Source organism: Chenopodium album, chromosome 15 (assembly GCF_948465745.1).
Source record: "Chenopodium album chromosome 15, dcCheAlbu1.1, whole genome shotgun sequence".
NCBI lineage: Eukaryota > Viridiplantae > Streptophyta > Magnoliopsida > Caryophyllales > Amaranthaceae > Chenopodium > Chenopodium album.
The window spans coordinates 38,647,075-38,719,163 of NC_137848.1; the positions used below are offsets into that span (position 1 = coordinate 38,647,075).

A 72,089-nucleotide genomic window follows, 5' to 3' on the forward strand; every position below is an offset into this window, starting at 1 on the left:
GGTGATTTTGGATTAGCTCTTGGGATTTCGGGTTGTTTTACTCTCTTTCAAGCAGTAGACTTTTCTACCATTTTTGCTTGTGCTAGTGCCCCTAGAAATTCTTGGATTTTTTGCAATATGAGATTGAATGCCATAACTCTTATTTATATTTTACTTTTTATCGGTGCTGTTGGAAAATCTGCACCGATAGGATCGCATACTTGGTCACCCGATGCTATGGAGGGTCTTTAATTATAAAAATATTTATTTTTAATTGCAAAATAAGATGAAATTATATAATTACAAAATTTTAAAAAAAAATTATGTCGTACTAAAGAAAACCGAGGGAGTGGGTTACATGCACGATTAATAAAAATATCCTGGATTACATCAAAGTTAAAGATAGGAAAATACTATTGCATAGTATTTAAATATAAGAATAATATTTTTTCTTAATGTATATAAATGGAATATAATTACCAAGAAGGAAAATATTATTGCATAGTTATAAATATTCTCTAAGAAGCTTTGGGGAAAAAATAAAAATCTTTTCGCGGATATTTTTTTAACTAAGAAATGACATGTATCATTCCTAGGTTCGCCTTTGATATGTAGTTATATAAATGGATGGATAGATTATCATTAATCGTTCACTACTCCATTGTTTTAAATTATCACAGTTACCGTTATAAGAGCATTTGTAATTTTTACATTAAAATTATTGAACACACATATTGTTTTGTTTATATTAAAAAAAAATAGAGTAGATTAAACACTTTTTTTTAGTACATATTTTTCATTTACTTCATGTTAATTAGAATTATTTAATTTAAGAAATATATTATTTGAAATATGATGATAAATATTTTAGGCTAAATCTAGTATTAAGAAGTAGAGAAGATTGTTGAAAATGACTTAACATACTCTTGCTATAATTGATTTGCTACATAAATTATTGCTATAATTGTTTTGCTACCATCAAGGTTATTTACATTTTAATTAATTCTTTTTTAACCTAATTAGAAATTTACTCTTAATAGGTTTTCAAATAAAAAAAAAAGGTGACACGTGTTATTAATGGTGTGTCTTTTAGTATATAGTTATTAATATAACCTTATTTTATCCATAATAGTAACCAGCAACCACAATATATGAATGTATGAGATGACGAGTAGCATCAATTAATTAAAAGAAAAGTATCTTACTTGTTTATTATAGCTAGCAACCCCATTTCCATTGCAACATCACCTTATCTTTCAAAGTAATCCTTTAGGATCATAATCATAACCCTCATTTTTCCATAAAGTGCTTATATGTAAAGTTTTTATACTATTAACAAATACTGTGGATAACCATATAAAAAAATTTGTGTTTGATTAGTAAAACGTTCTCCTCTCAATCTAATATCAAGAGAATTAATGTAATCTTTGATTAAACTGAAATCATTTAAATTTAACTTAGTTGACTAATGACAATAGAAAGTTATTTAATCTTCTCATGATGAGAACAACATAGAGGTGATAAAAAAAAATAAATAAAAAATCGGACTGAATCGGGCCTTAACATCATATCTCATGCCCAAACCCATAAAGTAGCGGGCTTGTCGCCGGGTTCAAGTTTTTAACTAAAAATGCACTTTTAGGCTTGCTCAAATCCACCCTAATTTTAGGCCGGATCGGGCCAGGTTAGTGGGTCGGGCTATTCAACAAAAATAGAGATAAAAGTTATTTTCACTATTCTTTATTTAACTTTAATTAATAAGAGAAGGTATTGGGTGCGGCTTGCCGTACCTAATATTTCGCGCGGCAACAAACATCCCAGCAACAACAAACTCAACAATCATCCCAACAACAACAATCACAAGCTATGCGAGATACAATTGAGCGGTGAGAAACTCGTCGGGATCAAATACGTCATCCATGGTGGAAGAGAAAGAAAGTTTAAGAGAATTGAAGAGGATGGAGAGGAGAGAGAAAATAAGGATTGTTGATTATATTTGTCCATATTTTACGCTTGATATTTGCTTGAGCTTCTTGAATTTTTCAAAAATACCCAAAAAAATCGAATTGGGGCTTGTTTGTATGATTTATAATTGTTGATATTGATTGTCCCATGAGATTGTATGATGAATTGTGAGTGTTTTGATAACAAATGCATGTATTTGGGTTGAAAAATGAACAAGTTATGTTATACCCATGAGTTTAGTACGGGTCCTTCAATGGAGGTTCCTCCATTGTTTACCTATTAATTTTTATTTTTTAAAAAAAATAATTCTTTTTAAAAAATAATTTTTTTTTTTTGATTTTTTATCTTTAGAGGATACATACAATTTGATTGAGGACATGTACTATGTTACAAAACCTGTGTAATTCATTAGAGGATATGTACAGTTTGGTAGAGGATACGTACAATTTGTACGTTGGAAGATATATACTATTCGATTGAGGATATGTAATATGTTAGAAAATATGTACATTTAATTAGAGGATATATAGTTTTTGATATAGGATATGCAAAGTTTACTGGAGGAATATAAATTATTTAATGGAGGATATGTACAGTTTGTTAGAGGATATGAATTATTTGATGTAGGATATATACAATTTTTTAGAGTATATTTTTTTCTAATAGAGGATTGGATATGTATAATTTATTAGATGATATAAATTATTTAATGGATGATATATATTATTTGATAGAGGATATGTATTGTGTTAGAAAATATGTATAGTTCATTAGAGGATATATATAATTTGATATAAGATATGTAAAGTTTATTGGAGGATATGAATTATTTGATGGAGGATATGTACAGTTTGTTAGAGGATATGAATTATTGATAAAGGATACATACAATTTGTTAGAGGATATGTTTTATTTAATAGAGGATAAGTATAATTTATTGGAGAATATAAATTATTTGATGGAGGATATGTATAATTTGTTGGAGGATATGTATCATTTGTTGGATGATATATATTATTTTATAGAGGATATGTATAGTTTGTTAGATGATATGTATGTAGTATTTGATGGAGGATATGTACAGTCTATTAGATGATATGTATTACTTGATATGACAATTTATTGATGATATGTGGTATTTGATAGAGAATATGTATAACTTGTTGGAGGATATGTGTTATTTGTTAGAGGATACATACAATTTGTTGAAGGTTATATATTATTTGAGGGAGGATATGCTCAATTTATATATGATATGTATTGTTTAATAGAGGGTATGTACAGTTTGTTGAATGATATGTATTATTTGATAGAGGATATGAACACTGTTTGTTACAAAATATGTAGTATCTGATAGAGGATATGTACAATTTATTAAAGGATACAAGTATATTTTATTTGACAGAGGACATGTACAACTTGTTAGGGGATATGTATAATTGGAGGATATGCATTATTTAATGGATGATATGTACAATTTATTAGAGGGTATATATTATTTGATGGGAGGATATGTATGTACAATTTGTTAGATGATATATATTATTTGATAGAGGATATGTAAATTTTGTTGGATGATATGTATTATTTGATGCAAACCAAAAATACAAAGTTAATTAATTAAAAAAAATATTGAAAAAAAAAAGAGGATTTTATTTTGATTGAGAATTGATATAGTATTTTTTTTAATTAATAAAAATAAAAAAGGTTACTTGATCCCTTGATAGGGACATGTTGTTGGTCACATACACTATTCACCTTGATGAAGGTACGTATGTGTGGCATAGCTTGTTGGGTTCCTCCCCTTACCTCTCCCATGCAATTCACCTGGTGAAGTTGCAACATTTCCCTTTAATTTATCGCGCTGAGGTAATAGAAGAAATATCATCCATCGTATAGATAATATTATAGACACAATACATGATATCATTTAACTTATGGAGGATATCATCCAACTTATAGATGATATCATCCAACTTATAAATGATATAATCTACATAATAGAATTTATTTTATAAAAAATAATAAAAAGGTCAACAATGGCCGAACCACCATTGAAAATCCCGTACTAAGCTTATGGGTATAACATAACATGCTCATTTTTCAACCAAAATACATGCATTTGTTATCAAAACACTCACAATTTAACATACAATCACATAGGACAATCAATTTCACAATTATACATCACACATGAAAGGCCCAAATCGAATTTTTTGGGCATTTTTCGAAAAATCCGAGAATCTCGATCAATTATCAAACCAATTCAAGCATAAATCATGGACAAATAAAATAGAGGAATTTAGCAGAAAGTTGAGGAGAGAGAAAATAGGGGTGGGTTAAAGGTGAAGAAAAGAGAAAGTAAAGTATGATTGAGTGGGAGTATTGTTGGTGATGGTGAGTGGAAATGAGGGTGTGAGAAGTTTGTATTGTTGTACAAATAATAGTAGGACTGACAAAATATTTAGTCAGATTTGACTGATCCAATAGTTTGTGAATTAATAATATCCCAATACCATTCCTTTGTTAAAACCGTGTGCTCTATTAGAGTAAACTTTTGTTGCCAATAATTGTTATCATCAAAGTTCTAGAATCCAACTTGCACTTTGAAAGAATCTTATTTTTTTTGTTTGGGTCTAATTAGAAGAATTAATAATAAATTCTCGTTTTGCATCTCCTTATCTCTTATCCTAATCAAAATTGAAAACAACATCCCTTGAAAAAAAGCAAAGTATTAATGAATACAAATACAAGTGCGTAAGGTCTTTTGGCATTTTATTACATGGTTACATTTATCATTAAATCCCCCGACCAAAAGATAACAACTCATGAACTTTGTCTTAAAAAAAATATAATCTCGTTATAATACATCCTACTAAGCCTCCACCTTTATTATTCTGTACACGCATGTTTAAGGAATCCGTACTTAACAAAGATTGCACTCTACAACCATCTTGCCTTTTAGAACTTTTTATATGGAAAAGCTAATGACCTTATTAATGTATTGAAACTTAGAGTACATAGTACTTCTAATTGATCGAAGGTGTTCATATACAAATCTATTACATACAAGTAAAGGTATATCATGTGATATTTTGATAATTTCGCTAAATATTATTTAAGAAATGTTGATAAATATATGTTGACGGTAATTTTCGGTAAAGGCATATATATATTGAACATTTAAGGGTAAATCTTATACTTTAAAATCAAATATTCCCTTCATTTCTTAAAGCTTTTCTCATTTTGACTGTGTACGTCGACCAACACTACAAGAAAACATCATTTTTGCAACAGTCACATTTCGTCGCAAAAAATACCATTAACTGTCGTAATAAATAGTTACATCAATCAACCATTGTTAACTGTTTGTTGCAATTAGGCCTGGCGTAAAATATTTTAAATATGACGGTTTGACCATCGTAACTCTTTATTATGACGGTTTATTGAATATCAACGACAACTATTTTTTGTCGTTGAAAATATAAGTGTTCGGTTTTGCGGTGTCCGACACAATGCGGAAACAAAACCCGCAAAATGATCGCATGCATAATTATTACAACATAATAACATAGCATGCAATTAATGAAAGCATAAACTCATAAAGGGAAGAGAGAGAAAGTAAGGATAAGACTAGCTAACCCTTGACGCGTGCTTCACTCGATCCACGAGCATGAACCCCGAAAGCCTTATGACTCGCAATTGCCAAACTTTCCTCTTACAGAGTTCGATCCGCCTAATACCCTGGTATCCCCTTTTAGCTCTTTCAATTTTACAGAATTATTTAACTATGATGATAGTGCAAATTGTAAGGAGAGGATAAGGGAGGCAATCGGCCACTTACCTCAATCTTGTGATGGAGATTCTGTGAAATACAGTGAGTCGAACTACACTTGGGTGGAGCGTAAAAGGCATAAAAGGCTTCACAGGTGGCCTGATAAAGGCGGGTTTAGCATTTGGATTAAAGACCAAAAAGGGGCTAGCAGATTTGCGTTTAAGGCAATATCGGACCCAGACATGGCAAGAGAATTTGGGGTTGATATTGACGAGAATATTGAGAAAAGGGTTTCAACAAAGAGGCGCCAAGATGACTCTTCTTTTTCGTCGGGGTCGTACAAAAGGCAGAAAAATGAAGAGGTGACTTCGGCTCTAAGGGAAATCAGGGATGACATGGATATCGATTAGCAAATGACTATTGTGGACTCGTGAAAATTTCTTCAAGGGGTGAGGTGGCTGAACCAGATCAGCCTCCAAAATTGATATTAATATTGTGGCTTGGAATGGCAGGGGCTTAAATGACCCACATTCCCTTGCAATTCCCTATTTAGTGTGGCTCTATTGTTTGAAGCTACCTATGTTTATGTTCATCTCGAAAACTAAGATGGACTTTGTTTTTGCGGCTAGTAAGTTAGATCTTTTGCACCCTACTACGATTTTCGGTTGGAACTCGGAGGGAAGTAGTGGGGGACTTTTAGTTTTAAGTTGGTCTAATGATGTAGTGGAATGCTTGTACTCTTCATAAAACTTTATCTTTTGTAAAATCAATGAATCTAATGGAAGTTCTAAGCATGTGCCTTTTCTTTACGGCGAACCTCAAGTAGAGAATAGGAAAATTGTTACGGAGCAACTCCAATGGCTCTTAGACGAATACAAAAATGTGCTAGTTATAGGTGATTTCAATCAAGTTGAAAGTGGGAGTGACAAGTTAGGGGGCTCAGTTATAATTAGAGGTATCGATGCCTTCCTTGATTGGAGATTTAGTAGCAATGCAACAGAAGTCCCCTTCTCGGGACCAAGGTTTACTTGGAGCAATAAAAGAGAGGGTAATGGCCTCATTCTTGAGAGGCTTGATCGTGCCTACATCACGGAAGAATGGTTTCATCATTCACCAGATGGAAAGGTAATACATGAACCAATTACTTCTCCAACCATGCGGCAATTACCTATTATTCCCAACCTTCTTCTACGGGGTCTAACAAGCCATACCAAATTGAAAATTGGTGTCTTAACTTTCCAGAAATTAAGACAATCGTGGAGAATTCATGGAATGTTGAGGTTAATGGGGCGTATATATATGTTCCAACTGTCAAGGAAGCTCAACATGGTAAGAACAAAGCTTCAATACTGGTGTTTGGAGAATAAGAAAAGTTGGGTATAAATTGGAAGAAACTTACCAGAGACCTTCAAAGCACGGGTTTGAATGTCAACACGGTTCAGGAAGGGGAAGGCTACATTCAACATATAAATCGGCCCATCCTAGAAAGCCAACTTTGTTTTGATTTCTGGAAACAAAGGATGAAATCTAATTGGGTAAGGTTTGGTGACCGCCCTACTCCTTTGATGTATAGGAGAGTGAAACAAAGGCAGTTAAACAATGAGATATTGACTCTGAGGAATGACAATAATACCTGGGTGGAAGGACAAAGGGAGGTGGAAGATGTAATCCTAACATCAATTAAAGAAATCTATAACCCAGTTATTCTTGACAGGCATGGGGAAGAGTTGGATCTCTTACTAAGGCAATTGGATATCCTAGGCCTTTCTGCTAAGGAAAGGAACTGGCTTGACAAACCCTTCACATATCAAGAAATAAGAAAGGCAATGTTTAACATTCACAAGTCAAAATCCCCGGGTCCAGATGGGTTCACGGCTGATTTCTTCTAGGTCTATTGGAAGGAGGTAGGGCAACTAGTAATGAACAATGTTCACCATTTCTTGGAATTAGGGAACATGCTAAAGGAGTGGAATCATCACTGTTGGTGTTAATCCCAAAAGTTAAGTTTCTAGAACTTGCTAACCAATTTAAATCGATTAGTTTGTGCAACACGGTCTACAAATGCATTTCTAAGTGCCTTGTCAACTGGTTACAGAAAATTCTTCCACGTCTCATTTCGGAAAATCAACATGCTTTTATTCTAGGGAGATATATGGAAGACAACATTTTCTTGAGTCACGAACTAATGAATCTTATAAATTTAAGGAAAGGTTCAAATCTCACTGCAGTAAAAATAGACATGTCAAAAGCTTATGATAGGGTGGATTAGCTCTTCCTCCTTAAAGTTTAGCAGGCCTACGGATTTTCGAGTCACTAGATCAGGATGATATCTCAATGCATCTCGACTGTGATTTACAAGACAGTCATTAATAGGAAGACCACTGAAAATTTCACACCAAACTATGGTCTAAGGCAAGGGGACCCTCTGTCCCCATATTTGTTCATCTTCTTTATGGATATTCTGTCTAGAATACTGACTCTAGCAAAAAATATTAAGTAATTCAAAGGTTTAAAGTATCACGGAGGGCCCCATCTATCTCCAATCTCTTTTTTGCGGATGATGCCATGCTTTTTCTTCAAAGAAACAGAGGAGTCCTGCTTATGTATTAGGGACATCCTTCATAGATTTGGGAAGGCTTCTGAGCAACAGCTAAACCTCCAGAAGTCATTTGTAAAATTATTGTAACACCCCCAAATCTCCCTCTACGGAGATACCAGTATAATACGTATAATTATACCGTAGAGATAGAATTGGGCGTATTACTGCCGCGTGATTACGCAAGGCTACTCAAAATACTTAACTCAATAACAAAACTTGCAGTGGAAACTCAACTTTCTTTTATTATTACTTATAAAAATAGTAACATTGTTATGAGTACTCAAAATAAATAACAAGACCAACATTCCTAAACTAGGTAAAGCAAATCCCGGGACTCCCATATGCTCATTCATGACTCCACCTGAAAATAGTCAATACTGCTTACCATTATGGTGAACAGGGCGAACTAAAACAAATAAGAAATACGGATTAGCAAATTCTGCTGAGTACGATAAGTGCAAGATAATGTAAACTCAATTTATTTGCAAACATGCTTTTAAAATCAATTCCAATAATTAATCCAATAATTTCAAACTCATTATTCCAAAACCGATTCCAATGATTCAATATTCAAAATAATAGTTAATAAAACCAATTTCTTTATTAAGAACCAATTCCTTTTAATCCAATTCCTCACCCAAGTATGCACACCCCCAAGCTATTCTCCTTATATTACAAGGTTATTTTTGAGGAAAGACCCAGTTATACAAAGTCCAAGGCCTTATCAATAAACCAAATCCGCATAGTGGGATTACCAACATGCTTATAAAGCATTAATAATAATAATTCAATGGTTCAATAAATCCTTTTAATATCCAATAAATTCCAATATAATTCAAACTCCTTTTTAATAATTCCACATACTTTCAAAATCAAAACCTTTTAAATAGATACTTGAGAATAAAATCTCATATTAATAACTTTTCAAAATCAATAACTCTTCCTTGAAAAACCTTTTATTTAATTCAACAAACCTTTTAAAATCAATTTCTTTATTTAAACACGATAAGTAATTCAAACCATTCAAAACATGATTTAAAAATCAATCATTCAAAATACTTTTATTAAAACAAATTAAATATTAAAATCAATACCTCCAAACATAATTCAAATCAATTTAATTCAATCACCAATAAAATCATATAAAATATGTTATTCAAACAAGTCACTTTCAAAGGTATCTAGCCACCTGAACGTACCGTGATCCTTGCTAGAAAAACCACACAAAAAGAACCTCAAGAACCTTGATTCCGAATATCAATCAACACTTCTCACTTTCAAAGTTCAATCACGAATACACCTTGCAAATAACATAACCATAAGGTTATCACAATATAAACTCAAATCTAATGTGCATGGACTATAAAATAATACTTTAATATAAAGTTATAGGTTTGAAATAGGTATATTTATTTTTAAAAACTAACCATGAAGAAGATAAAGGAATAGGATTAAAGAGAATTGAATTTTCGTTGGAAAAAATAGGCAGAACTTGCACAGGTCATAACTCCTTCAATATAACTCCGAATTGGGTGATTCTTTAGCCTAACAAACCTCAAGAATTTTTCGAGAGGAACAATCTTCTGTGAAATGTCAATACCCCAAAAACTGACCAAAATTTCCCGAAAACTGGCTTCAAAGATAAACGGGATGATTTGTGTAAAAAGAGGAGAAGAAAAGTATGAAAAGGTTTAGGGAAAACAAGAAGAGGAGAGAAGAAGAGAATTGGGTTTTTGGTGTGAAGAATATGAGAGGTATGAAGAGGTATTTATAGGCTCATGAATGAGGGGATTATGGTACGAGAATGTATGAAGAATTATGGTAAAAAGAATTAAGGAATTACTTGGAGAAGTGAATAAAGAAATATGGAAACTTTTGATATTAAGGTGATTAAGAATAATAGAGTTTAGGAAAGTGTGTTTGTCATGAAAATAATATGGCAAAAGAGATTACTTGGGGAATAATCAAAGATGAAATAAGGTAGGAAAATAAGATGATCAAATCTTTGTGAGATGGAAAAATAAAATTAAGGAAAATAAGAGATTTTGAGGAGATAATTGAATATACAATTTACCAAAATAAATCATCCAAAAATCCATCTTGGTGGCCGAAAATTTGAGCTTTCCTAAGCTCATATTTTCGAACCTCCCTTTAGATATTTAGGGAACTAATTTGCTCGTTTTAGGGAATTAAAAGTAATTGTGTAAATAATATTTATTGTATAAAATAACTAATTAAGAAAATACCAATTATTCACTAAATAAATTCACTAAGAAAATCAGATTTTCTACACTTTGAAAATCCAAAAATCATAGCTTATTATTTAGGAAATTCGGACCTCCTAATTAACTAATTAAAATATAATTTTGATTAGTTAAAATATCCAAAATATATATAAATAATTCGGTTTTTAAAATAAAATAAATGGATAATAAATTTTATCCAAAATCCAAAAATTTTAATTGAGTTTTTAAAATACTTTTGGCGCCAAAATTCAAATATCATTTTGGCTCCAAAATTCAAATAGTAAAATAAATTACTAAAATACCCTTTTTAATAGAATACTAATTAATTAAATAATTAGAAATACGTTTCAAAAATTCGGGGTATTCCAATTTTCTCCAAAGGTTGATAACAGTACAAAATTATCCTTGAAAAGGATTCTGGCTATGACGGAAACAGATAACATGGGACCCACTTAGGAGCCCCGATTGATATATAGGGAAAGAAAAATTCCTGTTTTTCAATTCCTTGTGGATAAAGTCACTGAGAAGATCGTCTCTTGGGCACATCTGGGCCTTTCCCAAGCTTCAAAACTAATCCTCATCAATACAGTTCTAGTAAGTATCTCAGCTCATGTTATGAAATGTTTGAAGCTCCCCTAAAGTAATGCAAACAAAATTGATTCACTTAACCCAAGGTTTTGGTGGTCCAACAATGGGAATACGGGTATGCAATGGGTGAATAGAGCTATCATACAACTCCCTAAAAGCATGGGAGGTCTAAGCATAAGAGGAGCCTCAAATCTAAATGATTCTCTTCTTTTCAAGCAAGCAACTAGAATGCATCTCAACCCGCAACTGTTGCTCTCTAGAGTGTATATAGGGTTTCAACCTTGTGGGATCTGTAATATGACCAGACCATATGCAAGGGTAGGGAACCCCTCGATGGGAAGGGCAAGCCTTCAAAAGGTTACCAACTCTTTCAAGGAAGGTTTTGTATGGAAAGTTAGCAACGGAAAGGATATTAAGGCTATCAGTATGCCTTGGGTTCGTTAATGGGGAAACCCCAATAGTATTTTGAACCAAACTTTGGAGGCTGCGTTAGGTTGGAAGGCCAGTGATTTTATCTATAGTGACACAATGCAGTGGAAAACAGGGAAGGTGAGGGAACATTTTGACTGGAATAGTGCAAAGTCAAACCTGGCTATGGAAATACCCCCCTCAATGGAAGATGACTTCCTCTATTGGAAGTACCACCCGTCAGGTAGATATACTGTTAAAATTGTGTACTACTATCGGTCCAAGGAATAGGGATTAGAACGAGCGAACCTCGATAATAGTGAGCAGGAGTTGGTGAAGATCATTTGGAGGATGAATATAAATGTTGGGTTTTGCGGTGTCCGACACCACGTGGAAATAAACCCGCAAAATGATCGCATGCATAATAATTACAACATAACAACATAGCATGTAATTAATGAAAGTATAAACACATAATGGGAAGAGAGAGAAAGTAAGGATAAGACTAGCTCACCCTTGATGCGTGCTTCACTCAATCCACGAGCACGAACCCCAAAAGCCTTGTGACCAGCAATTGCAAGCCCTCCAACGACTCATACCCTCGTGCCCGAACCGGCTCCTACCTTGTTGCTTAGACAAGGCAAGACCAGACTCACTCTTTTGGGATATACCTTTTGAGTTCAACTGAAGTGAGTAATCCCATTACCAAAGGTGGGTATTTTATAAGGAAATGCTCCCAAAAGTTCCATCAACTTTCCATTTGGGAGAGTTGTTGAAATGAGAAAATGAATGACTAATTTAATTCTAAATTAAATTAATATATACAAATCAATTAGCTAACAACAAGTGGCAAGAGGAGAAAGGGAAGGATAGATGAGGACCACGTGGCCTCCTTGCTCCCCAAGCATACTCCCTCCACAAAACTGGGACTAACCCCATGCGGCCAGCTAGTGCGCAGCCTTGGGCACCAAGGCACGTCATGCTAGCGGCCTAGTACTTAGCTGGCAGCACGCAAGCGTGCTACTCAGCTAGCGAGTCTCGCACACAATACGGGCCCTACCAACAAGGCCTAGCACGCCTTTCTGGCTGCTGGCCTTCCTGACACGCATTGCCCGTAGGCATGCTCAACCATGCTGGCATTCCCTTGCCTGTATGGCTGCTTGGCCAGCTCGCCCAGCCAATGCATGTGATGCATGATGGGCTTACGGCAAGCAGCCCGGCTAGCCATGCTATCCCACCTAGCTCTCGCATGGCTAGGCCATTGCGAGGCTAGGATTTTCATGCGCTTTAACTTGTTGTTTGATTAATTTCTCGTCTCGTCGATCGCATAAATTGACTGGACGTTTGACGCTCGGCTTCGATGCTCTAAGCTCGAATTCCGATGTCTTAGTTCGTAAATCTCTATCGACTTATTTAATCCTTTGGATTAATTCATCGCCTTTGTTCAATTACACGATTGGGTGTTCCTTGAAGGGTTCAGTTAAGAGCAAGCTGTAAAATTAATTATACATTAATATTATTGACGGAAGCGCCCTCCAGCTAGGCATTCCGATCACTTGACCTCACTGAATAATTAGCTTTCCTAATTAGTTTCGAACCCTCTATCGGAATAATACACTTGTTCGAAGGACACTATTCCTTTCAATAAGGATTGTTTAAAACCATCGTAAGGTGACCTATGATTTGGGAAATTGAGGAGAATGAAGCTTTCCTAACATGACCTCAACATAGTAGAGGCCTTTTAGGTAAATTAAAACTTCAATCTAGCACTAAAACAAATCCTTTTGGGCTAGGCCTAAAGAGGACAATATCTACTACGTGTTTGACCATTGATGTTACAATTGATTCTGAAGATGTTGTTGAAGATAAATTAGTAGATACATAACTAGTTGATTGGAAATTCATTACCAGAGGAAGAATCTCGAGAGAATGTAGAAGAATAATGGATGGAGTTGAGAAGGTTTGAGAGACCTAAATGAAAACCATATTAGGTGATTGTTTATGTATCAAATGCTACCAAACCATATTAGAGACTAAAAAGTCATTGTATGAATTGAAACAGGCACTCAGACAATGGCATACAGAATTGTTGTATGTGCTCTTATGGAATTTGGATTCACATCGTCAAAGTAAATTATTCTATGTTTATTTAATGAAAAGAATCCAAATTTGTGACTATATATGTTGGTATATGTTGATGACTTGCTAGTAGCTGGAATATTTGAACCTCATATCATCTCAGAAGCCAAGAAGTTCTTGTCATCTAAGTTTTATATATATGAAAGACTTGGATTTGAAGTACTATTTCAGTATTGAAGTGAATAGAAGCTCCCAAGGTATATTCTTATTTATAGGAGGAAGTACATCATGTATCTACTTAAAGAATTTACAATGTGAGTGTGAAGCCACTCAAACTTCCTATCCGAATTTCACTTGAAATGGATTCATGATGTGGGTGAAGTGATCGAAGATCCAACCGAGTATCAACATCTAATTGGGAAGTAGATATATTTGGCAGTAGCAAGACCAGATAGAGCATACTTAGTCCATATACTTTGTCAGTATATGAAAAATCGAACTTCTAAACATATGCAAGCTCCTAGAAGGGTGTTGAGATACTGGCTGGTGCACCAGGAGATTTTGCTTGCTTCTTAATCTACTATTGTATTAACAACACGTACATAACATATTGTGATTCAATAGAGTTTCCTAACTCAAGAAAGTCTACTACTGGTTTTTGTGTGTTGTTAGGAAATTTTAATTTTATGGAAGACAAAGAAGCATCAAGTGGTAGCTAGATCTACTGCTGAACCTACATACAAAACATGACACTTACCGAACGTGAGATTATATGGTTAACACTAAAGACTTGGGGTTAAAAGGATTGTTTCCTGTCTCAATTGAGTGTGATTATCAAACAACGCTATCTATTGCTATGAATCCTGTTCACTATGAAAGTTCGAAGATAGAATGTATATATAGTGATAGATTACAAATATTAAAGAATTTTGATTGAAAAATATTTTACTGCTCTCGCAATTCTTTCTTTACAAGTAACACATAGTTGGGAATTTTGATCAAATCAGAGTATTTTTATGCAACAAATTCAAGTTTAGCCTTAGCGGTGTTGAAAGGGTCTTATCAGCAGAAGCGTTTGGGAGTGTGACAATTAAATTAAGCCTGACGTAAATAGAAATCGTGACAATTATTGATTGAAACAAATTAAAAGGAGTATAGTAATTAAATTATACTTCCTCCGTTTCTATATAATTGACTTGTTAAATTTAGGCACACATATTAAGGAGAGGAGAGAAAATGATAAAGAAAGTGGGGTACACTAGTAAATGCATGGTATAAAACTTATCCAAAAAGAAAACATGTCAACTTAAAATAAGCTTCCTAAAAAGGAATACATGCCAACTAATAAAAAACGGAGGTAAGTATATGGCTTGACGTAAATTAAAGATACGGAGCTTAGAATAGTTTTTTTCAGAGGACTGGATAATTCGGGTCATGTCAAAATGTGACAACTGTTTTTGGGAAAATTTTGGGTTTTGGGTTTTGTATTTTGAGTTGACTAATCGATTATGTGTCTGTTTTGTTTCGCAAATTTTAAGATGCACCATGGTGCACCTAGAAATAGGTGCACCACGTTTATACTTTTGAACATTTAGTAAAAAAATCTGAACAATTGCAAATTTTGAACATGTGGTAAAAGCATCTGAACATCGCAAATTTTGAACATTTAGTTAAAAAATCTGAACAATCGCAATGCATCGTGCCTATACTTTTGAACATTTAGTAAAAAAAATCTGAACAATCGCGAATTTTGAACATTTAGTAAAAAAATCTGAACATCGCAAATTTTGAACATTTAGTTAAAAAATCTGAACAATCGCAATGCATCGTGCCTATACTTTTGAACATTTAGTAAAAAAAATCTGAACAATCGCGAATTTTGAACATTTAGTAAAAAAAATCTAAACATCGCAAATTTTGAACATTTAGTAAAAAAATATATGAACAATCGCAATGCACCACGCCTTTACTTTTGAATATTTAGTAAAAAAAAATATGAACAATATCAAATTTTGAACCTTTAGTAAAAAATCTGAACAATCGCAAATTTTGAATTATTACGAGTCAGACAAATTTTGAAAGAAGTTTATCTGACTCGTAGTAATTCAATAGTTTTGTAATATAAATTGAACATTTACTATATACAAAATGAACATTTCTTTATAAAATATGAACATAAAAATTGCATGTTTATTTTAAGTTTTTGTGACGTGTTCATATTTTTTTTTACTAAATGTTCATTTTTTGTAAAATGTTCAATTTTTTTTACTAAATGTTCAAAAGTATAGACCTTGTGCACCTATTTCTAGGTGGACCATGTTGCACATAATACTAATTAGTTTTGTTTTGGATCTATACAATTAGTTCATTTTAAAGATAGGGTTAATTTACACATCAAAAGTGTGTGTAGCTATTCTTGTGATTCAAACATAATATATGATTGAGATTCTATTTTAAATGTTAGAAAATAGTATTTGAAGAAAATGGAAAAGGAACACCAAGTAGCATCTAAATTCCAACATTCTCTATTAACACGAAGTTAAAGCAAACTTGTCATAAATAGTGTTGTTTTTAGGACACGGCAATCTTCAACTCATTTTGGAGACATCTAGATAATGTATCGATTGTAGCTTCTAACAAACTTAAATATCTTAGAAGTTTTGGCAATACTGTTGGACACCTGTTAAATTGTTTGCAAGTTGCAATTTGAGTCATCAAAAATATTATTAAAAAAAAACCTAAACATTTGAGTCCTTAAAGTTGGTAGAACGAAGCATCCACTACTCATCCTTCACTGATGAAAGTTCTTTTTTTCAGGGACAATTCAACATATACACGACCACCTATTTGATCATGATGACTAACTAAATTCTTTTATTTTTTAAGTAAAAATTGAAGATGGACGACTCTATTGAACTTACACTACTTCTCACAAGTTAATTCAGTTCTATACATTAAACTCGTTAAGTTGGGATGACAAGAGAAAGAGAAATTCCTACTACTAAAGAGCCTCAAAGTGAAATTTGATCGCATAACTTTCAAGCTATAAGGTCAAACCCTAATCACTACTCTTTAAATACAAGTAAGTAAATTAATTATAAACTATCACTTGAAAAAGTACATATTTTTCTGAATCTTCTATCCCACAATTTAACCACTTATGTGTCACTTATTTTTTGTCACACTCTCTTATTGTATACAAAATCAAGCAAACCTTAGCGGAATTTGTGAGGAACTCACCTGTGACTTTGAGGTCATGAGTTTGACCCTATCAACTACTTTTTTCTTGGGACGGAGAAGGGGATTCCCTCACCTCTTTCCTCGATCTACTCCCAAGCGTTGACTTGCGAAATTGAACTGGCTTAACCTGTGAGGGGTGCCAGTTAGTAGGATCTTTCATCTTACCTTATTAACAAAAAAATCTCTTATTGTATACGGGCACCTAATGATGGTTCAATTCACGTTGTTAATGACTCCAAAATCATAAAAATAAATAAATATTAATGAAATCCATTAACTAATTCAATTAAAGATTTGATATATAAGTTGAGCGTGACTAAATCACCTTAAAATGGTAGTGGTTTGATATAAGAAGAAAGTAGCAACAGATGGTGAATTTTAATTGGACATGTAGTAGTTATCATAGCTTTAGAATGGTATATCACCCAAAAATATTATATTCCTTAGCAATTCTTTAATTAATTATTTTCAGGCAGTGCTTTATAGCTATTAATTCTTTGTACCTGGATTGTTTTGCATAATAAGACCCTACATCTAGAGCTATACGTGGCTTTTTAACCATCAAAGTATATATTGTTTATCCTTTCCTTAACCTTGTTTAGCATCATAATTACTTCATCTTATATTCTTATTGATCCTTAACTCCAAAAGCTGTCCTCCAATTCCAAATTTTTGTCACGATTTTTTTTTTAAATCGAAGTAGATAAGAAAAGTACTTCATGTGTTTTGTCAATTTGACAATTTGAATTGATTGAAAAATTCCTCATGATAAGTAAGCATTATTTACTCCATGTGTCAAAAATAATCTATATTTGGTCTGTTGGGTAAGTGTTAATTAAAGCCCTATTCACTTCACTTTTCAAAAATAATATTCAGTATTATTTCAATATAAATAAGTCCGGTTTCAATAAAACTAATTTCAGTTTAGTAAAAATTAGTAATTTCAATAAAGAAACATAATAGGAAATCAAAAAAAAAAATATTATTCAATATAATTAATTTATGTTCAGTAAGTTTAGTGAAAATAATTTAACTTCAGTAAAAATAGTTTTAATCGGTAAAAATAAGGTGAAGTGAACAAGACATAAAGATATTAACGAGGATAAAGAAAATCTTATGATTCACATGGTAATGCTAAGCTAACTCAAATCAAAGTATTTCTTTTTCTTCACAAATTTTTATGTTTACAATTTATGCTAAGCTAACTCAAATTAATTTAGGATAAACAATACAAAAACAAATTTCTGATAGGAGAGAATATTATGTTTACCACTGTAATCATACATCCTCTTACAAAATTTGATAAGTTTTGTAAAATTGCCTATTTAAGAAAATGTTACAGTATATCTATATTTAAACACACAATTTTTCGAACAACCTTTGTACCAACCTTGGAAAAATATTCTATATAAGTACAAACTACAAGTATATATATTATAGTTTTCCTTCTCAATCATATGCTCGAATTTTGATCTCAAGACTTAGATTCTTGGGCTAATAGAATATAGAATACTTAGAAAATGATTTTTATTCGTCATCTTATAGTTTGTACATTTAAAAGACATCTTTTAGAATAAAGTATAAAAAATTAGTGTGAAATCGACCCTTTATGCATTTTTAACTTTTAAATATAATGAAGCTTATATTAGACAAAAGATTAAACTTTAGTAAAAGAATACAGTTACATATATTGTTAATGTAATAGTTTAATTTAATTACTTTGAGATTGAAATAGATAGTGAATATAATCTATGCTCTAGCACTAATAAACTATTGCCATTATTAAAGAGAGCTTAGCTTAAAAGGGTCTAAAAGAAGAAGAGAAGATATCATCCATTAAGCTAAAAGGTAATGGGCATTTTTGTAATTGTACTTGACATGATGTTAGTATATAGTGGGATAAAAATCTAATTTTTCTTAAAGACACATGAAAGTGACAAATATTAAGGTTTTTTTTTTTTTTTTTTTTTTTTTTTTTTTTTTTTTTTTTTTTTTTTTGTAGGGCATAATAAAATGAGGTATACTATTGAAGGGGTATAAATATGCAACAAGCAGTAGCATAAATGTGCAAGAGAATTTAGGAGCCAAAAGCTTACGTAAGTAAGCAACAAGAGCTAGAAATTTTTTGTTTTTACTATAAATTTTTTGGTTGGGGTATTTTTGTTTGTTAGTTTTGTAAGATGTCTTGTAGAGGAGTGATGGGAGCACATATGGGGATGAGCTGGGGAATGTTGGGAGATGGCGGGTGGCGAAAAGGGCCATGGACCGCCGAAGAAGATAGGTTGCTCATTGAATATGTTAAGCTCCATGGTGAAGGAAGATGGAATTCTGTTGCTAGACTTGCAGGTACTACTTGCTTCATTCATATTTTAGGTATAATATAGTCCTAGCTAATTGTATTTGATGTTCTTGTTACCCTCAATTTACTCGATCCCTCCATATCCTTGATTGAGGCACTACTCCTCCAGTTTGAGTGGTACGTGTTCATTTAATATCGGGTTTAAGACTTAGCTCCTAGATTACCACCTTAATTATAGTGCACGCAACCTTAGCGTTCTAATCTAATATATATCCTTGTGTTGATATAAAATGACTGCATTGGTGTATATTCAAATCTTTAGAAGTTTTAATCTAATATCCTTGTGTTAAGAGATAGAATATAATGAATGACTTGCCATGTATCATTCAAATCTGTAAGAGTACACAATTAATGACATATTAATCAATTATAAACTTGGTTAATGTCATTACTAATAAGACATTTTTTAAATAGTTCAATTTAAACTCAAAGTCATGCATATGCCACAATATTCACATGAGACCACCTCAATTGGCCTAAGTTATCATGTTGTCTATGTATAGTTCTTCCCATTGAAAATAATACATATTGTTTACATTATACGTGCATTACTCTTTACATCAACACATGTGCATGACGCATGCATACTTTATATCTTCATGATACAAAGTTTATCATATCATAATTAGCTAGTGATAGTACACTTCTTGATTATGTTATTTATCTTGCACTAACATCAATCAAGTTTTATATTTGTCAATAACATCTTGATCTAACATAGTGGCAAACATCGATGGTCGGTCTACATACAATAGATCACACCTTCACATTCCTTTAATTTACCCCCATCTGTAATTTGTAATGCTCTTGTGGCTCATTTAATTTATTATAAAGATAAGCAGACGTATTTTGTACTTAAATTAACAACGTTTTATATTTCTTACGTAAATTAGGATTGAGAAGGAATGGTAAAAGCTGTAGATTAAGGTGGGTTAACTACTTAAGACCCGACCTTAAACGAGGGCAAATCACTCCACATGAAGAAAGCATCATCCTAGAGCTCCATGCTAGGTGGGGCAACAGGTAATTTTTTAACCTTAATTAAGCTAGATTTTTCTTTGCATTATTTCCACTAACAACATTAATTATTACAAGATTTACTATGGATCACCGATCACACCTACTAATTATAGAATTAACATCCAATTAACTAATAGCACGTACTTGTACTTGTACTAGGTGGTCCACCATTGCGCGAAGCTTGCCTGGAAGAACTGATAATGAGATCAAGAACTACTGGAGGACACATTTCAAGAAGAAGGACAAGGCTTCACCAAACAACCTCGAAAAATCGAAAACTCGCTTGTTACGGAAACAGCAGTTTCAGCAACAGCAGCTTCTGCAGCAGCAGCAGCAGCAGCAGCAGCAGCAACAGCAGCAGTTTACGGCGATGGACATGAAAAAGATCATGTCTATCCTCCTCGAGGATAGCAATAGCAATAAGGTAACAAACACTACAACGACGACTACTAGTCTAGTACCGCAAGCTCGACAAGCTGAGATGGGTGCTAACATTATTTATCCAACATATACTGAAGAACAAGGGAATAATTGGGGTTGTTATAGTGATAATAATATTTCTTGTGAAGCTTCTAACGTTGATCTTCTTTGCTGGGATGCTGCCTTGTGGAACATAGATGATTTCCAAGGGAATAATTGGGGTTCCTTTTGAGAAACCTACAATTTCACTTCCAAAAAAGAAAAAAAAAATACTAATCTAAAACTTGGGATAATTAATCATGATAAATATATACTATAGGTCGTTTTCAAAAATAACCTCGACTTAATTATTTGACATCTTTAGAAAATAATGTTGATGAACTCGAAAACTACTATTTTATTGACCTATTTTTACATTTTGTGAAATATTTCAAAATTTAAGCCGATGAAATTTCAATTTTCGAGTTCATCAGCGTTATTTTGAAAAAGGGCAAATTAGTCGGGGTGATATTAAAAAACGTCTAATAGTACATAGTTTCCATGAATTATTTCCCAAATACTCATATACCGTTAAGCATTTTTATTGTTTGTCCATTGTTGCATGCATCATAATTGTGGTTTGAGATTTATTGATTAGAGGAAAGCAAGCCTGGCGGATTGTTAAAAATCAAATGTTAAATATAATATCTTAATTAGCCAGCTTAGGCCAATGAATGGTACGTGAAGTTTCTTGCCATGTAAGTGACTTTGCAAGAAACTAACATGTACCTCACTAGTAGTGGCATCAAATGGTGCTTGAGCTTTTAGTTTTAACTAGTCTTCTGGCCCGTGCAATGCACGGGTTATTCATATAAAATTGTATTGAGAGAAAAGTGAGGAAATATCAGTAAGTCATTATACGGTATAATATGTAATCGGAAACATGATTAAAGAAATTAAAATTTTGGAACTTTAATCGAAAAAGAGGCTTAAATAGAAGGTGGAAGGGCTAAAATTAAAGAGAAAATAGGAAAAGGTTGAATTAAAGGGGAGAGATGAAGATGAAGAGATGAAGTGTAAGTTTAATGAAAGAATTAAAAAAAATGGTATAATAAAAAATTAATAGTGTAAGTTGACATTTGGTACTATGGTTAGAAAAGTGTAATAGAATGGATGGGGACACGTGTCTTTCTTAGTTTCTTGGTTATAGTTTTTAAATACTAAGTATAGATATAGATTTCCTAATCTTAAGCTTGTTTAATGTATATTATTCTAAATGATCAGCTTAAGTGATTTGCTTTACATATTCCTTGTTTCATTTAGTGTAGTTAATAGTTCAATTAAATTGCTTATTACAATTATGCTTTGATTTTTCCATAAGCATATACTACCTATTTTTTGGTACGTAGGATTGACGGATTGTAGCCAAAAATAGACTTGATTTGTTTCATCATAAATTCATAATCATAACTCGAAATTCATCGTATGCTTATTATAACGCTATTCTAAGTCGTCCACTTTAGAAAGATGTACGTATCGTATGATGAATTCAATTTAAATATTTTATCTTTAATGTTAAATACATGATGTTCCTTCGTAACAATATACAGTTATCACAATTGCAATAATAAACTATAATTAAAAAGAAAATTATTTTCATGATGAGTCATACACTCATCAACCACCTTTTCATTCTAGCACTACGATTCACATACTGTTTCAAAATGTCCGATCCGAAAAATAAAGGTATAATTGTAATTGAACAACAAAAGAATTTATAAATTCATTCGAACAAGTAATCTTGTATGTAAACACTCAATCTCTAGACTTTAACCAAATCTAATCCAATCCAACAAAACGAAAAAAATTAAATTAATTTCAATTTCACACCTTAACAACTCAATTTTTTTTTTTTTTTTTTTTTTTTTTTTGGAAAACCATTAACAACTTAAAATTAGTGGATACACTTTTGTCCTTTTGTCTAGTGCGTGGATCACATGCCTCATAAAAGGACACACCCTAAAATAAACAAAGAATTCTTCTTAATTAAACCTTTTTTAGCCCTAAAAAACTATGTCGTACCCTAATTAACAACAAAAATTAAAGCATCATATCCTAAAAACTTGATTGCATACCCTAATTTATTGTAGTTAGTCAAAATCATATCATCTAATCTATCTAGAAATACGTTACTTTATTTATATGGTGCTATACAGATTTCACATCATCATAATAGCATAAGCAAGCACAAACCATATTTTTATAATTTAATACGTATTATTACGTGATTGTGTGTACTTAGTTCATAATTATTTAACAATTCTTTTTAATCACAAAATTTTGTAAGAGATTCTTCACACTTTTCTCAATTTAATCTTGTCCGTACACGTTCATCCTAAGTGAAGATCCAACATCAAATTGTTTATTTGCCTCTATTATTGATGCTATAACTACTTTTTGTGTTTGTTGGATTGAGTTTATCGTTTCCCTAGTACTATCTTCTACTTGAGCATTAACTTGAATTAATTAATGTTAAAAAATTCTTATGTAAAGGAGAAACTTTTTGAGAGCATAATAAATATGATCTACTCGTGTTATGTTAAATAATAAAGAAAGAAAGAAAGAAAGAAAGAATTGTGTTACGTAACAGTTTGTGATTTATGTGATAGCTGAAGAGTTTTAGAGGGAATTGAAAATAGTTGATATAATAGTATTGGGTACATGGTGTCAAAAAAGAATAATAGTATTGGGTATATGGTGTCAAAAAAGAATAATAGTATTGGGTATATAAATTAAGACAGATAGTTGAGACTTGAGAGTAAGATGTGCGTCATGTAATGCTCTCACCTCAACTTTATAATCGTGGTTATACATATATAATCAATATTGAGTAAGATGTAATCGAGAATATATGTAACTCAGAATAATTTAAGATCAATGTATGTACCTCGTGCCCTTTGGGCAAGATTAATACTATTTATATTTCATGAATAAGGATATAAATTTTTTTTACTAAAGTCTTTGCTCTTGGTCTTTCGTATTCTATTACGTACACAATCTTAGTAAAAGTAATTTGGTAAAATCAAAATTGAAATCTATTATTACTCTCTCTGTAACATATTATAATTTCTCTTTATGTCATATTATATTGCTTGTTTCTTATTTTTCATGTAAATTAAGGATAGTGGAGGGAGTGTGTACGTAAATGTGTAATAATAGTCCTAAACTTTGAGGTATGTTTTTAATAAATGGTATATAATGGCATTAATCTTTATAATTTGGATATAGCGGTATTTTATACGGGACAGAAAGCTATAAATTATGTAAATTATTACATGACGAGTGTATCTTATATGTAAAAGCTAAAAATGAAGTAGTTTTAACATGGTAAAATTATGTAAAATTTAACAGTAATTCGTTTTTTGTATGGTTGGTCACACCGTGTAGTCGGGGTTACTTATTCAGGGGATACTTAATCGTCAGGACTCTGGAGTTACTTATTATGGGGTTACTAGATTGGATATCATGTTTTCTGTGTGGCTGACCACACCGTGTGGTCGGCTGACACACACCAAAACATTTAACGGGTAACCCCCGACCGATTGAGTTTCCCCTAACTGAGTAACATCTGATCGAGTAATCCCTGACCAAGTAACCCTTAATCGAGTAACCCCTGATCAACCAAGTAACTCCTGATCAAGTAACCCCTGACCGACCGAGTAACCCCTGAATAAGTAATTCCTAAATATATAATCCCTAAATAAATAACACATGGTGTGGCCAGCCATATATGAAAATTTTTTTAAAAAATTAAATATTAGAAGCAATCAGAATATTTTGCAATATAAAATAAGAAATATAGACGCAATAATATGGGATGAATTGAAGGGGAGAGGGAATTCTATTTTGAAAAGCGTACATTGTGTGCTTTGAATCATTAGTCAAGTGAGAATTCTTGGCGGAGCAATGATAAGCTAAGTTTGCAAGAATAATTTCCTTAGCTTCTATCTTGCTTCATCATCACAAAGAAGATTAAATGAACAATTATACAAGATAGATATCTTTTGCAAGAATATAACACATCATTTAGATGCTGTGAGTTTGGGAGTGTAATATACCCCTTTGGAATAATTTTGTTACATTAAGTATATTATAAGTCCGTTTCAAAGAGCTTTTATTCTTGACCATTTCATTCAAGATTTTGATACTTTCACAAATCACAAGTACATATATGTTAAAGTGATTATCGCTGGTTTGCTTTACAATCTTGTGAAAAGAGTTACGACAAAACTAAACATTTCACCTGTTTTTCAATACATGCAACACTTAACCTTTTTATTGTTTACAACCTATACTTTAGGTATGGTGACTTATTCTCAAAGTAGATTAAACATATTCAGATTTTTTAGTACAAGTACTAAATGGACGAAAACTTATTCTGGAGTACATTCTTAGATGAGTAAAGCATAATAGAGGAGACTGAACTTTGGCCTTTGTTTAAAACTGAGGACTCAACTTTCACTTGTTGCAAATTGAATTGGGGACTCAAACAAGTATTCACCTGCACCCCCTCCACTTTCCCACCGACGACCCCGTCGGCACCCCAGCCCTCCTAAGGTCACTGGCAAAGGGAGAGTTGGGTGGGTTGCTGACGCAGGGGAGCTGATTGCCGGTGGGTGTGGGCTGGGTGCGTGGGTGGACAACTGGGAGGGGTCAGTAGTGGATGGAAAGGGTGGTAGTTCTGGTGGCGGGGAAGGCGATAGAGGTGATGGAGGTTGTTGTTTAGTTGAAGAGGAGGGGTTAGTTTAAAAAATTTACTAAAAAAACTAAGGTTAACCAATTTAATTATAACGATTAACCATAAAACCAAAAAAAAGGGGCAATGTGTTTAATTATTCAAGACTAGAGTGCCACTTGATAAAATTCAAAAAAAAAAAAAAAAGTTACTTTTCCATATAGAATTTTCAATTCTTGAAGATAATCATGTAGAATTTCCCTAATAATTAGGAACAAAGTCATAGTATAAAAATTGTAAAACTTAAGAATATTCTTTAAAAAAAATATGTACACAATATTGTTTAAACATACCAAATTACTTTTGTATTAAAAAATTTAAACTTAAAATAAACAATTAAATGCTTAAAACTATTTTGTGAAACAACCTATTTTAATTTTAACCCACCCAACACACTCACCTAGTTAATTAACCCACATGACCCACTAGACTCTAACCAAGCCCACTAACCCACCTAACCCGTGAACCCAACTTGACCCACATGCGACTACCTAACCCACAAACCCCTAGGGTGTTTAATTTCTTCAACCCAGCCCACCCCTACCCCAACTAGGGTCAGTCATGTGTCACCCTACCAACCCGCAACCCACCTAACCTTGACCCAACACACATAGCTTGCACGGTTGCCACCTTTATGAGGCGAGTAAGAAACAAGGCAGGTGGTGGGGACGGGGCGAGTACAACCTAAGATCCACCCTTGTCCCTTACCTTATCACCTACGGCGAGTACGACATTTTATCTCCATGGCTCGCCTCACCACCTGCCAACTCAGGCATTCTCGCCCCACTCACCTACTTGACTCGCCTCAATGAAATCACATCACTATGAATCTATGATGAACTACTTTTGTCAAACCGTCAAACCTGAACTTACAAAGCTTTTCCTTACATTAGGTAAATCCCAAGGTTACTAAGGGCCCAAAAAAACTAGTTTAAACTCCCAACACCCTTATTTTGTGTATAGCCCAAATCATGACATTGCCCATCTCTAAAATGACCACCTAAGGGATTGACACTAATAAATTCCCCAACACCCTTCTGACCAAGAAAATACTAGAACAAATAAGGTAGAATAAATTGAATAATGCTAAGTTTGATTATAACTCTACTACTATTATTAGTAGCACAAACGCTCCAATTGCACAATAAACCAAAGATCACACAAGATTAGAAGGTTTTTGCTCGGAAATAAACTAGCAAATGAATAGGGTTGACCCACCACACAATTGACAACAAGACTTATACGAGTAATGGTTAATGGAGCACCTAACAAGGAAAGATAACTAAGAATTCTGCTAATTTAAGATAGATAAAACTCACAAAACAAAATCTGATACGAAAGGAACGCCTATGTCTGTACTGTGGGCGTCTCTCGTGAAATTGTGAGTCCTTGATGCTAAATTAGATTAGTGAGAGTTTGATGCAAAAAAAGGGGGTCAGCAACTCCAACAGAGAAATCTCACCCCTTAAGATCCTTATTATTATACAAAATTTTGCGCTATACAGAACTCAGGACTCAAGTGAATCAATCAGATACAGGTAACGAATCCCACATCAATTACAATTTTTAATATCAAGAAACGAAACCGACTAAATGACTGATTTCATCAAGATGCATATGGCATTTCACTCAAATGATTGCAACAGATCATCAACGGAAGTGCAGATATACAAATGAAATGAAAACTGAGCAGCTCCGGTATGAGCATCTGACCAACCGCTAACTGATCTTCAAGCAATTTGTCTGTACCTTCTACACCAATCGCCCTGGAGTGATCCATTCGAGCAATATGTTTGAATCTTCTGTATCAACTGTGTGTTTTTCATTTGGATGAACAACATCCTATCCATACTGAACTTCACCGCTGAACAAAGATAGATAAACTGGCATCTACTGACTCTGTAAATTCAGCAGAAAGCAACTGAACCAGAATAATCATATCGCTCCGTGCCCAAACAAAAATCAGCACCAGCGTGGTTGGGGGGCTATTTGAACTATTCTGGGCATTTAAGCTAAATATGTATTGTATCCTCTTTGGAGCCAAAGCATGAGACACAAGTCATCCGGACTTATGAGGCTATTACCGAGTTATTCCTAAGTAACATAATAGGAATGTTGTCATCTTTGTGTCTCAGATTCTCTTTTTCGACGGTAAGAAAAGATTGAGTTGAGCGTCACTCTTCCAACTCTCCTGTTTTTCCGACTCCTTTTACTCCTGCCTTTCTTCTTTTCCTTTTCAACAGAAAGTTGTGAAATTGGTAGGTTGTTGATCCAAGCTAAAGGCACTAAAGCAGTCAAGCTCTGCATCATGATCCCTACAGAGAGGCTAGTGTAATTGTCAGAAGTTATACCAAGTACAGAAGCCAATCCAATGCCTAAAAAACCACTAACAATTGTTGACAAAGTTAAAGCTGAGGCCAAGAACGCCGTGACTGAAGCCTCACATCCTGAAGGGCATAAGCTCCCAATAAGCACAAAAAATGGTACTGTTTTAAAAGTAGCAATGGTCTCTGCCAACCCTGAAAAGCACAAAGCGAAAACATTGTTTGGTATTCCGAACTTCAGGTTGATTTGTGTGACTAGAACAAGGTCAAGGAGGAGAGAAAAGGCATAGAAGAATTGCACTATGCCAATCAACTTCCTTATGGGAATATTTTTCCAATACCGGTCATAGAGCACAGTTAATGATAAGAGCAGCATCTGCCCAATTACCTTGGAAACACCAATAACTGAAGGGTCAAGATTAAGGGATTGTGTTTGATAGCAAAAGATAGATCCTGAGAGCATTGGAACCATTGCAATAGAAGCTACAACCCAAAATAGAGGACGAGATATTTTATCCTCACTCAAGGCAACTAGAAGATCAGAAAACTGTCTCTTTATATTGCTCAAGCTTGAACTTTGTTCAACAATAGTACTTAGAGGCTTCGATAAACCAAGGGACTCCTCCTTTGTTGATATAGAAATTAAAAGTTGAATAGACAGAAGGAGTGTAAAGATAGATAAGAGAGTCCTTGGATGCGATTTCGATAGTAGTATACCACCAAATGAGTTGCCTAGAATTCCTGCAACTGCTATTGCCATGAATGTATAGGACTGTAGCCCAACAATTTTATGTTTTTGTCCATATTCTGCAATAAGAGCATCTTGTGCAACCTCTGTGACAGCTGCCCCAAGATTACTGAGAAGAACGCATGCCATAAGAGTAGGAAAGGCTTCACCCAGAAATGGAATTAACGCTAATGGTCCCCATGAAAAGACCTGCAAGATAACTACAAAGTATGAACTTATTTATGAGCATCACCAATTTGGCTTAGCCTCAAGGCGCAGACAAAATGCACCACATTACTGCAATATGCTAAACTAGAGAAAATCAGCCAGAAATCACTGACAAATGAAGATAATTTACTTATAAGAAAATGAAACCGATATATCATAAAGCATAAGCACAAAAATAGCTGCTAAACATGAAAAGACTCTAAGAGAGAGTAAATGGATCAAAGAAAAAAATAGCACCCGAAGAAGCAGATGGGATGTTGGTTGAGGCATACTACTCCTATCTCCAGAGAAAGCAGTCTGGTTTTAAGAGCTCGTATGGGTTTTGGGGGCAGGGGTTATGGGAGAGGGCATGACAAGCACCATTTTAGGATTGGCCTAACATTCTATACAAAGAATCATAATGAGGTTAGAAGAAATGTTAGGAGAAAAAAGGCTAGACTAGAAACCTCTACGCAATTCCCAGAACCAAAAATCTAGATCATACTAACCTTGTGACCCAAAAATTTCATTTCAAAACTTGTTTGGCCCAAATTATTCATATATATTTCATAATTATAGCTCTTAAATTTTGTATTAGAACCAAAAAAATTCAAACTCTTTCTATCAAAAGACAGTATTACCTTTGTCTCAATATATTACGCCTCGTCCAAGTATCATACAAAATTAGTGGTCAACTAATCACATTGTTCCATAAATCATAACTACTTATCTTACATGGCTAAAATACTACCAGCAAATTTGCAAATTGCAAATTTAGTCATAAATCATTACTATTACATGTTGGAAAATTGGGATCATAAGGACCACATATACAAAGCTAAAAAAACAAAATAGAGAGTACTAACTACCCATTAATTACACTAATATGCGCGTGTTTTTGTCATAAATCTCCAAACTTATACGTAGTACCATTCTAAGAAACCTTTTTTAATAGGTATATGCAGCGCTAATGGCTGTAATAGCATAACCCACTTTCTATATTGGAACATTTGTTGAAAACCATTTTATAAAAACCAAATATTGTTAAAAACCATCAAATAATTTTTTTTTTTTTTTTTGTCAAAACAAACTTGTTTTAAAAAAATTTTGGTCAAGGCACACCTGTTTAAAATTTTTTTTGTTAAGTCCCATCATTTCCCCGGATTCCGACTAATTACTTACATTTTCGGCGTTCACTAACATGTGCACCTCACGTGACTCACTTAACTCCACTTTTCTTTTATTTTCCCCCCTTTTACTCCATTCATTCCCCTCTTCGTCACTCCTCTTCATCATAATTTGACTTTTATAGCCTTTTATACAATTATACGGAATATGTAAGTGACGAAAGGGGAATAAATTGAGGGAAATGGGGGAAAAATAATAAAAAAGTGAGGTTAAGTGGGTCACGTGAAGTGCATATGCTAATCAACGCCGGAAATGTCAATCAATAGTCAAAATCCGAAAAGTGGTGGAATTCAACAAAAAAATATTTTAAAACAGGTGTGCTTTGACAAAAAAAAAAAATTTATAAGATGATTTTCAACGAAATTTGGTTTTAGATGGTTTTCAACAAATTTTCAAACTATATTAGATGACATTTTCCAGAACATATTAGATTTATATGAACAATATACTACGAGCACATCAATTTCATGATTGTCAGCAAGTGAAAATTAAATGCCAATGTCATTTTTAGCTAGGATTACACAATATGAACCAACAATTTATAAAAACAAACAAATAAAAAGAAAACCCAAAAAAAAAAAAGATGAATTTAGAAACTAACCTCCAATACAAATATAAGGAATTCTATGAGCAGCACCAATATAAAAAGCATCAGATAAAATCCCATAAAAGGGTTTAGCCACCATTGGAAGAATACCACAATATTGCACCCATTGTAAAGTTGATGGGTCATAATTCAGATTTTGTGCCATGTGAAAATTAAGAGCTAACCATGGAAAACACCTAAACCCTTGTACCCAATAACCCAATCCACACAAAACCAACATTTGTTTTCTACTGCTACTAATAGTATTATCATTTTTGCTAACACCAATCTTTGTTTCAACAATTATCTCATCACCAATTCTCCATCTCATGGAGCTCTTGTCCTTACATTTTTCCCCGAAAGGCGGCGGCGCGGCTGCCTTTGGGGGTTGAATAATGGAATAATGTTTGTTTGTAGAATTGGGTTTCCATAATTTGTTGAAGAAATTGTAAGAGGTAAGGAATTTTGAGGTTTGGGATTCATAACAAATAATGGGATTTTTCATGGAAACTGAAGATGATTTTGGGATGTTTTTGTTTAGTAATGGGTTTGAAATTAAACCATTGGGAATTATTAACGAAACCATTGTTGTTCTTCAACCTTATTAACAAAAACATGCAAGAAAAAAAAAAAAAAAAATTAATAAAGGGAACAAATGAAAAAGAAATTAGTCCTTAAATTTGTTTGGCTGAATTTTAAAAGGGTATAAAATAAAATTCTTGATTTATCTAGTGATGAGTAGAAGAGTGTAGTGTAGGGAAGGGAAGGGATTTTTGTGGAGTCAGCCAAACAAATTCTCCACAATATGAGTCATTGGGAATTGGGAGGGAAGAGGTAGAAGAGACAGAAAGAAATTTCCAGGCTTTTTTTGAATATTTAAAGCTGAATTTTACAGCTGCTGGCCTTTTTGTCTTTTTTTCAATTATTTTTTAGGTTCCAATGTATTTTTGGGCAAAAAAAAATGGAATTCATAAGTTTGAGTTTCACTTAAATCCTTACCTTGAATTATTTAGGAATTACCCCATGTTTTGAGGGACTATAATTGAAAAGGTGGATTATTTTATAATTTTAGGTATGTTATGAAAAATTGTGTGGATTCCGTTATTCTCTTTCTATGTTTCCAAAATATTCTAGATAGATTTAGGGTTTAAATTTTTATCCAAATAACCCCTAACATTGTATATATATATTTATATATACCTCATCAATAGAATAGATGGATACTGATTGATTCTCCCCAATTTCTCTCTTATTCTCTTTATTTTTACAACACGTTATCAGCACCAAAGCTCTACCTCTAGTCCTCTACTGTATCTACAATTGAAATTCATAACATTGAGATAAGTATTTATTGTTTTATTCGCTTTTATTAACAATTTGAAAAACGATTATTGATTATATGATTTTTAATATTTGATTTTTGATATGTTGAATTTAGGATGCTTTTTATTTGGCGCAACAATTGAAGAGGATTTAATCTGCCACCGAAATTAACCTTTCGTGGGTTTTTGTTTTCGAGACATTATATCAAGTTTCTGATCTTGGAGTTGGGCTCCAGCCTTTCATGCCACGTTTGGTGATATACTAATATTGCTATTTTGGATTATCTTTTAAATAAAATTTTAGTGACATTATATTTGAATTTAATTTTGAGTATTTAATAATTATATGCTTGAAGTTATTAAATAATCGAAATAGTGCGGCAATTATGTTTTTATGTTGAACAACTTTAATCCAATTTGTGAAAAAGCAATTCATTATGTCAGATAGATGATATGATTTCATGATATTTGTGACTTCATGGAATTTAATACTACCTCCGTTTCGTATTAGTTGCAACTTTGGAATATTTTATAACTCACAAATAATACCCCAAAGTTGCAACTAATAAGAAACGGAGGTAGTAATTGATGTTAAGCAAATGATGATCAACCGGCAGTGATATTAGCAATTGACAAAGTTTCGTGACCCTTTCAGAACATGAAATACTCTAGAGGATGAACAAATAACTTTGTTTTTAATTTGCTATGCAGGCTACAATAAGATATCATGAGTGTGAGTCGTATGATTAGAGCATCTTAAAATCAGAGGAGTTTCTCAACTTTAAAAGCCGTAACGTCAAATTTACACGTATAGTACTATATAATATGATTAATGTGTGCCTAATATTATTATTATTATTATTATTATTATTATTATTATTATTATTATTATGTCGTGACTTTCGTCTATGTGAGATTAAGTTAGTTTAGAGAGTAACTAGATAGTAAGTGATAAGGATTGATTAATATGTCAATTTTTTGCTTATTTTTTCGTACTTATGTTGAGAATACTGTTATACATATATTTATCTTTTACAACTATAGCTTTCTCTACTTACTCTTAATACTCTGTTGTAAGCTTGTAACTATTTATGTTAGCCTAGCTGTCTAACCTAGCTTATGTATAGCTATATATACTTTCTAAGCTAATGAGAATAATACAGCTTCTCTCATTATCTTTTGTTATTCTCTACAGTAAGTTGGTCCGACTAATATTATTTGTGAGTGTTGAAGGGAAAAACTTTCATGTAAATTTATTATTTTGTGACTAATATGCTAGTTGATTTACTTTACTTCTACTAATCTTTATTGTTTTCATTGGTAAGACGTGATTATTGGTTGTGGAACTTATTATTTGTCTTGGTTGATTAGGTATTGTTTGCTTAGTTCTTGAATGATTAAAGTTGTTAAACTTTCACCTTGATTTAGAGGCATATGCAATGATCAGAATTGTTGAGTATGGACTAATTGCTAGGTTTATTTTGTGAGTATCTTGTTAGCTTGCATTGACTCCAAAGAGAATTTACAATCATTATTGGTATTTATTCTAGTAAATTATCGATCTGAAAATGTATATAATTGCAAGAGGTGTAATATTTATTTTCTTTTTGAAGGTTTAGATGAGACCCAATATTTCTCCAAGATTGATAACCGAAATGAAAGGTTTGTTTTGGCAAAGGATCAGTAAGGTCATACAAAGTATAGTTTATTATGTAATATATAATACATGCGGTAAGAATGACATTTTTGAACCTCTATTTTTGAAATGTTTATGAATATTATGTGAATTTTTGTTATGTGGAATTAGTAGATCTGTTTCAACTATTAATAATTGTGTTGATGAAATTTCAAGAATAAATAGGTTTTAACTTTTTTATACGAAAGAGTAATGGATGAGTAGTAGTTCACCAAAATAACTTATGTATATTGTCATGATGTTTGATGTGTGATGTGTGATCAATATTAATAGTATTTGATAGTATATGTCTACATAAAATTAGATTATTGGAATAATGGAGTTATTTGAACATATAATATATTGGATCTAAAGTTACCTAAATTTATGAAAGTAAGGGTCAAATACCCTCAATAATAATACGAAAACAGAAATGACTAATATAGTTTCTAAAGTATGTTGACTAGATTATCCACTATGTTAAAATATTATAAAGTTTTTTAAAGAGTTGATGTCTCTTTTTTTTTGGTTGAATATTTTTAGTAGCAAATTCTATGTGAGATCAAATTGGTAAATGATAGATAACTAGACTCACTAGCTCATTCCTAGAAGTGAATGAGAAATTGCATGCTTGAAAGAAAACTAAACATGTTTGCATTATATTCTTTTAATTATATTATTCATGGAAAAGTTCATAAGAATATCTATTTGAAAAAAAAAAAAAAAGTGTTATGAGTTCAAGTAATTACACATGATATTTTGAGCAACTTGCTTGAAAAATGTATTTATTATGTCCATAATTTTAAGAATTTTCAATATAAAGAATAATATAATTGGGCAAGAGTTACGAGTACGAGTTTATAAGAATAATATTATTATGTTTGATATATGCATTGCTAAAAGAATTTATGGCTTAAAAGGAGCAAGAGATTTAAAGATTGTTGGACTATTTTTATACCCCCATATGCAAGGTTTAGGGGGGAGATAGTGTTTATTCCATTGTTTTTATGTAATCCTTGCACATGAATAATTAAATATGTTGATAGTTAGTTTGGTACATACACTAGCCTAAATATCAATAATTTATTTAATAGAGGTGGCGACATGATAATCAAATATTTAGAATGATATCATCTTGAAAATGGATATGAATAAATGTCATTACGTACCTATATACTAGCTATAAATGTATATATTAAGTTGATGTCCTAGATGGACAAGATCAGTTGCTATTGAACTAGCACACCTGAAGTGTGGTACTCCAAAGGGTTACAACGATAAAAATCCTTGGAGGAGGAATGGAGCACTAATTGACAATGACAAATTTGAAAAAGTGACACATTTTGATATATCTCCTGAAGAGATCATTTTTAATAACATTAAAATGTGATATGATTATATAAAGTACTCCACAAGAGTATAAAATGTTGTCCAACAAGGTTAGCATGTATCAAGATTACAATCAATGCTCCAGTGAAGCATGAGTATTAGTTAATTGTCTTGCCAATTGTAGAAAGAAACACATTGGTGTACTTATATTACATCATATTCATGGCCATGCATAAAGTATCTCTAATAAAGTGATCACCAATATTATAAAACTAACCATAATTTAAATACTAAAGGAAAAGTGATTGGATGTGATAATTAATAATAAGGCCATCCGGGGTTTAATAAATTCCCGTTATGAAAACCTAAAGTTTCATTTGATATGAAAGAAATAATGTGCTAACGGTCTCTCATGTTAAATAATATATGAAATAAATTGAATGGAAAGACATAACATTGAGATTGAGCTATATTTGGATTGTGATTTTTAATAGTTTGTGTTAAAAGAAAAGTTCAAGAGATAATATATTGGTTTTTCTGAATAATTGGTTCACTAGAATAATTTATATGTTGACAAATATTAGGTGACCAGAAGCTCACCACGTACAAGTTATATATGGAAATTTTAAGTAACTAGTATCATACTATCAATATTTCTAGTGATCCAGAAGATCACCACCTAGTGAAATTACAAGAAAATTTATATTTGAATAACAATTCTCTTGATTGGGGCTATTATATTGTATGTCAGCACATAAGAAATAGAATAAGAAATTAGACAACTGCACAATTTATTACCCCTCTATTAATATTGATATCTAGAAGAGAACAAAATTTCATTATTCTCCAGAAAGAGATAGAAATTTGTTGAATATATATTATTAACCTACGAGGTGAAATTTGTTGCACATGAAATTATATTCTAAGTTGGTGAAGGATTGCCCCAATATTGAGATATTTTACCAACTTAGGGGGGAAGAATTGAAGTAAGTTGGCAAAATTATAAAATTATAATTAGTTGATCCCTCTAATGATACTTTGTAAAGTTATATGCCAACTTTTGTATCAACATATGTTGCACATCTATGATTTGTTTTGTATACCATTATGACCCATCTAAAGGCATAAAGAGATATATTTTGATTATAGTGATAATGATATTATGTGCATACATTAAGATAGATCTTGCCAATTTTTCATTAAATCACTATACCTGAAGTGTAGTTTGTATGATTGGTTCCAATATAAATATGTGATATATGGCAAGATAGTGCAGTTGATACTTTTAAAGTATAATAATAGTATATTAATACCATAGTGTGAGAAATACCCTTGATAGGTGGTATAGATATCTGAATTATTATAATAGATGGTCTATTATGTAAGAAAAGATATGATGATACCAATGAAAAATGTATTCAGATATCATAAAATAGCATGTGAAATGTACATTAAAGTAATTTTATGATACCGGTACACAATGGAACCGATGAAAAATTTGCATATGCATGATAGAATGGACTATTGAATAAGGGATCTAAAACATATATCCATTATGATGTCGACATAATGATAATCATCAAAAGTTATCATGGACCAGAAGTCCAATGAAATATGGATTTTTGAATCCACACTGTACAGTGTCTTGCATTATTTAGAGTCGTATGTATGTTCATATACATGTGTAAGTCATAGGTTAATGAATTATTCATTGCATATGTAGGAAGTTGTTAAATGCATTACTAATTGTATATCTTGTTCAATATCTTATCATGATTTCTATATCTCATATTGCATGCACTAATTTCTATATAATTATTATGGTATGTGTGAATGTTCGTCCAAAATATAGTATGGCGTATTACAACATTAATGTGAACTTTCAAAGAGATATTTATATTTCAGTGGGCTTACAGTTGTGATGAAATTGTTGATGACATTGATTTAATATCATGTAAGAAAAGTTCCCGAAGAACTTATATGCAATGTATTTATAGCCCTACAAATTTTATATTCTGAATATTGTAATTATTATCAAACTTTTAGTCTATGTGACTACATCATTGACATCTCAACCTGAAGATTGAGCATATAAAAGTTAGTGAGAATTACTATTTGTATTTGCAAGAGAAATATCATGTCAATTATGAAATGTCTAAGGAATATTAATGGAATACTTATGCTTGAGGATGTTTTCTTAAGGTCCAGAAGAACCATGATCAATGTATATAATTACATGTGTTATATTATAATTCATATGAGATTGAAGAACGATATTAGTAATATCAAGTTTTGTCATCAAATTATTATTAATTAATGTTTGATCAAATAATAATCATCAATTTCTATTATTTACGACTTCCAGAAGAAGTTGTAACCACATAAGTTTAACTTTTAAATCAACTATAAACAGAGATTTGAAATAATGATATTAGAGAAAAACACATGTATGGTGAAATGAAGACACTTCACATGTTCACATGAAGACTTTAAGATTTGAAGATGCAATTTTAGTTTGGGAGTATCGAAGATCAACAAATGTTATTTTACTACATATGAGAAGATATTCAACTATATTAGATTCATTGATGCGGGACTAGAAGATATCAAGTTATGTATTGATTAGGGGGGAGAAAATACGCTCTGCACTCTTTTTCTCTTGACCATGGTTTTGTCCCACACTGGATTTTCCTGGTAAGGTTTTTAATGAGGCAGCATAGTAAGCGTATTACGAAGAATGTTGTACTCATTTTCCTTAATTAGGTTTTTATCCCACAAAGTTTTTCCTATTAAGGTTTTAACGAGGCACAATCTTCGATAATGGACATCCAAAAGGGAGTGTTATGAAAAATTGTGTGGATATCCATTATCCTCTTTGTATGTTTCCAAAATATTCTAGATAGATCTAGGGTTTAAATTCTTATCCAAACAAACCCTAATATTGTATATATACCTCATCAATAGAATAGATGGATACTGATTGATTCTCTCCCCAATTTCTCTCTCATTCTCTTTATTTTTACAACATAGGTGAAATTTTTGGTTAATTAATTGTTTATAGAGGCAATTACAACATGTTTATTTATCGGTTATAAATTGTTGAAATTAAGAATGGTGTTCTTATTATAAATTTGAAAAAGGAACTTTGTTTCTATGCATTTGTTCTTGTTCAAAAACTTTTGTTACTACATAATACCAAATATGAAGAAAAATATTCTTTCCTTAATTAAGAAATTTTCTCCTTGATTCAATGCAACTTCACATCTCCCACTTAATTTTTCTTGATTTCATCAAGTTTTATTAGTTAAAATAGTTAACACACACAACATACCCTTCAACACTTTCCCTTCAACAATCTCAAGGCTTAACATCTGTATCGATCTTCTTGTACAGTTCACCAGACGCATTAAAACAATTTGCATTCTTGTTGGATTGACTTTTGACTCAAAGTTTCAATTACAATGTTTTCTCTTCATGATATTACATATCAAGATTATTGATATTCTTATCAACTCCAACCATCTTCTTTGATGTATGTTCAAGTCTTTATATGTGAAAATTTACTTCAAACTCTAGTGATCTATTTAGATTTTAAACTTCATAAAGTCTCTAAGTTTTCAAAGCTAACACAATTGTATCCAACTTCATTTTACGGATAGAGTACTTCACTTCATATGGTTTATAATTGAAATTACTAATTTAAAATACATAACACTTCCTATAATGATTACATTAGTAAGATAGGGTGAATATCTACAAAGACTATATATAAATATTACACTACCAATGCGAACATGAGTTAATTTAAGTTAGATCAACATTAAGATCAACATTAAGACAATGTTGTTTGATCTAACTAAGACTACTAGGATTAAGTAATAGACAAAGGCTAAACAAAAACACATGTATAAAATTAAGACTAAACACTAAGGGCATATAATTAATGGGGTTAAGGTCATTCTAGTGTAATAATATGGGCATTATAGGGATGCTAAACCAAATCCAGTACTGTAGACACCTAAAAATGTCTCCCTAAAACCAAACCCGATGATGAACAACCTTTCACCGCCGTTATTGATCGGGTTGAGTATTTAACCTTTGGAGTGCTTAATATATATTTCCATTCAATATATTTTATAAACCAACCCAATTCCTAGCCCATTTCCCTAAACCATAACTTATTTTTCTCTTTTCATGTCCACATCACAAAACCGAGATAATCTGATTTTGTGGACTTATAATTTTGATCCAATTATTATTTTTTTTGATAGGAATTGCAATAAGCTTTCCAACAATATATCATAAGCCCAATTCCGATTTAAAACGAAGAAGATATGAGCAAAACACTAAACTCGATCCAAAACCGACACCCTTTCACTAAAACGGTCATATCTAAATATATAGAAAAGATTTTGACATGATTCTAATTTGGTTGGAAAGTAGACTTGATAAGATTTCCAACAATATATTATATGACTTATTCCAAGTTACGGATCAAAATTTATCATAGTTTTAAAAACGCATAAAAAACTGGAATTACCGCATAACAGCTAAATTGTCGCGTCGCGGCATAAGCTGACGTGTCACAGTCCCTGGTACCTTGACTTTGTATTCTGCACCGTGTCGCGGTACACATACCGTGACACGGTGCTTTCCCATGTCTATTCCGCGTTTTTTCTCACGCGCTTATGAATCTGGACGCATTTTTAGACAAATTATACACCGCGACACGGTGTGCTTCACTGTGCCATGGTGGACTGTATCATGTCATGGTGCCCAACACCGTGTCACGGTGCCCAATTAGGGTATTTTTGCAGCTCTTATCACTTCTAGGGTTCCGTGCATCCCCCTATTCGTCTCCTCTATAAATACAAACCTGATTTCTGCAGTTTGGGGCACCAAATCATTCTCTCTTCCTCTCTTATGCACCAAAAATCATTCTCTCTCTCTTTACACCAAAATTCATTCTCTTCTCCCCCTTTAGCCTAAACACTAGCTTCCTTATTCTTCCATAATACTTCCCCTAAGCACTCCAAGGAGTCCATATTTGACCCGAGGTTCCGTCCTTAAACCAAGGCGTGAAAGGTGTAATTAATTGAGGGTTTGGACCAAATCAACTCTACTTTTAATTTAATTTAACTTCAATTTGATTTATATTTTTATTGAAATTACTAACAATTTGTTCATGATATAGCAATTTAAAGGAGGGCGCGAAATGTGAGTAATTAATTAATTTAATTACTTACTTTATTTTAATATTGCTAGTATCATGATTAGGTTTATTATTATTTGATTTGACTAACGTTATTATGGTTAAATTGCTTCCAATATTATTGTTTATTTTATTATATTTATTGATCACCATATTGCATGTTTAAAGGGAATATATAATTGAAAATCACGACTAATAAGATAATTTGGACAACCGGTTTAGGTTCCTTTTTAATCTTGTTGTGTAATTAAGTGATCACAAATATTTTAGAATTATATTTGTGCATTAATATTCAATCAATTTAGCATAATAATAGTTTGGAGCGAATTGAATCTTTGTTTGTATGCCTTTGAGATCACAGGAATCACTTTTCACTATACGAATCGAGTAGAGGCCAATACGGGCGAATATGACTCCATGACTCACTTCTTACCATCATCCCCGATCCTCCTTTCGTGGTTTCGAACCATATGGAGTTAGTAATCTCATGGATTATGAATGGAGTGTAACCTTCACGGGTCAATCGTTGTTGCCTATCGTAGTCCCTTTATTCGTGGTTGCCTTTTATGATCCGTGAACGATTTACAAGTTCCTTAAAAACTTGTTTGCGGCTCCCTACTTTCTTTGTCCCTAATTGTTGTCCCTAATCGTATATGTCAATTTCCACTTCCTTAGAGTGCCAAGCATATTCACACATGTTTAACATAGGTGCGCTTCGAACGACGCCTACAATTTTGCGACTCCACTGGGGAGGATTCTTGGTTATTTATTGATTTGAGTGATCGGTATTTAATTAAGATGAGTGGATGAAACTTGAAAAGCATTCCTGTAATTAAATTGGCATTTTTTCATATGCATAGACGTTTTAACATCGTATTTTAGGTTTACCCGTAGGAAAAGTCGAACAACCTGATTGTGAACGAAGAAAACAGAGGCACCAGTCAGATTTACTGACTGCTGCGTCTCGGCATGACTGCCGTGTCACGGTGCAGAATGCCATGACGCGATGTTCTGTACCGTGACACTGTGCTTTCTGCCGTGTCGCGGCAGTCTTGGCTTTATTTATTTATTTATTTTTTTTATCATATTCGGCTTCCTTCGATTTTTCTGAAAAAACATGTATGTTCACATACGTCTTAGCCCTAGGGAACTTAAGCTCTGTCGACCCAAAAAACGCTCATGACAATAAGAGTTCATTCGAGTTATTAAATTCACCCACATGGAGTCAAGTTCGATTAAATCACGAACTTGCGGAGCCGCCCGTTGGCATACACCCTCAAGGGAGGCTGCCTTGCTAACGCGTCCAAACTCTTAACCATAGTACCATTTTGACACCAAATAAACTTTACCATAGTGGAACATAGAACTTGACCTTAGGTTGCAAACTCTTCTTTGCATCATTGTGCCTACGTGCCCTATGTGTATATTTTTGATCGTTTTCATCCTAACATTAACGATCTTTCTTTGTCTATGGTGGTTTATTTTATGACTAACGAATGCCAATGGACCGTACTCACTTAGTAATTAGCGCAAACACTAAAATATAAAAAATAAAAAATAAAAACTGGAAAAAACACACAAAAACACCTAGAACTGATCACCACGCCATGGCAGAAATGTCGCATCACGGCAATCAGTTCCGTGTCACGGCAACTTGTACCGCGACACGGTACAGTTCGCCGTGTCACAGTGCCCAGGGAATAAGTCCCGTAAGCTTTTTTTTAGTCTTCCGTGCTAATTTGATCCTCGCGTCAGACATTTTGGTTACTGTTCACATGTATAGCCATATGATCATACCACGAGTCTTATAACATCACTTAATCATTCACGAGTCAAGTATAGTCCACACACTTTCTTTATTTTCCGACTTGAGTCGTGCACCATGTCGTTTATGATCGTATATGAGGTTCATGTACCCCCTTTTTTCGTCATAATAAAAAATGAGTGGAGTTTTTCTCACATGTTTTCAAATGTCTATTTTTTCCCCTTCCTTTCCTATCTTGAGCAATGAGTCAAACAATTAAGTGAATTATTTTATTTCACAGTACTTGGTCAAGGAATAGGGGTAGATTAATACGTTTTGAGTCATTACCGCAACAATCTTTTAGATCTAAGAGGCGTTCAAAGAAAACTTCGCCATCTCCACATCACTTATCACCTTCAAACTACTTTCAGTTCGTTCCAATGGCCACTAAGGAAGATATTGAGAACATCAACAAATCAATCGAGGCATTGTCTGCCATGATGCAAACCCTTACCACTAGGGTCACTACCGTGGAACAAAACAAGGTTATTGTTGCTACCTTGGACAAGTTGAAAGAACAGATGAGCAAGATTTCTGAGGATTTCACTTATGTGGAACAACCTCCCACTCCTTTGGATATGAAGGACAGGATCCCTGAAAAGTTCTCCACTACTGATATTCCAAAGTTTAAGCCTACTGACAATCCAATATTCCATTTGAAGGCGTTTTCTACAACCATGGCTCTCAAGGGATTGGACGTAACACTCTTCCCTATGGTGTTCCCTCTCTCCTTAGAGCGTGCTTGCCAACAATGGTTTTATTCCCTAGATTCCAAGCATAATGCAACTTGGCAAGATGTCACCGACAGTTTCATGAATCGTTACAAGTGTAACATTCAAACCAAAACTTCTGAACGTGAACTCTCCATTCTCAAACAGAAAGAGAATGAAGGCTTCACCACTTACCTGAACAGGTGGAGGGAAACGGCTGCACTCTTGGTAGATCCTCCTAAAGAAAGAGAGATGGTTCAATTCGCCTCTTCATCCAAAATCTGACTCACAAGTATAGGGAACATCTCAAATTTCTTCCACTAAACACTTTGGAAGCTGTATACGACATTGGCATCAATATCGAGGATGAGCTAATAAATAATACTGGTAGTAACAATAATAACACTTACTTTCGTGAGTTGACTTTTTAAGTTGAGTCGTTTTAAATATTTTAAAGGAGAGTCTTCCGCTATGTGTCTTTGATAGTTGCCTTAACCGTTTTCACGGTGGCGGTAATATCTTAAATTTTCCTATTTAAAGTTCTAAACAGGGCAAAACAGGTATTTTAAAAGAAAGGAATTTCTAGGGTGTTACAATAAGGCACCTTTAAACGGGTTTCAAAAAAAAAAAATTAACAAAATACAATTAGTTTAATTATTAGTAAGTTTAGGATGAGTTTTTAATTTAATTTTTTGTGTGCTAATGAATTTATTTTAATTAAATTTATACATATATATAAAAGATTTATCTAATATTATGAGAATTAAATAATTTATGAAATTGGCTTTTAAAAATATAATTTTTTTTGTATATTTTATGAATTAGTTTAGTTTATAATTTGTATATTAATTGAAGTTTATATTAATTGGTTGAGGCCTAGAGGGATGACCAAGCAACATAAGTAATTCCATTGTGGCATTTAGTAACTCCTTTTTTAAAATTTGTAGCAAAAATGGATTTTTTGATGAGGATTTGTGCAATGTCACGACAAAGTTCAATTCTACATCTACGATCAATTGCGTCAAATTTGTTCAATTTCAAAATTACAATAGATCGAAAGACCTCTTTATGGAAGGCGATATATATCAAACAACAATGTGAAAAAGAGTACTTATTAATGTCGTATCTCATCTCCAACGATTGTGGCTTTGCTAAATTAGATATTATTTGATCCAATTTAGATAGTACCCAGTATTTGCTAGTTTAAACTTTATTGTAGATGTTGTATCACTTGTATTACTTTTCTATCAATGAATTAATTTATATATATATATAAAAATAAGTTCAAACATTAAACAATTACTTTTTTCGGATATACTCCCACATCCTCATAATAATTGACATTGAATAGGTATTGATATAAAGTTTTATAATATAACTTTTTATGTATGTATATGTAATTTACATTAATACGAAATATTTACTTATACAAAATAAGGTCAAGCTATTACATTGATAGGTGTACAAAATTTGACTATGTGTTCAGATATTTATTTACTATTGTTTCAAATTGGATTTTCTTCTGAAATTTTTGGATATCCGATCTTGCCACCTTTAGTAAAGTAGAAAGAAACATGAGAGCAACTTCCATAATAATCTGCAAAACTAAAATAAATACTTCATATAACTGTGATAGCAATTTATGAAGACACATTTTGTTCTTTAATAACCGACATCAACTCTTTTGGTGGTCCTTGTTTCTTGTTGGATGACTTTTTTTTTTTTTTGACAAAGTTTTGTTGGATGACTTTAAACAAATCAAATTACGACTTAGTAGTATAGAAGTCATAACCTTTCCCGACCGACCCGATCGAAACTAATCCGAAAAATTAAATAACTGATCAAGATATTAACTTACATTTTTTTTTTTTGAAACAAGATATCAACTTATATAGACACAATTATTTAGTATGATTTAAATTTGATATTAGACTTGATCCAATTCGGTCTGACCTCATTAAACCTGACATGAACACTCAACTAAAATAAAACTACGAGTAGGACTTTCTAATTTAACAATGTCGAAATAGTTTTTTTCACACTTACGTTTAAATTTAAAGGCTTTAAAATTTCAATCCCTGTATTTTCCTTCTAAATTTTGTAAAATAGGTAGTATATGTGAAGTTCTACAAATTATGTTAACGTATACATTTCCTTTCACGCCTAATATTATGTATCTAAAATCTACTTCCGTCACTAGCTTCCCAATTTCTTAGGGTCTGTTCACATTTACTAAACTGAGCTAAACTGAACTGAACTAAATTGATTGGAGCTGAACTGAACTAAACTGAACTGATTGGAGCTGAACTGAACTGAATTGAATTGAGTTGAAATGAATATTTTATGAGAGAGGAAAATTAAGAGCTGAACTGAACTGAACTGATTGGAGCTGAACTGAACTGAACTGAACTGAACTGATTAGAGCTGAACTGAACTGAAATTAAGTAAATATGAACAGACCCTTAATTTATGTGATGATTGATTCTAGCTTTTTGGCACATGTTACACACATGTTAATAGTAAGACTAATGAAAAAAAATAGTAGAGCTTCCAATATGATAGCCCTCAAGATTAAAAATTCTATGTGGTGGCAAGACTTTTCATGTAATTGGATTTTCTAGGAAATACTAAATAGTGTATGGTTAACTATGGGAAGTTATATTTAGACCCCGTTCATATCACCTCATTTTTACTGAAATGAAATTATTATTACTGAAATGAACTTAGTTTTACTGAACTAAAATTATTTTTATTTAATATTATTTATGGTGAAGTGAATAAGTCCTTATTTTACTTAATATTATTTTTTTAAGGTGAAGTGAATAAGTCCTAGAAATTTTTACATCCCATTAATTTGTCAACCAAACACCACAAAAGAGTTTAAATTCCTAGAAATTTCAACCTCCTATGACTTTTTTTTTTTTTTTTTTTTTGGGTCAACTGAAAGTGCTATTCGTACTCAAGAAAGGAGGGTTTTGAATTAAGTATGGTAACAATTAATGAACTTAAAAAATTTCCTCAAATTTCTTTTCTCCTAGTAGACCCCTAATTGTCATTCTTTAATTAATATTTCCATATCCCCTCCTCCTCCCACCTATCATACTTTAATATTTTTATATCTCTCTAAATATATATCACAATTACCTTTTTTTTTTAGTTAGCGAATATTCTCATGCTTAAAATACATCAAGGACAAAATCTCTAATCTTTAAATTCTAAACATTCGCCAAGTAATAGACTAATTAAGATAGTCATATGTTATTGACAATACAACAAGAAGACTAACTACAATAAAGTCCTATCCTAGAGATCTTGATGAAAATTCCTTTATTTGATCATCTCATTCAAATTCCGTCTTTTATTCAACTCAATTAAGATGGCTAACTACTTCAAGAACCTGAATTAGTTGTTACTGCACATTTGAAACAGTTGACAAATATAAAACAAGCAACAATCAGCTAAACTATTTATTATCACTTTAAAATTTAAGAAACCAAATATCAACCAGATGTCACCTCAAAGTTAAAACGTCAAAATTTTAAATTATTAATTAAAACTAGTATGATGGGGAGACCTCAAAGTTAAAACGTCAAAATTTTAAATTATTAATTAAAACTAGTATGATGGGGAGAGTTTATATACACAACATCCATCCACAAAATCACATCGACTACTTTCATTAGGGAAAGAAAGAAGTAGCCTATTCGTCCACAACTTTGTTAAATCAAAATCACTACAAAGACAATTTGAGTGTTATCAAAGTGGGTCTAGGATCCCACCTCTTGGCTCTAACACTTCCTTAACCGCAAATTTTTTTTCCATTTTAATTGCTTTTTTTAGGCATTCACTAGAATTTGTTTCACTTAAACACAACGATGCTCGTATCTTCTAGCCTTTCCATGAATCACACTAACAATCACTTTCTAAAAAAAGAGAGAACATTCGGGACAAAAGTGTTTTGGCAAGCATTTATGATTAGCTTGGAAATTAATAATATTTAGGGAAATCCTTCTTAAAAAAAATAATTAATAATAACACTGGAATGAGTTCAATAGAAAATAGAAATTATTATGTACACCGGGTGCACAGTGCACCCAAGGGTGTTATTTGCTCAATTTGATGATTATTGCTTATTTTATTATCAAATTAATAAACAAATACCCTTAGATGCACTATGCACCCGTATATAACAATCTCTCATAGAAAAACCTCTCTTTTGGTTAACTTATTTTCAAATTTTTTTTTTAAAATGTAATTACCTTCTAATATACTATCCACGTTAACATGATTAACCACATTTTTTATAGCATAAAACCATTGTACTTGAAATAAAATACACCCCATTTGACATTCTTAATAATATCATTATTTGATGTGTCAAAAAAAAAATATCATTAATTGAATAAGAGGTCATCTTGTTCAAGGTAAAACTAATGGTTATAAAGTGTACTGGTTATAAAGTACCATTAAGGATGGCTAAGACCTTGTTGACTTCACCTTATAAAAATAATATTCAGTAAAAATAATTTCAGTTCAGTAAAAATAAGTTTTGTTCAGTAAAATTAATGTCAGTTCAATAAAAATAATTTCAGTTCAGTAAAATTCAGTAATTTTAAAGAAGAAATATAATAGAGAATCAGTAAAAATAATTTCAATTCAGCAAAAATAATTCCAATTCAGTAAAACGAATTTCAGTTCAATAAATACAGTTTAAGTCCAGCAAAAATAATTTTAGTTCAGTAAAAAATAATTTTTGTTCAGCAAAAATAAGGTGAAGTGAACGGAGCCTAAGTTGTACTTCTCTGTATCTTTATAGTTGCAACACACACTTTATCACGGTATTTAAGAAAAGTGGACCTCACATGATATAATACACTTAAAATGGGTTAAAAGGTTAGAGTATAATCAAGTAAGTCATGTGTTTTATATAAAGGTAACAGTATAATTTTCACTATAAAAACCTGAGAAATTCTAGGACTCTAACTATTAGAGTCATGTATGACTCTAATAGGGGTACTCTCATAATTTTACCGTGTACCCTTGCAAAATTAAAAAAAAAAATATATATATATATATATGAAAAGGCTGAGAAAAGGACAGCTCATGGCATTAAAGAATTCAAAAAGGGGATAATGACAACTCTTCCTCAAAAAATTTCATTTTCACTTCCTCTCTCTAACATTTTCAATTTCTCTCTAAAATTGGGAAATATCTCCGGCGACTTTCGATCATTTTCCTGCCAATATTAAAGCGAAAGTCCATACTATTACGGCCTACAGGTAACAACTCCTTAAGCTTTGGTTTTAAGATCCAATTTTATTTCGAAATTTGGCAAAAACGATATTGGGCGTCAATTTAGAGTTCTTTGCTCATTTTTCATTTTTTTTGTTTTGTTTTGTTTTGTTTTGTTTGTGTATAAGATAGATGTACTGATATTATCATTAGTACTCTACTTACAACATTGCTATTGAGTCCTAGAATAAACAGGTTCCCTCATTTATATTATCCAACAAATCGAAATCAAAGTTTATTGTACTCGGTATCTAAAAGAATACCATCAACGACAAATAGAAAAAAGCAATACCATCAAGGATTGTTGGAGAATACCATCAAGGATTGTTGGAAAATACCATCAAGGGCTATTGGTATCTAAAACAACAATACCATCAAGAATTGTTGGAGAATACCATCAACTCATCAAGGGTTGTTGGTATCTAAAAGAATACCATCAAGAAATTCCTTGTTCCCTGATTCATATTATCCAACAAATCGAAATCAAAGTTTATTGTACTTGGTATCTAAAAGAATACCATCAACGACAAATAGAAAAAAGGAATACCATCAAATATTGTTGGATAATATCATTAAGGGCTATTGGTATCTAAAACAATACCATCAAGAATTGTTGGAGAACACCATCAACTCACCAAGGGTTGTTGCCTTGTTGGTATTTAAAAGAATACCATCAAGAAGTTCGTTAGTATCATAAAAAATACCATCAACAGCAAAAGATAGAACAAGAACATCACCAACGGTTTGTTTCCGCCATGTCTTGGTGCCAAAATTTGTCACATGTTGAGAACTTCATCTCAGGAAATAGCAAGAAAAAGAACTCAATTTATTTTGATTATATCCTTTCAAGTAAGATCTAATTTATTGACATTTTCAGTTTATTTTGATTATACTGGACTATCATTAGCAATTGATTTCGGTAGTATTTGCTTGAAATGATGAAGTTGGTATTTTGTTGTACCATTGAATTATTGAGTCCATTTCGCCATTTTCTTCTATGGTCGTTTAGAATTTGGTCCAAATTTGCAAAGATATGCAACTAGGGTTTCGGTGAGAAAATGTTGGAGGGAAAAGAAGACAAAATATAGAGAACACGCATGTTGTTTTAGCGCCAATTTCCCACGCAGGCTTTGGACTCCATTTGAGGAAATGGAGAACAAAGAACAACACTACCCTGAAAGATTTTCTTATTTGCGTTTTCATAATGCCATGAGCTGTCCTTTTCTCAGCCTTTTCATTTTTTTTTATTATTTTTGCAAGGGTGCACAGTAAAGTTACGAGAATACCCCTATTAGAATAGTTAGAGTCCTAGAATTCCTCTAAAAACCTTCCTTTTAAAGTGTGTTGCAACTATTGTGACATTTTCATTTTATGGAAGTGTTGCAACTATAAAGAAATGGAGAAAGTATATATTAATATGGGTATAAAGTACCATTAATGGTCTAATTTGTTCACCTTATTTTCACTTATTTCAAATAAGTTCAATTAAGTTAAAATAAGTTCTGATAAGGGTTACCTAAGTACTCATTACAACTATAATAAGTTTTAATAAGGTCTAATAAATTCAGAAAAGTTCAGATAAGTGAAATCAGGTGAATAGAACGCACCCTAAGTTTGTAAATAGTACCATTAAATGTTGTAGTGGTATAAATATTTTTCTAATGGTACAAATAAGTATGTAAATTATACTTCAAATATTATACCACTGTGAGATATAATAATGCCACTAAGATAATCTATACTCTAATGGTATAATATATACGCATAAATAGTACACAAAATACCTTTATTGATGTCTAATGACTATTTTACCCTCCTATGTGCTTTGGAAACACATATGAGCTATGTGCCAAGATGCGCTCGATTTTCGATAAACTAAAATAATTTTTACCGAAATAAATTACTCTGCATTTTTGTTGAGCTAATTTCTGCTAATCAAAATTTATTTTTACTAATTTAATATTATTTTATTTTTTAAATTTACTAATTTTTATTGATAAAATTTATTTTCAATAAAAAAAATTTATTTTTGCTGAAAAGAAATCAAATTTACTGAATATTATTTTAATGCGATTAGGAGAACTCAAGAGAGAAATGTAATGGGAACAGATTCTCACATGCCTTGGAGAATGATTTATGAAAGGTGGTGTGAAAAAATGCAATAGCTTAGAGAATCTTAAAAAGCATTGCATCAATGACACTTTCTTGAGATCTCTGGTGTCAGGGATCAACCACAGCATTCCCATGTAGAAAAATGGGGCTTTTTACACTGAAATTGTCATCAGATTTTTTTTTTTTTTTTTTTTTTTGAAAAAGAAATGCAGTTATTGGGTGCTCTTGTTATAGTGTAACTACAAACTAATATATCTCAATCACACGAAAACAGAGACTAAAATTTAAGAGATACCAAAGGCAAATGAAGTTTTAGAACTAGAAAAACTAGATAAATATTTTTCATGTTTGAGCTCCTTTGTCATTCTGAATGTCATCAATATGATATACACAAATTAAGCTGCCAACATAACTAAAAATCCAGGAGGGATGTCCTGCAGCAGCAAATCTAATGTCACACAAAGTACAATATTAGAAAATTTCTCAATTTTTTGCCCAAATATGAAAGCACACATATTTAGCAATCTAGACAAGACAGAAAATATGTTCTTAGTACGGAGTATCATATTCAATGAAGAAATGCCAAGTTTGAATGCGGCAATATTCTTCTATTTCAATCATAAATCACTTCGTAAACTTTTCTTTTACTTGCCAAGATATTGAAGATGCTCATGTGAGAACCTTCAAACCGCTTAAGCACAGAGCTTGAGTAATTTAGCTGCTAAATTACTCAACATAGGGCACAAGTCCATTATGGTCTCAAGTCAAAATGTGTTTCCAGCAATGACTGAACTTCTGTGAGAGAAGAAACCTTAAAATCTGGTTTGTGGTCAACTGAAGCAAACTCAGGAGAGTCATACCTCCCAGTTTCATCAAGCAAGCATGTGTATGCTCCTGCTCTTTTCCCACAAGCTACCTGTCAGAAAATGAAATTGAAAGAAATATTTTAACACACACACAAAGTAGGTAAGTTGGTTCTTTTCTCTCTTTATGGGAATTATCCATGACGACACTTGAAGTTTTGCATAATCTCAATATATACTTCATACTATGAAATCATCCTAGTACCTTTAGGTTAGTGTTTCAATCCTGAAGAGCATTAATGGAGATTACAAAGTGAAGAGATCAGCGTTGCTCTATCTGCACTCCTCTCCATGCCTCTCTTTTCATCTGGAGATTATTGGACTCAGTTATTGTCCTCATCAACCCAAGTTTGCCTTAGCAAAAAAATGTGCTGAACCTACTGCTTAACATTGAATACTTGATACTCCCTTCTAATTACCACAACCATAGCATATTGCTGGCCACCATCACTGTTCACTGGGCCTCAATTTCTTTGAAAGAAACTATGTTGTGATCAGTATTCGATTTTCCTTATCCTGTTCAGGTTTTCCCTCACCAGGATGCTTTTTCAGAGAGTTTGCCGGATATTTGATAAACTCTCCTACACTAGAGGATTGATTTTGACAACAATTTCAGACAAAGGGTTGAAAAGAAGGCTTTGTTCTAGAATATATACAAATTTTTCCTTGTGATCTTTGTGTTGAAAACTTTGAAGTGGACTCGGTGAAATTTTTTATACATGTCGTCCATCTTGTTGCTTCTTCTTTTAGAGGGAAAGAGATGAAGAGAAAACGAAGAAAGAATGATTTGGGGAGAGGGGTTGATGGAGGAAAAGCAATGAAGGAAGACGGGAAAGCGGGAAAGAAGAGAGAAAAGGTGAAGAGAACCTTAAGTTACCATAGAAGACCCTAAAATATGACGGCAAAAAGAGAAGGCTAAATCTGTGAGAACTAGTTAATGGAGCAGTGTTATGCCTTAGAAAGCAAATTCACTCTGCTTAAACAACCTTTATTCCGTACACATGCTTCTCCTTCAGCTTATTTTCCACACATTCAAGTACAGCATTACTCATACTTTCAGAAGCTATGTTACATGGAAGCAGCAAAATTGCTTCCATACCCAGGTTGATACGACCCGACAAGGACCCGAGTATATAATATATTCTGGATACGACATCTGGTCGTTGGGTATGGTGATGTTATCGAAGAAGAAGGGATAAGATTTTGTGATTATTTTTCTTCGGGTTCTTCGTTATTCTCACTTTCTTCCTCTATTATTTCTACTAATCTTTTATTATAACTTATGTAAGTCCCAACTAGCTAAGACTTACATGAGTTTGTGATTAGCTTTCTTACATTCATTAGCATAATGGCCTAATTCTCCGTAAGATCAACACATGCATGTTCTCTTTTTCTCAAGGTAATATGTTACTACCTATTGTGCTTATAGTACTTCTTTCTTCCTATAGGTTTCTCCTCTTAGTCTATTAAATTTATTTTTCTTGTAATAATTCTTATTGTAATCTTTTTCTTTCGCATCCATAATTACATAGAAAATCCTAACAAGTGAGGGCATTTGTTGAATTCCTGCTACTTCTCTGCATTTCTTTTCAATCCATTATCTTAGGAAAACAACTCTATTGCCTACGGCATCCCTAGCTATGTATGTTTCCCTTTGATTTTTTTCACTAATTTCTTCATTAATAGAGCTTGGTAATTTATCACAAACAAATTCCAAGGTTTGGTTCGTTAACTAATTTTACAATAATATATCTCAAACTCCATAATGCTCTGTTTGGATACAAGAATTTCATTTGAAATTCTAAAATTGGGTTAATTCTAGTGTTTGGATGAGTTGGAATTTGAAATCTGAATTTAGCCCAAATTCTAAAACAATTAAGAAAACTTCATAAAACTAAGAATTTGAAATAATAAGTCAAACCATGTCATTTGGAATTCCAAACCTAACCCAGCCCCAAACACTTATCGTATATGCTTGATCCCAGTTCATCCCTTTCATCAAAATCCTTTCCTTCATAATGATAATAATATTTATGCTCGTCAAACACTTATTGTATCATCATCAACTTCCTTTCTCTCTCCTCGATTAAGAAATTTCTATCCTTTCCTCCACCACCTTCCCCTTAAATGACGGCGGCTTCGACGACAGGTTAATGAAATCGTCAGATCCTATGTATAGCAGTTGGGTTTGGGGCTACAAAATCTCAAGTCTGGATATGATTAAGATCTTTGGAATTGATGGTGATGAAGGTTATTGTTTCGGACCTTTTGGTTATTGAAAAATTGAGGATTTTTGTACACTGATTATAAGTTAAATTAATTAATTTGTAATTAAAATTCCAAAGTATTGCCAAACATCATGGATACTTTGAAATTCTAGATTTAAAATTAGGGTTTCCTAAACAAGTAATTTGGAATTGAAAGCAAGGATTTCAATTTCAAGAATTGAAATATAGAATTTGAAATGAAATTAATGTTTCCAAACACTACCTAATGTAATTCTCAACATATTTCATATTACAGTGATAGATAACTTAATTTTCTTTGATAAATATAGTTTTCAAACCTATAAATTATAGCTTGATGTGTTGACATAATTGTCTAAACATTCTAGTAGGAGACCCACTAGCTCTTAATGCTGTTATAACTTTGTCGTCTACCCCATCATACCAATCTTTTACGCAATCATAAAAACTATGCTCCATATAGTTGAAGAAATTTCCTGAAATCTATTCAGCGTTTAAGTTTAGTATAATATTCATACTCTTTTTCTAGTTATTAAAGACTTCTCGTCTATCACTTATACCATCTAGTTTGAGTTTACTCCCTCCGTATAAAATCAATTGCTTCACTTCTCCGGACAGCCGGACACAATTCTTTAGGAGGAATAATACAAAGTATTATTTTATTATTGAAGTGGGATTAATTGAAGAATAAAAAAAATCTGAAAAAGCAAAAATTGGGTATAAGTGGGGGATGAGTAAGAATATAAAAATATTAAATTATGATATCAGGGGACATAAAAGAAAATTGGGCAATAATTTAAATATGGCCGTAAAAAGAAAGTAAAACAATTAATTAAATACAAAGGGAGTATAACTAGTTTAACTAATTGGTTCAAGAGCTACTTCTTGGTAAGGTATAAGATTTGGCATGACTATGACACTTCCCTGGTATGTATCTTGGTCGTGTGCAACTTCCTTCTCCTTGATACCAAGGTCTATAAATGACATAATTTACATTATTACTTTCAAATTTTATTATTATCCATCACCAGTTTTCCTAATTTATTATCAATTTTTTGCTGTATAATTTCAATATGTAGAAACTCTAGACCATCTAGTTTCATTGATCCTAATTTTTGATATAAATTTTCTTCTAAAGAATTATAGTTACTTCCTTCTATTTCATCATCAAAAGCAACCCATTTTTCTGAAATTATTTTCTTAATCTAATATACGAGTATATCAAATAAAGTTTGTAACTCTTTGTAGCAGTTAGGTTCATCTTTAAGTTCATTGTCGATCTTTTGTTCAACAGTTAACTTTTTAGGAAGTGCTAAAAAGAAATTTTTTACTCGTAAAGTTTTGGAAAGGATATTTGTATCTACTCTGTATAAGGGATTATCTTTACTTGGACTTCAAATTTATGTTTCTTGTTCGTACCAACCTAATATAATATTTACCGGAATACCAATTTAAAGTGTTCCTCCTAGGATGGTATTTAAATCTTTCGGGTTGGTATAAAAAAAATGTTTCGCTGGTACAAAAATTTTCTATACGGATATGGTGTGGACTGTGTACATTATTCTCCTCTATACTACCCAAATAAAGCTGCAATAATATCATCTTAAAATCCTATTTCATTCCACCTCCCAACTATTGAATGTTTTAATCACATAACACCCCACGGGATGTTTTGATGAAGAAAGAACTAACCAATTTCAGTAGAGTATGAGAATAATAATTCACTCACATCATCTTTGAGGCTATCACCAATCATAATCACTTCATTTGGTTGAACTTCCCAGTTCGAACATATATGTAATAGGGGAGCTGGATCAGGTTTGCAGGGGAGGAATTCCCTGCTCACTGCAGGGGAAAATGTAATCTGCAGAAATTAATATGAAAGTCAAATATATAACATTATAACATCAATCCAACTTTGTCAAGGTGATTATCACAAAGCATAATTAAAATCAACCTTAAACTAAAGACATAAAAAATTATTGAAGAGAAACCCATATGTTCAAGAAGACAAAACCAAGGTCATGCTGATAAACCCTTATCCGTGACTAGAATTGGGTATATTTGGCAAATTTTCAAAGTTATATCAACCTCCCTCCCACAGTCCCACTCAACCCCCCCCCCCCCCCCACAAACACACTGAGAAATTCAATGCTCCCATTACCCACCAGCCTGATACACAAATCCTGCAGTTTTCATTGAGTTGGTTTACTTAACTGAACAAAGTTACAAAATTCAGTAAGCTAAAGAACCTAGTTCTTGAAAAAAATAACAATGACATCTGTTTAGCTTTTTTCCACAAATACTGACAGGTCAAGTACGTGTTAAATTGACAAAGTGCAATAAGACAGTGCAATTGCACAAGACAATAAGCAAGATACCTAAAGCTCTGTCCACAACAATCCACAATGAAATTTCACTTCTATCCAAAAAGGAAAAAAAAAAAAAAAAAAAAAAGGCAACTTGATGTAGGTTTGACAGATACCCATGGACATGTTAGACTGGATGATTAGATTTAACAAAAAAAGTATATGTTGGGTGAACCAGAATAGTCATGCAACTATGCCAGACAACCAAGAAATGCCATAAAGTCCAAAATACCACCGTGGTGCTCCCTTAAAAATATAGGACTTCCAAAACTTAGTTCTCTTTTTTTAAAAAAACAAAAGAAATTTCAGTCTCAAGATTCCAAAGAAATCCAATGGAAGGTCTGCATCATATGGACCAAAGACTTTGTAAATAAGATCAAGAAGTGTCAAAATAACTTCAACATTCCAACTTGAAAGATCAAATGCAAAGCAGTTTATATAAAAACAGGTTCATCTTTTTACCACTGATGCACAAGACTGACAAGTGACAAAAAGCTCACTGAGTTAAAAAAACGGCTTAAACTTTTTGCAGATTATTAGAAAGTAGAATGGCAATTTTCCAGCATTATATCTGACCTACTACATCTTGTGCATTAGCTTTCTTCTACCATAACCTGAATAATAACTATTATTCGCAAATTGCCAGAAAATACGTCGCATAATAGCAGGGATTTGTGACCCCGAAACAACAAAAAGAAACTAACAATACCTGATCCATGTACCTAATATCACACCTAAAAGGCGCTTACCCCGAACCTTTGATGAAATATGTCAACTGAAGGCTTGACATTCCGAGTAATAAGTCCTCTCCTATGAAATGAATATCACACATGGACTCAGAGCATGCAGGGGAAGGTCAAATAAGATTTACATTTCACACTATTCAGAGTAAAGAAAAACTCAGGAAACTCAAGGAATGGAATTTGAATATCTTTTGAAGGAAATATAAATTACTAACAAAACAGTTGTCTTCGTATTTACATTTGGTCATATTACCAACACTAGAATCCATTATTAAAGCAAGCCAAAGATTTGCTTTAATTACATAACTAAACCATACAAGATCCCTTCATGTCACCTTGTTAACATTCATCATATAATATAATGGAAAAATTATCTGAAACTACCCTTAAATAAGCTATTTTGTCAGCAACTACCCTCTAAAAACTACCCCTAAATGTTAAAAGGTTGAGTGGAACTACCCATTTGTGTTTTCCGGAAACAAAATCCGACAAGTGGGGCCTATTTCTTTTTTTCCCTCTAAAAATTTACCATGAAATGCCAAAGTTGCCTCTATTTCATTAAACCCCCCTCCCCCAAATGACCTTCTTTCTCTTCATTTAATCTCCCTCCTATCTCTCACCTTTCTCTTTTTCTGGCCCACAAGAATCCCACTAATTCTTCAATACCATTGGCATCCTCTCTCTCTCTCTCTCTCTCTCTCTCTCTCTCTCTCTCTCTCTCTCTCTCTCTCTCTCTCTCTCTCCATTCTTACTAAATTATATTTGCTACGCATTTATTTTGTTACACCCATTTTTTATATTTCTTTTGTTCAATCATTAAATATCAATCTCACAATCTAGGTTTAGTTTCATACTATCATCAATTTCATTGCCAGCGTAGTCAATTAAGGATTCTTTGAAGAAAAAAGAAATAGACTTTTTTGAATTGTCGGGTATTTCGAAGCATATGAACAATGCAGTGAGATATTATTGTAAATTAGAATTTTTTAAGTAGATTTTATTGTGAAATTTGTTTAAATATGAGTTGTTCATAACTGGACATGCTGCAATTGAAAAAATTCAAAAACTTATTAAGCCATAAACAATGTATCATAACCGTAACTTGCAAGCCTCAATTTTTATTTCAAGTAAAAACCCTAATTTTGTAATTATTAAGCCATAAACAATATACTCATAACCCTAAGTTGGGCAATTACAATTAAAAAAACACCACAAATTCCCTCTATTTCATAAAACCCTAATTTTTATTTCAACTAAAAATTGAAATCAAAAATTAAACATCAATTTATAAGCTAACGTTCCTATTATTTAATACTCCAATTGCTTTCTACTTCTACAAGCACAAATCTAAAATCTTTAATTTTTGGTTGTGTCTTTGTAAAGAGAAGGAATATAACAGGGTGGGTAGTTACATACAAGGGTTAGCGTAAATTTTTGGTTCTTATCGACAATTTTTCCTACTCCCTCCATTTCGTAATTATCACAACATTTTCCTTTTTCATCTGTTTCGTAATAATTATATCATATCCTTATTTGGTAAGGACCCATACTATTTTATTATTTCTCTCTCCTACCAACCCCATTTACATAAACTCTTAAATAAGGCACAAGAACATCACTTTTCCATAAGCCCATAATCACTATATGAGTCAACATGAAACCTATATCTTAAAATCCTAGTCTTCTAATTGTTCAAAGTCAAGATAATTAATTCAGAACTCAAAGAATTATTTGCAATAAAAACAAAATTCATTCAATAGAAAACATAAAGATTAAAGGAAGGGACTTGTCTACCAATAATCAAGTCACAAAAAAAAAAAAAAAAAAAAAAAGCTTTGAATATGCAACACATTTGAAAGGGACATGATTGGGAAAACCTCATGATAATAAGCCCAAAGAAAAGCTATACACACCACTTGCTCCCACAAAGTATTAAAAAAATCAAATAACAATTTCGTGAACAGAATAAGGAGATAAAAGCAAGGTGGATTTACCTTAATTTCTTTGAGTCGAGTAAACCACAAAGTTGTGCCGCACCTACACTCACACTTAATACTAGTCAGAATTTAAACTTTATATAGCTCTATAGAATCAAAACCACATCTAAACTACGGTAAGTTTAGCAACATAAAATGTTTCAATTAGGTAGAATTGGGGTTGGAGATCCATTAACAAGGTCACACATGAAATTTCCAAGCAAAATTACACAAAAATGATTATTTTTTCCATTACCTATGTAAGACCTCATACTAAAAGAGAATTGGGGTTAGAAATCCATTTTACCATGGCCAAACATGAATATACAGCGCAAAATTACAGAAAAATGACTATTACAGAGTATTTCCATTACCTCAATGAAGGACCTTATACTAATAGAGTCACCAGCTATCTATAAGATAAGAGACAAACACAATCTCTACCCAGCCTATTTGCCAGCTTTGTTCTCAGTTATTACACGGTTAAACCTACTGTGACTATTAGAATATTGCAAAAAGAAAATCTGTCTTGTTGCATGGGAATTAGTATGCTGTCAAAGAACACATGCAGCCCCAACACATGGATTATGAATACGAAAAAGTACATGTCCACTGCAAGTTCTACAGGTATACACCAGTCAGATCTCAGATCGATCAATGTAATATTTGCTTCACTCGGCTTTAAAATGGAGACAACTTTTGGCAGTACAAGCCATGCAAGATTTCCATTGGTACTGGCCAAGCATTTGATGATTGATGCAATAAAATACAAGTTATACAACCATGAATGCAAGAAGGCAGAAAGGCTTGATGTCCTTCACCCATTCTCCTGGATCTTTTCCTCCCATCAACACACGATACTTATCATCAACTCAAGTTATCATTATTTTTTTTTTTGTTTTGATAAGAAGAAAAAAAATAACTTCGTATAAAACTGCACAAACCAAATTAAGTTCATAAAGAAGACAAGGTGTCTTCAAAACTGACTGAAAATCAAAACCACAAATTAGCTAAATTCCTCTGTAAGTCCAATGGAGCAATTTGCGAAAGCCCCAACCGCCTTAGCCCACAAAGAAGCTGATAAAGCTACTTTATCCCACAATGGAAAGGCGTGCTATTATTACTTACCAAAATAATAGCACGCCTTTCCTAATCAGTTCTAGATTTGCTCATGGATCACTTAACTATCCAGTCTCATAAACTCTTCAAGAACCATTATTTCTTTAGTTCTTGGTTCCAACCTCTGTAATTTTTCTACTACAAACTCACCATCAGAAGATGCAGCCCAATGAACATCAGTAGGAACAGCAATGGTTTATTTACACACAGAATTTTTTAAAGCTATTCATCAGAAAATATCTTATTAATGCATGCACCATCAGAAGGTGCACTTATTAATGCATCTTTCCTGTCTTAGATAACAAGATTAGAAAAGTGTTTTACTCTTGTTAGATAATGGGTAATTAATTAATTGTTATAGTGTAATAGACTAATCTTAGGAGGGGTAATTTGGGAAGTTTAATATTATTAGGTTTATAGCCCTAGCTTTAGTATAAATAGATAGAGGGGGGAAGGGTAAAGGTAGGCATAAATTGGGTTAATGGAAATAGAGAGTTGCAACCTCAAGTTGCTAATAGGAGAGTTGTAAGCTAAACCTACTACCTTTGTAAGCATTCAGCCATTATCAATCAAATTATAAAGCTTTTTATCTTTATTAATCCATAGTTATCATGCAATATTTACAAACAACAAATCAGTCTATAACTTATACGCAGATCATCAAAGTTGTAAGATTATCAAATATTAATTTCCTAAGTGCTATTAAAAGATAATGTCATTAGGTAAAATTATATCGTATAGTTGTTTTATTACAGCATACTTCAAAAGGAAGCGTTGAGCATTTGATGCCAGTGGGATTAGCACAAGTCACTGTCAAAACTCTGCTGCATGGGCCATGTGGGAACCACTTAACACTAGCTATTTTTTTTGACTAGTCCAAAGCAGGTGCACAGAGTTCCAGAATGATATTTGAGAAAAGAATCAGGATTAAGATGTGCAGCAGTGCAATTTATCAGTAGCAGATAGGTTCGGCAAGATGAACAATGTGCATAAAAAAATTATGCAAGATCCCAATAAGTTTTAATCCATTCACCCATTGGACTCCCCAGCTCAGTACTGACACTACAGCATAAAACATATGCACATATATTCTCCCTGCATAATGTTATCACAGAGTGTGCTACACACTAATAGTACTCTCAGATATGAATTGTATATCCACCATTAAGAGGCTAAGACTATAACACATGCTTACGCTTGTTCACTAAATTTTTTGCTTTCTCACACAATTGATTCCCACAGAAGATACAAAATGGCCTGAGCAGGCTTTCTGAAACTGTAGTGAGTTAGGATTCATCACAGATAGAACAGAGAGCATGTTCTCTAGACTTTTAAACGTAGACAAGAGATTTGACACATAAACAGCTTTAAAAAATAGCAACCAGCTCATGATTTAGTTATCCAATTATGGACTCAACTAAATATTTAAAGCTTAAAAATATACTATCAACCAAATTGTCGCATTGGGATAATAACATCCTATGGCTAAAACTCAGCACTGGTACTAGGTACATATCAAATAGTCAGACTTAGCTACATTGCGAGAAAAATGCATGTAATTGGTCCAGAATGTGTCAGTGTCAATATTTTGACACAAATAATTAAGGTGTGTAATGAATAATCCCAATAACACAGACAAGTACGTCCCTATAACAAGGAAACAACAAAAAAAGAAGGATCCTTCAAACCATTAGTCCATCATAAATTCATAATAACCTCCTCAATTAAATCATACTCCCTCCGTCCATATTGTTTTTCCCATTTTCCTTTTCAAGTCATCGCTTATTGTTAGCCCCATTCTTTCAATTAAAATTTTATGCAAGATCCAAGAAGTTGTAATCTATTCACCCATTGGACTCCCCGGTTCAGCAATGTACAGATGAACTACACTAAGAACATACTTCCTCCGTTTTCATTTACTTGCAACACATTATTTAACACGCACTTTAAAGAAGTTATTAAACTAGGCAAATTGACATATTAATTGAATAATTTTACCATCGATAAGAAGATAGTGTTAAGTAGTTATGTTTTAAAACTTTAAAAAGTACTCCCTTTGCCCCTTAAAGTTTGCTCCACTTTCCTTTTGGGTTGTTCCCTTAAGTTTGCTTCATTCCATAAATGGCTATAGGGACCATTACCATACTCTCACAAACAATTTTTTTGGTCCCGCCTATTTTCTATCTCACAACTTCAATCGACCTAAACTTAATAAAGTGAAATTTTGCCTTTGGGGGAAGAAAAAATAAGGGACAAAGGGAGTATAGCTTACGCCGTTTGATTACCATATCTAATCACTTCTTCAACTAGCATGCCAAAAGGTGTGTTGCAAGTATCAAAAAACAGAGGAATACATGAGTACAAACTCTCTTGGTTACATAATGATGTTATCAAAGAGTCTGATACACCCTAGTATGAACTGTAGGTCCATCCCTAAAACATGCTTAACCATCTAAATTATTACTTTATATCACACAATCGATCCTCACATCAAAACAACCTAAGCAAGCTTCTGTAAGGGACTATAAACAAGATGAGTCAGTTTTCGTCACAGATTGAACAGAGAGTGAATCCTCAGGAATTCAAACTCAGATGACACTATGACAGAAGGCAGGTGAAACCTACATACAGCTTTAAAATGTAGCAACTAGCTCAATAGTCCAACAATGTTCTCGTCTAAATTTTGACAGCTTTAGCATAACGTCAACCAAACTCTCACATTAGAAGGAGACCATCTATGTTATTCAGATTCAATAATGGTATGCCCAAAGTCAGAGGCTATATTATGGGGAAAAAAATCCACATAATTGGTCCATATGAAGCATCAAATGCCCATACCCCAATCAAAGTGTCAACAATTCGACCCGGGTACTTGATGTAACATGAAGAATCTAGGCAACACACGTGCAAACTACACCATAATAAAAGTGAACCATCAGCTATATTACCTCCGTTTTATTGTGTTCTACTCCGTGTGGCGGAGTATGTGCTAAAACAGATTACATTGAAATTATAATAATGGTAAATATTAGAACAAATAAAGAAGAGACATTAATTCGTTAAAGAAGTCATATTCTACCACCAACACCCCAATAATTATTAGTTATAATAACACATTATTAAAACCAGCAATACATTATAAAAAATAATCTCCAGTTTATTCATATAAAATGCCAAGAATTATCATCAAACAGTATACTCAAAATTTATGAAATTCATAAAAACAAAATTAAAAACCAGACTAACCGGGCATAATCTGGAGACGATCAAGACCTTGGCGCTCGAAATCGGCGATAATCTCATAAGCTTTCTGCTGTTGAACAGGATTCCAAGTCTGAATATGATGCAAAATATCAATTCCAGAAGGATTCTGTGATTTCATTGAATTGTACTGTTCTTCACCCAAAACAGCTTTGTACATTGCCGGAAAATCTATGACTGGGACAGTGAGAGTGCCATCCATGTCAAACACCACGCCTCTTAACCTGGCTTTTGAGTTTCCGGTGGTGGCGACGACGGTGGTGCCGGCGGGAGATACGGCGGGGCGCGACATTAGTGGACGGGAAAAGATTGGAGGGCGGGGTAATGACCGGAGCATAATATAAGGAGGAGAGAGGGTGGGAGTAGGGGAAAAGTGGCACTTTACAAGCTTTTTATCATCCACCAGTGACCCAACTATAATGTTTCTTTCTATTTTCTATTTGATTAGAGAGTGGAAGCAAGTACTTACATGAAGTGGCCTTTTCAGATTAAGCGGTAAGTATAAGAAGCTGAAAAAGAATATTCAAGATAAATTACGGTAAATACAAGTTTATCTCTAGGAGAAACCGATTTTGTTTATCTTGAAGGAGTTATGTCTTCGATAAGTGCAATTACTAGATATATCAAGGATCACTATTATAGAGATAATAAGTTCGTTCTTTTGGGTCGTCATTATCTGTTGCTAGACTATGATCAATGATCTTTGGGCTAGTCAAATAGTCCAAACCCCGCTAGAATGGATACTATGAGGTCACACACAAGGGTATTGGGTTAAGCAAGTTAGAGACCTATTTATGGGCCTCATGAGCAATTAACTAATCATGAAATGGATTGGGCTAACATAGTTAGATTGAAAATTAGGTTTTGGCTTTTGACATGGGCTCTTATTTAGAGATGAGATCTATAAATAAGATTCATGCCTAGGGTTGCTTGCAAGCAGTCATAATTCACACAGTGTATTTTGACATCAAGGCAACCAATCCCAAAAACCCTAATTCCTCTCTCTATCTCACGGCTATCTCTCTCCTCCCCTCTCCCGTACGGCCAGCCACCCTTGGTGGCGCGTGTGGTGGTTCGTGGTGGTTCATGGTGGTTCGTTGCTCGCTTTTCTCCATAAAAGGTCAATTGAAGGGTTCAATTGCGACTAACTAGCATTAGTGGAGGTCTTAATCTGTGCCTGTGGACTAAGTAGAGGAATCACACTTGAGGTTCTTTATCTCCCTTGTTCTTGTTCGATCGCACGTGGAATCACGCTTCAAATGTATTAATTCTAATTCTTTATGTGTTATGCATTAGATCTTGGGATTAGGTACTGTATGAATATGATTCATGTTTATTCCGCAATTAGTACCTATAATTTCCTACAGTGGTATCAGTTAGCCTATGCATGTACATATATTGAATTTTAATTCTTTGATGATCCACATTTTTAATTCAATTAGGAGGGAGAATAATTTAATTATAGTTCAATCTTTATATTAAATGAGATTTAATTTTTGGGATTGTTTAAATATGATCTAAATTGCTCAATTATTCTAGCAAAATCCGATTTAAGCCCTAGAATTTTCGAAAATTGTGATTGAAATAAAGCCCTAAATTTTGATTTTGTGCTTAATTTTGATGATTTTCGAATATTTATGCTTCATAAATTTAATTACATTGATTTGATACATAAAATATGATTTTTGTATAATCAATAATTTGATTTAAGAGTTAAATTAATTTTGTGAAGAACCCTAGATTTGAAATTGAATTATGAATTTGATTTCAAAATTGAATTAGGCATAAATGTTATGTTTTAATTCAAAAGACTTAATTTTAGTTTAATTTAACAAAAGTTGTTACATTAAATTAAATCTCTCTCAAAAAAAAAAGAAAAAAAAAGGGAAAAGATATAATTTTGGGAGGGGGCAGCCGTGGCTGGGTGGATGAACCACCGTCAGGTGGCCATGGCGGCTGCCAGGTGGTTGAAGAAAAGGGCGGTGAAGGCGCAAAGGGTGGTGGGATAGCGGCACAAATGTTGCGCCACTGTCACTGCAGCCCCGGCGTTTTCGCCACCAGTGGGGAAGGCAACGCGTGTGGTTGGGCTTCGTCTGGCCATGGCGCGCGCGGAAACCCTCCAGGATGAGGGCGATTTCGTATGGTCAGCGGCGCAGGGAACCGTCTCTGGTCTGACGGTGTTCAGGCGGCTTCCTCGGCTACCGATAACTGCGGGTGGGCTGAAATGCCTACCTGCGGTTTTGCTAGCTGTTGCGTTGGATGGGCTTCCCCTGGCTGACGTGGCAGCAGATTTAATTAAAAAAAAATTTGTTTTTATTAAAATTATTTTATTTTAAAATATTTTCAAAATAAAATCTGATTTTATTTTGGGGATAAAATCAAATTTCAAAAGTTGGTTTTTGTTAATTATCCTTTATTAAAGTTGTTAATTTTGGATAAATTTGTTAAGATAATTTCAAATCTTAGAATTTGTTTTAATCTTTGCAAAATTTTAAGGATTGTTGAGCAAGATTCCAAAAATATAAAGATTGATTTAAATAATGTGATTATCCCATAATTATTTTTGGATATAATTGATTTAAAATTTTGTGATTGGCTAGTAATTAGGATAGAATTTCCTAACATTGTTAGGATAATCTTTGAGGATAAATATGATTTATCTTTTAAGATTAAAATATGATTTGATTCTATCTCTTACCTTAAATAAAATATATGATATTTTATGGTTGGTTAGAAATAATATATGATATTATCTAATAGTAATTAATTAATTAAAAATATGAGATATTTTGTGCCATGTTTCCTTAATTATGATCATTCGATGTTGTAGTTTAGGAAAGCATGATGAGTGATTTATTATGTGGCAATTTTATAATATATGATGTTGTTTATTGCTATATAATGACTAGTATAGCCCAGTAGATTACTAAATACGATCTGCGCATCGTGATGTATTTTTGTAATCTTAGTACGGTCTACGTACCGATAAAGTATTTTTGTAATTTTATTTTATTTTATTTTATTTAAGTAGTAGATAGAATAGAGTAAAATTACAGGTTGCAGTTAATCCAAAAAGCCCATGAAGTGAAAGCCCAAAGGAGCAAGGTGGATGAGATCCATGATGATTCAAGTGGGAGCATTTACTTTATTAGTTTTCTTAGGATTAGGGGCCATGCTATGTCTTGTTTATGCATTCAATATTTTATGCATGTTAGATTTTATTGATGTTTTGTGATGATGTGCTAGAGTTCACTAAATAATCACAAGATAAATGAATCTAGGTCCCAGTAATATTGAGGTTGCTTTTCCAATTAAAAACCCAATGAAACCTTCGATATTTATGATGGGTCATGCCAAAGCTGGTGTCGTATTATATCTTGGGGAAGTTAGGGTAAATCAAGTTTTACAATTTTAATTGGTTATACTCAACAAGGTTACCTAAAGAGTTTAGAACCTTGAAGCAAAGGGTAATAATTAAACATGTGATGGTTAATTATTCAACCAAGAATTACAAGAGTTGTAGTCAGTAAAGAGTTTACTCACCTTGAAAATGTAATGGTTGATGGTAGGGCCAAAGTCCGGTCAATTATTGCACAATTAAAGGGTCTTGGAATCATTTTATTCAATAGGGATCAATTAAAATTGAATAAATGTTTTAAAGTTACCAATATTTAATATCGCTTATGGTACTTCAAATTTATTAAACATAATTGAATTTTGCGTTTACTTACAAGTAACATGTCGTTCTAATTTTATTATTATATATAATCTCCTCGATTGAAAATAAAGTTGAGAAACGTTCTCAAAAGGTTAAAAGATAATCCAAAAACCTATTTTGCTAAGATGGTTCTAAAAGGCAAGTTTTAGAAACCCATGTCACATGTCTAAGGTTGGTTTTATTCAAAATATTTGAGTAAAATGCCAACACATCTTCATTTTGAAAATGTTTCAAGGAATATAATGAGATGGGAGGTACAAACCCTCTAAAAGACAAGTATAGAAGTCCAATAAAATATCTTATCTTCAATATAATTGAATATAAGAAAGTGATTAGAAATCTCTATGATCAAAAGTTGATCAAGTTATTCTTCATCCATTTTATATAAGAGTTAAATAGTAGATTGAACTCTAATATGAATAATGTTTGAATATACTTAGAAAAATCATGAAAGGTGCTTAAAGAAGTTAAGCAAAATATCATTTTGAACCTAAGAGAAATGTTCTAAGTGGCTCAAATGGAAAAGGTTTAAGAATATATGAGGATTGCATTAAGAAGTTATAGGCCAAGAAATGCAAACAAGTTGCTACTTCTCAACCTAGACTGCTTACATGATAAAAGTTGTTATGAACAACAAATGTTTCAAATTAAATGGACCAATTCCAATTGATTAGAAACTACCTCATATAGTTGGAAGGTAAAAGAATGGAAATGTTCCAATTTAAGAAGTATATTATAGAAATTGATTTAGCATATTGCTACTTCTTGGACATACGATGTCTTGTTTAGTTCACTCATTTCAGAATGTGGTTGAACTAAAGAAAGAAGTTATGGCTAAAGGAGAAATAAATCTACAAGTTTAGAAGCAAATGTTGCTACTTCACAAGTAGAATCTACAAGTTTGGAAGCAAAAGTTGCAACTTTACAAGTAGAACCTATATTTCACCTCACCTTGTTATTAGCTAGAATTAAATAAATGTTATTCATTCTTTCCATTATCAAAACACCATTCAATGTTAGTAATGACTAAGCATCGAAGATTCAAAAACGTAGAATAAATGTTATTCCATGCTTCATTGAGTCATAATGTGTTTTGAATTGCTAAATAGGTTTAAAGTTCTATATGATAGAAATAATTAAACCATTTCTATATATATAAATTGTCTCTAATATGTCAATTAATTCGAATGAACAATGAACATTACATGCGGAAGATCCAAAGGGATGGACTTTCAATATCATTGGGTTATGAATCCATTGATATATGTAAATATCATTCTAATTTGAAAAGTCTTGACAAAGTCACCATTTAGAGAAATGATGATGCGAACTCGAGGTCGAATACATATCGATGTAAGAAAACCAAAGGTTCAAAGGCTAGAGACGGACAATGAAACTTCATTTGTGATATGATCATAATAATGAGAATTAAGCCAAGACCTTGATGAACATCCAAGAGTTGTGAAATTGTTTTACAACAAACTCCGAAAGAAAACCTTGTGAAGTGTTTATGAAGGGAGCTATCAATCTATATGAGATATATTTTGATAATGGATGAAAATTACCTATCTTCCAACCATTGTTCAAGGGATATACTTTTAAGATAAGCTACAAAACTAAACAAAGATACATAGGTCAAATCAAAATGTAGTAAAAGGTTTCATATATGATATGGATAAGAAAAGTTCTTATAAAATCTTTCTACAAAGCAAGAAATAAAAGTTGTATTAAATCGTTTAATGCACAATCAATTTCTATACGGAGCACAGGGTATTACTACAAAAACCATACTTAGCACAAAATGTTTGTTGCTTAAGTAGGTTCCCTTATGGAAATTGTTCCAAAAGGTCAAGTGGGAGTAGTATAAATCTCGAAAGAGTTCGAGAAAAGCAACAAACAAACATGGTTCAAACCATGGTTGGTTCACCTAATGCGGAATATGCCTCTTCAAAAGGCAAGTGGGAGTATAAAAATCTCGAAAAGTTTGAGAGCCTTGAAATAGTTCAAGAAAAGTGATTTCGAAAATCTTGAAGAAATTTGAGAAGTAATCGAATCAAAGCAACATTATGAGCATGATTCACCTCATGTTACAAGTGACAACGCGTGGTCTCATTAAGTGTAATGGGAATAATAACCATGTGTCGAAGGTAGTACATTCCAAGTGCACATCCTCTATTGTCGTTTCTCATTGAAAGCTAAACAAAGTTGTTGTATGAGTTTCAATTGTTGCATAAAAACCCGCTATGATGACTAGCATGTGTAAAACTTAGCCAAATAAATATGATTTCATATTGACTAAAAATTCTAAAATATTTATTTTGGAACATGATGATTATGCAAGTAATAAAATTTGACAAGTGATAACTCCAAGTGGTTTAAAAACCAAGAAATCTGAAATAGATTCTTAGTCTGTAAGCAAGTGTATGACACTTGATTAATTTGGGTGAGAACCATTATAAGCATAACAAACAAGAAAGAAAAATGTTTTCTAACTAAAGAAAAGAGTTGTTAAAGGATTCAACTAATTCATAATATGACTATGACTACGATGAAACCTTTACATTAGTCATGTTGCAAAGATCTATTAAAGATATTTTAGTGATTTCTACCTTATAAGATATGGTATATGGATTTCAAAACACTTTCTTGAAATTGTTCATTATTCATTTTGAAATTGGCAGATGGAGTTGATTAATGTTGTTAATTTTGTGAGTTAATCAAATCGTTTGATGTTCTCATAAAATGAAGAAAAGGTCTTGTGTATACAAGATGTTTAGTGGGAGCTATAAAATCTTCTTGGTTTAGTATAAAGAGTCAGTATTCATTGCTTGAAGAGTCAAGTGGTGGGTAATGCATTTTGTATGAAAAACCTAGAAGAGGAAGATGAGTACAGTTGGGATTCAAGATCTATAGAGAGAGGTTTTGAAGTATGTTTGAGCTTAGTTAAGAAGCTTATATTGATAAGATTCTTATAAGGTTCAAAATTATATTGAAAGGAGTTTCAATCCCATTTAACATGGCACATTGCTTAATGATTCAATACTTTGAGAAAGGTTGATGAAATTAAGGTTTTGAGTGATGCTCCTTATGCATTTTGCAAAGGATGCATCATGCATGTCATGGACTATACTCGTCTATTTAATTCACATGTTTTAAAGAACTAGTGATGATAGATTTCAATCGAAATCTAATGTGATGTTGGAATACGAACTAGAAATTCCTAAGTTCCTTGCGAAAGGGGCAAAGGAAAATTCTTAGTGTATGGAGGTGAATGTTATTATAAAATTTAGAAATTGCAAAATTCATGTTTATGAGAATGTCTCATGAACTCTACTTACTAAACCCCTTCCATGACCAAGGTATGAGAGTCATACTAAGATTCTTGTGTATGCTTTGAGAAAACATATTACATAAGTAATACATTAACTTGCAGAATTATGTTTATCAATTGAAACAAAGTTTCAATCTTATTTAATTATGGTTTTTAATATTACATAAAATGTCCAAAATAATTATGGATTGATGGGCTCATCAGGTTACTTTATTTAAATAACCCAGTGAATGAAACCCCACAGGTGAACTAAATTCATATATTATTTAAGTTCCTAGTTCGGAATCATTTAAAGTGGACATAAATGATTTCAATTAATGGACTAGCATGTAAGATTGATTGGATAGTGCTGTTTCTTGGGCTATAGGAGCGCAGTGAAGCTCGGTCAATCACATGGATATGCATGAATGATGCATGATCGAACTATAGACCTACTTTGAAGCTCAAGTATAGAGCTTCCGGATATATTAGTGGATTCCTTTGACATGAGTGGAACATTGTTTTCATTCAATGATTGATGTAACTGTGTACATTCAAACGTCTTCCCATAACTGGAGATTATAAAGGGTGTTTCCTGGTTACTTTATGATTTGAGTGGGAGCCTTGGTTGCCACAAAATTGGATTGAGTCTACCTATTTAATTAGGAATGTGTCTTGGCCCCTTGAAGAGGAAGAATTCAGAAAATGCATGGCCGTGCTCAAATGGATTACATAGTAATCATTTGTTTTGTAATTCTAACTCAGCTTTTCAAGAAACGATTTGTATATTAATATGATCACGACATGAGATGCAATCATATTATCAAATCGACACACATTGACTTAAGGAATTTGAATATTGCGCACTTGTCTTAGATAAGTGGGAGATTGAAGGAGTTATGTCTTCGATAAGTGCAATTACTAGATATATCAAGGATCACTATTATGGAGATAATAAGTTCGTTCTTTTGGGTAGTCATTATCTGTTGCTAGACTATGATCAATGATCTTTGGGCTAGTCAAATAGTCCAAACCCCGCTAGAATGGATCCTATGAGGTCACACACAAGGGTATTGGGTTAAGCAAGTTAGAGGCCTATTTATGGGCCTCGTGAGCAATTAACTAATCATGAAATGGATTGGGCTAGCATAGTTAGATTGGAAATTAGGTTTTGGCTTTTGACATGGGCTCTTATTTAGAGATGAGATCTATAAATAAGATTCATGCCTAGGGTTGCTTGCAAGCAGTCATAATTCACACAGTGTATTTTGACATCAAGGCAACCAATCCCAAAAACCCTAATTCCTCTCTCTATCTCACGGCCATCTCTCTCCTCCCCTCGTCCGTACGGCCAGCCACCCTTGGTGGCGCGTATGGTGGTTCGTGGTGGTTCATGGTGGTTCGTTGCTCGCTTTTCTCCATAGAAGGTCAATTGAAGGGTTCAATTGCGACTAACTAGCATTAGTGGAGGTCTTAATCTGTGCCTGTGGACTAAGTAGAGGAATCACACTTGAGGTTCTTTATCTCCCTTGTTCTTGTTCGATCGCACGTGGAATCACGCTTCAAAGGTATTAATTCAAATTCTTTATGTGTTATGCATTAGATCTTGGGATTAGGTACTGTATGAATATGATTCATGTTTATCCGCAATTAGAACCTATAATCTCTTACATATCTCGGGGGCAATAAGGACATTTTGTAGCTACATTGTATTTGACGGTTTCGTAGGTGTTAATTGTGGGTCAATACTTTGACTAACGTTTTTCGAAGCTGCTGTTAAAGTTGTTGTTAATCAAACCCTACACTTTAATTAGAGAGAGAAATTGTTTCGTATTTGTTCGTGAATGGAAAATCGACTAAGTGGGTAGTAGCTAAGCAGCAGGGACGTTGATATAATTGATGGTGTAATGCAGAAGGTTTGCGCAATTGATGATTGTTATATAGCAATTGAGGATTAGCAATTGAGGTATAGCAATTGAGGAAGCAGTAGGAACGTTGATATATCAATTGGGTTTGTGCGACTAAATTGCTAAATTGCAATTAATCATTGAGGTAAATTCATTGTTTGTTTTGTTAATTATTGGTAACTTTTTGTATAGTTCGAATCCAATTGATTATTTGTTAGTTGCAAAACCTAAATTGTTATTATCGCCTTCAATTTAGCGTTGTGTTAGCTGAATTGTTAATTGCGCATTTAATTGATTGTTACCCTGAATATTGGAGCTGCGTATCAATTCCTCTGAATTCTGATGATGTTTAAATATAGGTTTGCCCTTTACAACTTGGTTCCATGATGTTGGATGAATGATTTTCGTATATCTGTACCTGTGGCAGAACTTCTCATTAGTATGTTGTCCTATTTTGCTTATATCCCGTGTGTCGTCCATATGCAGTAAGTGTCTCAAATATTTGTGACAATGTGCTCAACTGATGATGGATGTGGTTTGAGAACAATGGTAATGCAGTTAATTTTGCTGTTGTGCTCATATTCCACTATCTTCCACTGTCAATGTTTAAAATTTTGGTTTTTTGGAGTTCTGGGTT

At 32.7% G+C, this 72,089-nt stretch overlaps 4 protein-coding genes across 5 annotated transcripts in view; 2 read left to right on the forward strand and 2 right to left on the reverse strand.

Annotated features, from left to right (window-relative positions):
• LOC145581134 (ATP synthase 9 mitochondrial) overlaps positions 1–6,129 on the forward strand; it is a 15,936-nt gene extending 9,807 nt beyond the window's left edge. The window contains 2 exon segments of the mRNA XM_081638196.1: positions 1–223; positions 5,723–6,129. The exon segment at positions 1–223 is cut by the window's left edge and continues 119 nt beyond it. Coding sequence (XP_081494322.1) covers positions 1–223; positions 5,723–6,129 — 630 coding nt within the window.
• A 12,645-nt stretch (positions 6,130–18,774) lies between these two features.
• On the forward strand, positions 18,775–20,910 carry LOC145581135 (uncharacterized). Its single transcript, XM_081638197.1, has 3 exons — positions 18,775–19,225; positions 20,132–20,261; positions 20,418–20,910. Exons 1-3 carry the CDS (start codon positions 19,060–19,062, stop codon positions 20,908–20,910), a joined length of 789 nt encoding a protein of 262 aa, XP_081494323.1. The 5' UTR covers positions 18,775–19,059.
• Positions 20,911–27,112: 6,202 nt separating this feature from the next.
• On the reverse strand, positions 27,113–31,070 carry LOC145582195 (putative folate-biopterin transporter 9, chloroplastic). Its single transcript, XM_081639198.1, has 2 exons — positions 30,500–31,070; positions 27,113–28,724 (listed from the first exon to the last, which is right to left on the reverse strand). Exons 1-2 carry the CDS (start codon positions 31,068–31,070, stop codon positions 27,571–27,573), a joined length of 1,725 nt encoding a protein of 574 aa, XP_081495324.1. The 3' UTR covers positions 27,113–27,570.
• A 19,188-nt stretch (positions 31,071–50,258) lies between these two features.
• LOC145582196 (haloacid dehalogenase-like hydrolase domain-containing protein At2g33255) lies at positions 50,259–62,969 on the reverse strand. Of its 2 annotated transcripts, XM_081639199.1 has the most exons (5): positions 62,503–62,964; positions 58,156–58,198; positions 56,168–56,228; positions 54,779–54,913; positions 50,270–50,856 (listed from the first exon to the last, which is right to left on the reverse strand). In XM_081639199.1, the coding sequence occupies exons 1-5, from the start codon at positions 62,852–62,854 to the stop codon at positions 50,692–50,694; spliced, it is 756 nt and encodes a 251-aa protein (XP_081495325.1). In that variant the 5' UTR covers positions 62,855–62,964; the 3' UTR covers positions 50,270–50,691. The 2 variants fall into 2 exon arrangements, with proteins under 2 accessions (XP_081495326.1, XP_081495325.1); XM_081639200.1 differs by lacking the exon at positions 54,779–54,913 and having other exon boundaries at positions 50,259–50,856; positions 62,503–62,969.
• Between the last annotated feature and the right edge of the window lie 9,120 nt (positions 62,970–72,089).

Bases quoted from the DNA above. Each gene is read 5' to 3' on its own strand.
- LOC145581135 (XM_081638197.1), top strand. From the start codon at position 19,060: ATGTCTTGTAGAGGAGTGATGGGAGCACATATGGGGATGAGCTGGGGA. The intron at 19,226-20,131 runs GTACTACTTGCT...TACGTAAATTAG, and splicing joins TTCTGTTGCTAGACTTGCAG to GATTGAGAAGGAATGGTAAA. The intron at 20,262-20,417 runs GTAATTTTTTAA...TACTTGTACTAG, and splicing joins CATGCTAGGTGGGGCAACAG to GTGGTCCACCATTGCGCGAA.
- LOC145582195 (XM_081639198.1), bottom strand. From the start codon at position 31,070: ATGGTTTCGTTAATAATTCCCAATGGTTTAATTTCAAACCCATTACTA. The intron at 28,725-30,499 runs GTTAGTTTCTAA...CATACTTTGTAG, and splicing joins TCCTTATATTTGTATTGGAG to TTATCTTGCAGGTCTTTTCA.
- LOC145582196 (XM_081639199.1), bottom strand. From the start codon at position 62,854: ATGCTCCGGTCATTACCCCGCCCTCCAATCTTTTCCCGTCCACTAATG. The intron at 58,199-62,502 runs GTTAGTCTGGTT...GTGTGAGTGTAG, and splicing joins TCGTCTCCAGATTATGCCCG to GTGCGGCACAACTTTGTGGT. The intron at 56,229-58,155 runs GTAAATCCACCT...TTCATTTCATAG, and splicing joins CTCGACTCAAAGAAATTAAG to GAGAGGACTTATTACTCGGA.